We start from the raw sequence: 72,089 nt of genomic DNA, 5'->3' as shown, positions 1-72,089 counted from the left end.
CAACGTTATATGTTATAACGTAGTACTATATAACGTTATACGTTATAACGTAATACTATATAACGATATACGTTATAACGTAATACTATATAACGTCGTACGTTATAACGTAATACTATATAACGTTATACGTTAGAACGTAATACTATATAACGTCATACGTTATAACGTAATACTATATAACGTTACACGTTATAACGTAATACTATATACCGTTATACGTTATAACGTAGTACTGTATAACGTTATACGTTATAACGTAGTACTGTATAACGTTATACGTTATAACGTAATATTATATAACGTTGTACGTTATAACGCAATACTATATAACGTTATACAATATACCGTAATAGTATATAACGTTATACGTTATAACGTAATACTATATAACGTTGTACGTTATAACGCAATACTATATAACGTTATACAATATACCGTAATAGTATATAACGTTATACGTTATAACGTAATACTATATAACGTTATACGTTATAACGTAATACTATATAACGTTGTACGTTATAACGCAATACTATATAACGTTATACAATATACCGTAATAGTATATAACGTTATACGTTATAACGTAATACTATATAACGTTATACGTTATAACGTATTACTATATAACGTCGTACGTTATAACGTAATACTGTATAACGTTATACGTTATAACGTAATACTGTATAACGTTACACGTTATAACGTAATACTATATAACGTTATACGTTATAACGTAATACTATATAACGTTATACGTTATAACGTAATATTATATAACATTACACGATATATAGTACTAGTATATAACGTTATACGTTATAACGTAATACCATATAACGTTATACGTTATAACGTAATACCATATAACGTTATACGTTATAACGTAATAATACAGAACGTCGTACGTTATAACGTAATACTATATAACGTCGTACGTTATAACGTAATACTGTATAACGTTATACGTTATAACGTAATACTATATAACGTTATACGTTATAACGTAATATTATATAACATTACACGATATATAGTACTAGTATATAACGTTATACGTTATAACGTAATACCATATAACGTTATACGTTATAACGTAATACTATATAACGTTATACGTTATAACGTAATACTATATAACGTTATACGTTATAACGTAATACTATATAACGTTGTACGTTATAACGTAATACTATATAACGTTATACGATATACCGTAATAGTATATAACGTTATACGTTATAACGTAAAACTATATAACGTTGTACGTTATATCGTAATACTATATCACGTTATACGTTATACCGTAATGGTATATAACGTTATACGCTATAACGTAATACTATGTAACGTTACACGCTATATAGTATTAGTATATAACGTTATAGGGTATAACGTAATACCATATAAAGTTATACGTTATAACGTTATACTACATAACGTTATATGTTATACCGTACTAGTATACAACGTTATACGTTATAACGTAATACTGTTTAACGTTATACGATATACCGTAATAGTATATAACGTTAAAGGTTATAACGTAATACTATATAACGTTATACGTTATAACGTATTACTATATAACGTCGTACGTTATAACGCAATACTATATAACGTTATACGTTCTACCGTAATAGTTTATAATGTTATACGTTATAATGTAATACTATATATCGTTATACGTTATGCCGTAATACTATATAACGTTATACGTTATAACGTAATACTATATAACGTTATATGTTATAACGTAATACTATATAACGTTATACGTTATAACGCAATACTATATAACGTTGTACGTTATAACGCAATACTATATAACGTTATACAATATACCGTAATAGTATATAACGTTATACGTTATAACGTAATACTATATAACGTTATACGTTATAACGTAATACTATATAACGTTGTACGTTATAACGCAGTACTATATAACGTTATACAATATACCGTAATAGTATATAACGTTATACGTTATAACGTAATACTATATAACGTTATACGTTATAACGTATTACTATATAACGTCGTACGTTATAACGCAATACTATATAACGTTATACGTTCTACCGTAATAGTATATAACGTTATACGCTATAACGTAGTACTATATAACGTTATACGTTATAACGTAATACTATATAACGTTATACGTTATAACGTAATATTATATAACATTACACGATATATAGTACTAGTATATAACGTTATACGTTATAACGTAATACCATATAACGTTATACGTTATACCGTAATAGTATATAACGTTATACGTTATAACGTAATACTATATAACGTTGTACGTTATAACGCAATACTATATATCGTTATACGTTATGCCGTAATAGTATATAACGTTATACGTTATAACGTAATACTATATAACGTTATACGTTATAACGTAATACTATATAACGTTATACGTTATATCGTAATACTATATAACGTTGTACGTTATAACGCAATACTATATAACGTTATACAATATACCGTAATAGTATATAACGTTATACGTTATAACGTAATACTATATAACGTTGTACGTTATAACGCAATACTATATAACGTTATACAATATACCGTAATAGTATATAACGTTATACGTTATAACGTAATACTATATAACGTTATACGTTATAACGTATTACTATATAACGTCGTACGTTATAACGTAATACTGTATAACGTTATACGCTATAACGTAATACTGTATAACGTTACACGTTATAACGTAATACTATATAACGTTATACGTTATAACGTAATACTATATAACGTTATACGTTATAACGTAATATTATATAACATTACACGATATATAGTACTAGTATATAACGTTATACGTTATAACGTAATACCATATAACGTTATACGTTATAACGGAATACTATATAACGTTATACGTTATAACGTTATACTATATAACGTTATACGTTATAACGTAATACTATATAACGTTGTACGTTATAACGTAATACTATATAACGTTATACGTTATACCGTAATAGTATATAACGTTATACGTTATAACGTAATACTATATAACGTTGTACGTTATAACGCAATACTATATAACGTTATACAATATACCGTAATAGTATATAACGTTATACGTTATAACGTAATACTATATAACGGTATACGTTATAACGTATTACTATATAACGTCGTACGTTGTAACGCAATACTATATAACGTTATACGTTCTACCGTAATAGTATATAACGTTATACGCTATAACGTAGTACTATATAACGTTATACGTTATAACGTAATTCTATATAACGTTATACGTTATAACGTAATACTATATAACGTTATACGTTATAACGTAATATTATATAACATTACACGATATATAGTACTAGTATATAACGTTATACGTTATAACGTAATACCATATAACGTTATACGTTATAACGTAATACTATATAACGTTATACGTTATAACGTAATACTATATAACGTTGTACGTTATAAGGCAATACTATATAACGTTATACAATATACCGTAATAGTATATAACGTTATACGTTATAACGTAATACTATATAACGTTATACGTTATAACGTATTACTATATAACGTCGTACGTTATAACGCAATACTATATAACGTTATACGTTCTACCGTAATAGTTTATAATGTTATACGTTATAATGTAATACTATATATCGTTATACGTTATGCCGTAATAGTATATAACGTTATACGTTATAACGTAATACTATATAACGTTTTATGTTATAACGTAATATTATATAACGTTAGGCATATATAGTACTAGTATATAACGTTATACGTTATACCATAATAGTACACAACGTTATAAGTTATAACGTAGTACTATATAACGTTATACGTTATAACGTAATACTATATAACATTACACGTTATAACGTAATACTATATAACGATATACGTTATAACGTAATACTATATAACGTTACACGTTATAACGTAATACTATATAACGTTACACGTTATAACGTAATACTATATAACGTTATACGCTATAACGTAGTACTATATAACATTACACGTTATAACGTAATACTATATAACGATATACGTTATAACGTAATACTATATAACGTTACACGTTATAACGTAATACTATATAACGTTATACGTTATACCGTCATAGCATATAACGTTATACTTTATAACGAAATATTGTATAACGTTATACGACGTATAGGATAGGTATATAACGTTATACCTTATGACGCAGTACTATATAACGTTATACGTTATAACGGAATGCTATATAGCGTTATACGTTATATCGTAATACAATATAACGTTTCACATTGTATAGTATTAGTTTATAACGTTGTACGTTATAACGTAATACTATATAACGTTATACGTTGTACCGTAATAGTATACAACGTTATACGTTATAACGCATTACTATATAACGTTATACGTTCTACCGTAATAGTTTATAATGTTATACGTTATAATGTAATTCTATATAACGTTATACGTTATGCCGTAATAGTATATAACGTTATACGTTATAACGTAATACTATATAACGTTTTACGTTATAACGTAATATTATATAACGTTAGACATATATAGTACTAGTATATAACGTTATACGTTATACCATAATAGTATACAACGTTATAAGTTATAACGTAGTACTATATAACGTTATACGTTATAACGTAATACTATATAACATTACACGTTATAACGTAATACTATATAACGATATACGTTACAACGTAATAATATATAACGTTACACGTTATAACGTAATACTATATAACGTTACACGTTATAACGTAATACTATATAACGTCGTACGTTATAACGTAATACTATATAACGTTATACGTTATAACGTAATACTGTATAACGTTACACGTTATAACGTAATACTATATAACGTTATACGTTATAACGTAATACTATATAACGTTATACGTTATAACGTAATATTATATAACATTACACGATATATAGTACTAGTATATAACGTTATACGTTATAACGTAAAACTATATAACGTTGTACGTTATATCGTAAAACTATATAACGTTGTACGTTATATCGTAATACTATATCACGTTATACGTTATACCGTAATGGTATATAACGTTATACGCTATAACGTAATACTATGTAACGTTACACGCTATATAGTATTAGTATATAACGTTATAGGGTATAACGTAATACCATATAAAGTTATACGTTATAACGTTATACTACATAACGTTATATGTTATACCGTACTAGTATACAACGTTATACGTTATAACGTAATACTGTTTAACGTTATACGATATACCGTAATAGTATATAACGTTAAAGGTTATAACGTAATGCTATATAACGTTATACGTTATAACGTAATAATATATAACGTTTTATGTTATAACGTAATATTATATAACGTTACACATATATAGTACTAGTATATAACGTTATACGTTATACCATAATAGTATACAACGTTATACGTTATAACGTAATACTATATAACGTTATACGTTATACCGTCATAGTATATAACGTTATACGTTATAACGAAATATTGTATAACGTTATACGATGTATAGGATTGGTATATAACGTTATACGTTATGACGCAGTACTATATAACGTTATACGTTATAACGGAATGCTATATAGCGTTATACGTTATATCGTAATACAATATAACGTTTCACATTGTATAGTATTAGTATATAACGTTATACGTTATAACGTAATACTCTATAACGTCGTACGTTATAACGCAATACTATATAACGTTATACGTTATACCGTAATAGTATACAACGTTATACGTTATAACGCAATACTATATAACGTTATACGTTCTAACGTAATACTATATAACGTTATGCGTTACAACGTAATACAATATAACGTTACACGTTAAAACGTAATACCATATAACGTTATACGTTATAACGTAATACTATATAACGTCGTACGTTATAATGCAATACTATATAACGTTATACGTTATACCGTAATAGTATACAACGTTATACGTTATAACGTAATACTATATAACGTTACACGTTATAACGTAATACTATATAACGTTACACGTTATAACGTAATACTATATAACGTTTTACGTTATAACGTAATAATATAACGATATGCTTTATAACGTAATACTATACAACGTTATACGATATACCGTAATAGTATATAACGTTATACGTTATAACGTAAAACTATATAACGTTGTACGTTATATCGTAAAACTATATAACGTTGTACGTTATATCGTAATACTATATCACGTTATACGTTATACCGTAATGGTATATAACGTTATACGCTATAACGTAATACTATGTAACGTTACACGCTATATAGTATTAGTATATAACGTTATAGGGTATAACGTAATACCATATAAAGTTATACGTTATAACGTTATACTACATAACGTTATATGTTATACCGTACTAGTATACAACGTTATACGTTATAACGTAATACTGTTTAACGTTATACGATATACCGTAATAGTATATAACGTTAAAGGTTATAACGTAATGCTATATAACGTTATACGTTATAACGTAATAATATATAACGTTTTATGTTATAACGTAATATTATATAACGTTACACATATATAGTACTAGTATATAACGTTATACGTTATACCATAATAGTATACAACGTTATACGTTATAACGTAATACTATATAACGTTATACGTTATACCGTCATAGTATATAACGTTATACGTTATAACGAAATATTGTATAACGTTATACGATGTATAGGATTGGTATATAACGTTATACGTTATGACGCAGTACTATATAACGTTATACGTTATAACGGAATGCTATATAGCGTTATACGTTATATCGTAATACAATATAACGTTTCACATTGTATAGTATTAGTATATAACGTTATACGTTATAACGTAATACTCTATAACGTCGTACGTTATAACGCAATACTATATAACGTTATACGTTATACCGTAATAGTATACAACGTTATACGTTATAACGTAATACTATATAACGTTACACGTTATAACGTAATACTATATAACGTTACACGTTATAACGTAATACTATATAACGTCGTACGTTATAATGCAATACTATATAACGTTATACGTTATACCGTAATAGTATACAACGTTATACGTTATAACGTAATACTATATAACGTTACACGTTATAACGTAATACTATATAACGTTACACGTTATAACGTAATACTATATAACGTTTTACGTTATAACGTAATAATATAACGATATGCTTTATAACGTAATACTATACAACGTTATACGATATACCGTAATAGTATATAACGTTATACGTTATAACGTAATACTATATAACGTTCTACGTTATATCGTAATACTATATAACGTTATACGTTATACCGTAATACTATATAACGTTGTACGTTATAACGCAATACTATATAACGTTATACAATATACCGTAATAGTATATAACGTTATACGTTATAACGTAATACTATATAACGGTATACGTTATAACGTATTACTATATAACGTCGTACGTTGTAACGCAATACTATATAACGTTATACGTTCTACCGTAATAGTATATAACGTTATACGCTATAACGTAGTACTATATAACGTTATACGTTATAACGTAATACTATATAACGTTATACGTTATAACGTAATATTATATAACGTTACACGAAATATAGTACTAGTATATAACGTTATACGTTATAACGTAATACCATATAACGTTATACGTTATAACGTATTACTATATAACGTCGTACGTTATAACGCAATACTATATAACGTTATACGTTCTACCGTAATAGTTTATAATGTTATACGTTATAATGTAATACTATATATCGTTATACGTTATGCCGTAATAGTATATAACGTTATACGTTATAACGTAATACTATATAACGTTTTATGTTATAACGTAATATTATATAACGTTAGACATATATAGTACTAGTATATAACGTTATACGTTATACCATAATAGTACACAACGTTATAAGTTATAACGTAGTACTATATAACGTTATACGTTATAACGTAATACTATATAACATTACACGTTATAACGTAATACTATATAACGATATACGTTATAACGTAATACTATATAACGTTACACGTTATAACGTAATACTATATAACGTTACACGTTATAACGTAATACTATATAACGTTACACGTTATAACGTAATACTATATAACGTTATACGCTATAACGTAGTACTATATAACGTTATACGTTATAACGTAATACTATATAACGTTATACGTTATACCGTCATAGCATATAACGTTATACTTTATAACGAAATATTGTATAACGTTATACGACGTATAGGATAGGTATATAACGTTATACCTTATGACGCAGTACTATATAACGTTATACGTTATAACGGAATGCTATATAGCGTTATACGTTATATCGTAATACAATATAACGTTTCACATTGTATAGTATTAGTTTATAACGTTGTACGTTATAACGTAATACTATATAACGTTATACGTTGTACCGTAATAGTATACAACGTTATACGTTATAACGCATTACTATATAACGTTATACGTTCTACCGTAATAGTTTATAATGTTATACGTTATAATGTAATTCTATATAACGTTATACGTTATGCCGTAATAGTATATAACGTTATACGTTATAACGTAATACTATATAACGTTTTACGTTATAACGTAATATTATATAACGTTAGACATATATAGTACTAGTATATAACGTTATACGTTATACCATAATAGTATACAACGTTATAAGTTATAACGTAGTACTATATAACGTTATACGTTATAACGTAATACTATATAACATTACACGTTATAACGTAATACTATATAACGATATACGTTACAACGTAATAATATATAACGTTACACGTTATAACGTAATACTATATAACGTTACACGTTATAACGTAATACTATATAACGTCGTACGTTGTAACGTAATACTATATAACGTTATACGTTATAACGTAATACTGTATAACGTTACACGTTATAACGTAATACTATATAACGTTACACGTTATATCGTAATACTATATAACGTTATACGTTATAACGTAATATTATATAACATTACACGATATATAGTACTAGTATATAACGTTATACGTTATAACGTAATACCATATAACGTTATACGTTATAACGAATTACTACAGAACGTCGTACGTTATAACGTAATACTATATAACATCGTACGTTATAACGTAATACTATATAACGTTATACGTTATAACGTAATACTGTATAACGTTACACGTTATAACGTAATACTATATAACGTTATACGTTATAACGTAATACTATATAACGTTATACGTTATAACGTAATATTATATAACATTACACGATATATAGTACTAGTATATAACGTTATACGTTATAACGTAAAACTATATAACGTTGTACGTTATATCGTAAAACTATATAACGTTGTACGTTATATCGTAATACTATATCACGTTATACGTTATACCGTAATGGTATATAACGTTATACGCTATAACGTAATACTATGTAACGTTACACGCTATATAGTATTAGTATATAACGTTATAGGGTATAACGTAATACCATATAAAGTTATACGTTATAACGTTATACTACATAACGTTATATGTTATACCGTACTAGTATACAACGTTATACGTTATAACGTAATACTGCTTAACGTTATACGATATACCGTAATAGTATATAACGTTAAAGGTTATAACGTAATGCTATATAACGTTATACGTTATAACGTAATAATATATAACGTTTTATGTTATAACGTAATATTATATAACGTTACACATATATAGTACTAGTATATAACGTTATACGTTATACCATAATAGTATACAACGTTATACGTTATAACGTAATACTATATAACGTTATACGTTATACCGTCATAGTATATAACGTTATACGTTATAACGAAATATTGTATAACGTTATACGATGTATAGGATTGGTATATAACGTTATACGTTATGACGCAGTACTATATAACGTTATACGTTATAACGGAATGCTATATAGCGTTATACGTTATATCGTAATACAATATAACGTTTCACATTGTATAGTATTAGTATATAACGTTATACGTTATAACGTAATACTCTATAACGTCGTACGTTATAACGCAATACTATATAACGTTATACGTTATACCGTAATAGTATACAACGTTATACGTTATAACGCAATACTATATAACGTTATACGTTCTAACGTAATACTATATAACGTTATGCGTTACAACGTAATACTATATAACGTTACACGTTAAAACGTAATACTATATAACGTTATACGTTATAACGTAATACTATATAACGTCGTACGTTATAATGCAATACTATATAACGTTATACGTTATACCGTAATAGTATACAACGTTATACGTTATAACGTAATACTATATAACGTTACACGTTATAACGTAATACTATATAACGATATACGTTATAACGTAATACTATATAACGTTACACGTTATAACGTAATACTATATAACGTTACACGTTATAACGTAATACTATATAACGTTATACGCTATAACGTAGTACTATATAACGTTATACGTTATAACGTAATACTATATAACGTTATACGTTATACCGTCATAGCATATAACGTTATACTTTATAACGAAATATTGTATAACGTTATACGACGTATAGGATAGGTATATAACGTTATACCTTATGACGCAGTACTATATAACGTTATACGTTATAACGGAATGCTATATAGCGTTATACGTTATATCGTAATACAATATAACGTTTCACATTGTATAGTATTAGTTTATAACGTTGTACGTTATAACGTAATACTATATAACGTTATACGTTGTACCGTAATAGTATACAACGTTATACGTTATAACGCATTACTATATAACGTTATACGTTCTACCGTAATAGTTTATAATGTTATACGTTATAATGTAATTCTATATAACGTTATACGTTATGCCGTAATAGTATATAACGTTATACGTTATAACGTAATACTATATAACGTTTTACGTTATAACGTAATATTATATAACGTTAGACATATATAGTACTAGTATATAACGTTATACGTTATACCATAATAGTATACAACGTTATAAGTTATAACGTAGTACTATATAACGTTATACGTTATAACGTAATACTATATAACGTTTTACGTTATAACGTAATAATATAACGATATGCTTTATAACGTAATACTATACAACGTTATACGATATACCGTAATAGTATATAACGTTATACGTTATAACGTAAAACTATATAACGTTGTACGTTATATCGTAAAACTATATAACGTTGTACGTTATATCGTAATACTATATCACGTTATACGTTATACCGTAATGGTATATAACGTTATACGCTATAACGTAATACTATGTAACGTTACACGCTATATAGTATTAGTATATAACGTTATAGGGTATAACGTAATACCATATAAAGTTATACGTTATAACGTTATACTACATAACGTTATATGTTATACCGTACTAGTATACAACGTTATACGTTATAACGTAATACTGTTTAACGTTATACGATATACCGTAATAGTATATAACGTTAAAGGTTATAACGTAATGCTATATAACGTTATACGTTATAACGTAATAATATATAACGTTTTATGTTATAACGTAATATTATATAACGTTACACATATATAGTACTAGTATATAACGTTATACGTTATACCATAATAGTATACAACGTTATACGTTATAACGTAATACTATATAACGTTATACGTTATACCGTCATAGTATATAACGTTATACGTTATAACGAAATATTGTATAACGTTATACGATGTATAGGATTGGTATATAACGTTATACGTTATGACGCAGTACTATATAACGTTATACGTTATAACGGAATGCTATATAGCGTTATACGTTATATCGTAATACAATATAACGTTTCACATTGTATAGTATTAGTATATAACGTTATACGTTATAACGTAATACTCTATAACGTCGTACGTTATAACGCAATACTATATAACGTTATACGTTATACCGTAATAGTATACAACGTTATACGTTATAACGCAATACTATATAACGTTATACGTTCTAACGTAATACTATATAACGTTATGCGTTACAACGTAATACAATATAACGTTACACGTTAAAACGTAATACTATATAACGTTATACGTTATAACGTAATACTATATAACGTCGTACGTTATAATGCAATACTATATAACGTTATACGTTATACCGTAATAGTATACAACGTTATACGTTATAACGTAATACTATATAACGTTACACGTTATAACGTAATACTATATAACGTTACACGTTATAACGTAATACTATATAACGTTTTACGTTATAACGTAATAATATAACGATATGCATTATAACGTAATACTATACAACGTTATACGATATACCGTAATAGTATATAACGTTATACGTTATAACGTAATACTATATAACGTTCTACGTTATATCGTAATACTATATAACGTTATACGTTATACCGTAATACTATATAACGTTGTACGTTATAACGCAATACTATATAACGTTATACAATATACCGTAATAGTATATAACGTTATACGTTATAACGTAATACTATATAACGGTATACGTTATAACGTATTACTATATAACGTCGTACGTTGTAACGCAATACTATATAACGTTATACGTTCTACCGTAATAGTATATAACGTTATACGCTATAACGTAGTACTATATAACGTTATACGTTATAACGTAATACTATATAACGTTATACGTTATAACGTAATATTATATAACGTTACACGAAATATAGTACTAGTATATAACGTTATACGTTATAACGTAATACCATATAACGTTATACGTTATAACGTAATACTATATAACGTTATACGTTATAACGTAATACTATATAACGTTGTACGTTATAACGCAATACTATATAACGTTATACAATATACCGTAATAGTATATAACGTTATACGTTATAACGTAATACTATATAACGTTATACGTTATAACGTATTACTATATAACGTCGTACGTTATAACGCAATACTATATAACGTTATACGTTCTACCGTAATAGTTTATAATGTTATACGTTATAATGTAATACTATATATCGTTATACGTTATGCCGTAATAGTATATAACGTTATACGTTATAACGTAATACTATATAACGTTTTATGTTATAACGTAATATTATATAACGTTAGACATATATAGTACTAGTATATAACGTTATACGTTATACCATAATAGTACACAACGTTATAAGTTATAACGTAGTACTATATAACGTTATACGTTATAACGTAATACTATATAACATTACACGTTATAACGTAATACTATATAACGATATACGTTATAACGTAATACTATATAACGTTACACGTTATAACGTAATACTATATAACGTTACACGTTATAACGTAATACTATATAACGTTATACGCTATAACGTAGTACTATATAACGTTATACGTTATAACGTAATAGTATATAACGTTATACGTTATACCGTCATAGCATATAACGTTATACTTTATAACGAAATATTGTATAACGTTATACGACGTATAGGATAGGTATATAACGTTATACCTTATGACGCAGTACTATATAACGTTATACGTTATAACGGAATGCTATATAGCGTTATACGTTATATCGTAATACAATATAACGTTTCACATTGTATAGTATTAGTTTATAACGTTGTACGTTATAACGTAATACTATATAACGTTATACGTTGTACCGTAATAGTATACAACGTTATACGTTATAACGCATTACTATATAACGTTATACGTTCTACCGTAATAGTTTATAATGTTATACGTTATAATGTAATTCTATATAACGTTATACGTTATGCCGTAATAGTATATAACGTTATACGTTATAACGTAATACTATATAACGTTTTACGTTATAACGTAATATTATATAACGTTAGACATATATAGTACTAGTATATAACGTTATACGTTATACCATAATAGTATACAACGTTATAAGTTATAACGTAGTACTATATAACGTTATACGTTATAACGTAATACTATATAACATTACACGTTATAACGTAATACTATATAACGATATACGTTATAACGTAATAATATATAACGTTACACGTTATAACGTAATACTATATAACGTTACACGTTATAACGTAATACTATATAACGTCGTACGTTGTAACGTAATACTATATAACGTTATACGTTATAACGTAATACTGTATAACGTTACACGTTATAACGTAATACTATATAACGTTACACGTTATATCGTAACACTATATAACGTTATACGTTATAACGTAATATTATATAACATTACACGATATATAGTACTAGTATATAACGTTATACGTTATAACGTAATACCATATAACGTTATACGTTATAACGAATTACTACAGAACGTCGTACGTTATAACGTAATACTATATAACGTCGTACGTTATAACGTAATACTATATAACGTTATACGTTATAACGTAATACTGTATAACGTTACACGTTATAACGTAATACTATATAACGTTATACGTTATAACGTAATACTATATAACGTTATACGTTATAACGTAATATTATATAACATTACACGATATATAGTACTAGTATATAACGTTATACGTTATAACGTAAAACTATATAACGTTATACGTTATACCGTCATAGTATATAACGTTATACGTTATAACGAAATATTGTATAACGTTATACGATGTATAGGATTGGTATATAACGTTATACGTTATGACGCAGTACTATATAACGTTATACGTTATAACGGAATGCTATATAGCGTTATACGTTATATCGTAATACAATATAACGTTTCACATTGTATAGTATTAGTATATAACGTTATACGTTATAACGTAATACTCTATAACGTCGTACGTTATAACGCAATACTATATAACGTTATACGTTATACCGTAATAGTATACAACGTTATACGTTATAACGCAATACTATATAACGTTATACGTTCTAACGTAATACTATATAACGTTATGCGTTACAACGTAATACAATATAACGTTACACGTAAAAACGTAATACTATATAACGTTATACGTTATAACGTAATACTATATAACGTCGTACGTTATAATGCAATACTATATAACGTTATACGTTATACCGTAATAGTATACAACGTTATACGTTATAACGTAATACTATATAACGTTACACGTTATAACGTAATACTATATAACGTTACACGTTATAACGTAATACTATATAACGTTTTACGTTATAACGTAATAATATAACGATATGCTTTATAACGTAATACTATACAACGTTATACGATATACCGTAATAGTATATAACGTTATACGTTATAACGTAATACTATATAACGTTCTACGTTATATCGTAATACTATATAACGTTATACGTTATACCGTAATACTATATAACGTTGTACGTTATAACGCAATACTATATAACGTTATACAATATACCGTAATAGTATATAACGTTATACGTTATAACGTAATACTATATAACGGTATACGTTATAACGTATTACTATATAACGTCGTACGTTGTAACGCAATACTATATAACGTTATACGTTCTACCGTAATAGTATATAACGTTATACGCTATAACGTAGTACTATATAACGTTATACGTTATAACGTAATACTATATAACGTTATACGTTATAACGTAATATTATATAACGTTACACGAAATATAGTACTAGTATATAACGTTATACGTTATAACGTAATACCATATAACGTTATACGTTATAACGTAATACTATATAACGTTATACGTTATAACGTAATACTATATAACGTTGTACGTTATAACGCAATACTATATAACGTTATACAATATACCGTAATAGTATATAACGTTATACGTTATAACGTAATACTATATAACGTTATACGTTATAACGTATTACTATATAACGTCGTACGTTATAACGCAATACTATATAACGTTATACGTTCTACCGTAATAGTTTATAATGTTATACGTTATAATGTAATACTATATATCGTTATACGTTATGCCGTAATAGTATATAACGTTATACGTTATAACGTAATACTATATAACGTTTTATGTTATAACGTAATATTATATAACGTTAGACATATATAGTACTAGTATATAACGTTATACGTTATACCATAATAGTACACAACGTTATAAGTTATAACGTAGTACTATATAACGTTATACGTTATAACGTAATACTATATAACATTACACGTTATAACGTAATACTATATAACGATATACGTTATAACGTAATACTATATAACGTTACACGTTATAACGTAATACTATATAACGTTACACGTTATAACGTAATACTATATAACGTTATACGCTATAACGTAGTACTATATAACGTTATACGTTATAACGTAATACTATATAACGTTATACGTTATACCGTCATAGCATATAACGTTATACTTTATAACGAAATATTGTATAACGTTATACGACGTATAGGATAGGTATATAACGTTATACCTTATGACGCAGTACTATATAACGTTATACGTTATAACGGAATGCTATATAGCGTTATACGTTATATCGTAATACAATATAACGTTTCACATTGTATAGTATTAGTTTATAACGTTGTACGTTATAACGTAATACTATATAACGTTATACGTTGTACCGTAATAGTATACAACGTTATACGTTATAACGCATTACTATATAACGTTATACGTTCTACCGTAATAGTTTATAATGTTATACGTTATAATGTAATTCTATATAACGTTATACGTTATGCCGTAATAGTATATAACGTTATACGTTATAACGTAATACTATATAACGTTTTACGTTATAACGTAATATTATATAACGTTAGACATATATAGTACTAGTATATAACGTTATACGTTATACCATAATAGTATACAACGTTATAAGTTATAACGTAGTACTATATAACGTTATACGTTATAACGTAATACTATATAACATTACACGTTATAACGTAATACTATATAACGATATACGTTATAACGTAATAATATATAACGTTACACGTTATAACGTAATACTATATAACGTTACACGTTATAACGTAATACTATATAACGTCGTACGTTGTAACGTAATACTATATAACGTTATACGTTATAACGTAATACTGTATAACGTTACACGTTATAACGTAATACTATATAACGTTACACGTTATATCGTAATACTATATAACGTTATACGTTATAACGTAATATTATATAACATTACACGATATATAGTACTAGTATATAACGTTATACGTTATAACGTAATACCATATAACGTTATACGTTATAACGAATTACTACAGAACGTCGTACGTTATAACGTAATACTATATAACGTCGTACGTTATAACGTAATACTATATAACGTTATACGTTATAACGTAATACTGTATAACGTTACACGTTATAACGTAATACTATATAACGTTATACGTTATAACGTAATACTATATAACGTTATACGTTATAACGTAATATTATATAACATTACACGATATATAGTACTAGTATATAACGTTATACGTTATAACGTAAAACTATATAACGTTGTACGTTATATCGTAAAACTATATAACGTTGTACGTTATATCGTAATACTATATCACGTTATACGTTATACCGTAATGGTATATAACGTTATACGCTATAACGTAATACTATGTAACGTTACACGCTATATAGTATTAGTATATAACGTTATAGGGTATAACGTAATACCATATAAAGTTATACGTTATAACGTTATACTACATAACGTTATATGTTATACCGTACTAGTATACAACGTTATACGTTATAACGTAATACTGTTTAACGTTATACGATATACCGTAATAGTATATAACGTTAAAGGTTATAACGTAATGCTATATAACGTTATACGTTATAACGTAATAATATATAACGTTTTATGTTATAACGTAATAATATATAACGTTACACATATATAGTACTAGTATATAACGTTATACGTTATACCATAATAGTATACAACGTTATACGTTATAACGTAATACTATATAACGTTATACGTTATACCGTCATAGTATATAACGTTATACGTTATAACGAAATATTGTATAACGTTATACGATGTATAGGATTGGTATATAACGTTATACGTTATGACGCAGTACTATATAACGTTATACGTTATAACGGAATGCTATATAGCGTTATACGTTATATCGTAATACAATATAACGTTTCACATTGTATAGTATTAGTATATAACGTTATACGTTATAACGTAATACTCTATAACGTCGTACGTTATAACGCAATACTATATAACGTTATACGTTATACCATAATAGTATACAACGTTATACGTTATAACGCAATACTATATAACGTTATACGTTCTAACGTAATACTATATAACGTTATGCGTTACAACGTAATACAATATAACGTTACACGTTAAAACGTAATACTATATAACGTTATACGTTATAACGTAATACTATATAACGTCGTACGTTATAATGCAATACTATATAACGTTATACGTTATACCGTAATAGTATACAACGTTATACGTTATAACGTAATACTATATAACGTTACACGTTATAACGTAATACTATATAACGTTACACGTTATAACGTAATACTATATAACGTTTTACGTTATAACGTAATAATATAACGATATGCTTTATAACGTAATACTATACAACGTTATACGATATACCGTCATAGTATATAACGTTATACGTTATAACGTAATACTATATAACGTTGTACGTTATATCGTAATACTATATAACGTTATACGTTATACCGTAATGGTATATAACGTTATACGCTATAACGTAATACTATATAACGCTTTACGTTATAACGTAATAATATAACGATATACGTTATAACGAAATATTATATAACGTTACACGATGTATAGGATTGGTATATAATGTTATACGTTATGACGCATTACCATATAACGTTATACGTTATAACGGAATGCTATATAGCTTTATACGCTATATCGTAATACAGTATAACGTTTCACATTGTATAGTATTAGCATATAACGTTGTACGTTATAACGTAATACTATATAACGGTATGCGTTATACCGTAATAGTATTCAACGTTATACGTTATAACGCAATACTATATAACGTTATACTATATATATAATACTATATAACGTTATACGTTATATCGTAATAGTATACAACGTTATACGTTATAGCGCAATACTATATAACGTTATACGTTATACCGTAATAGTTTATAACGTTACACGTTATAATGTAATACTATATAACGTTATACGTTATACCGAAATAGTATAAAACGTTATACGTTATAACGTAATACTATATAACGTCGTACGTTATAACGCAATACTATATAACGTTATACGTTATACCGTAATAGTATACAACGTTATACGTTATAACGCAATACTATATAACGTTATACGTTCTACCGTAATAGTTTATAATGTTATACGTTATAACGTAATACTATATAACGTTATACGTTATGCCTCAATAGTACATAACGTTATACGTTATAACGTAATACTATATAACGTTTTATGTTATAACGTAATATTATATAACGTTACACATATATAGTACTAGTATATAACGTTATACGTTATACCATAATAGTATACAACGTTATACGTTATAACGTAATACTATATAACGTTATACGTTATACCGTCATAGTATATAACGTTATACGTTATAACGAAATATTGTATAACGTTATACGATGTATAGGATTGGTATATAACTTTATACGTTATGACGCAGTACTATATAACGTTATACGTTATAACGGAATGCTATATAGCGTTATACGTTATATCGTAATACAATATAACGTTTCACATTGTATAGTATTAGTATATAACGTTGTACGTTATAACGTAATACTATATAACGGTATACGTTATACCGTAATATTATACAACGTTATACGTTATAACGCAATACTATATAACGTTATACGTTATACCGTAATAGTATATAACGTTATACGTTATACCGTAATAGTATATAACTTTATACGTTATAAGGTAATACTATATAACGTTATACGTTATACCGTCATAGTATATAACGTTATACGTTATAACGAAATATTGTATAACGTTATACGATGTATAGGATTGGTATATAACGTTATACGTTATGACGCAGTACTATATAACGTTATACGTTATAACGGAATGCTATATAGCGTTATACGTTATATCGTAATACAATATAACGTTTCACATTGTATAGTATTAGTATATAACGTTGTACGTTATAACGCAATACTATATAACGTTATACAATATACCGTAATAGTATATAACGTTATACGTTATAACGTAATACTATATAACGGTATACGTTATAACGTATTACTATATAACGTCGTACGTTGTAACGCAATACTATATAACGTTATACGTTCTACCGTAATAGTATATAACGTTATACGCTATAACGTAGTACTATATAACGTTATACGTTATAACGTAATACTATATAACGTTATACGTTATAACGTAATATTATATAACGTTACACGAAATATAGTACTAGTATATAACGTTATACGTTATAACGTAATACCATATAACGTTATACGTTATAACGTAATACTATATAACGTTTTATGTTATAACGTAATATTATATAACGTTAGACATATATAGTACTAGTATATAACGTTATACGTTATACCATAATAGTACACAACGTTATAAGTTATAACGTAGTACTATATAACGTTATACGTTATAACGTAATACTATATAACATTACACGTTATAACGTAATACTATATAACGATATACGTTATAACGTAATACTATATAACGTTACACGTTATAACGTAATACTATATAACGTTACACGTTATAACGTAATACTATATAACGTTATACGCTATAACGTAGTACTATATAACGTTATACGTTATAACGTAATACTATATAACGTTATACGTTATACCGTCATAGCATATAACGTTATACTTTATAACGAAATATTGTATAACGTTATACGACGTATAGGATAGGTATATAACGTTATACCTTATGACGCAGTACTATATAACGTTATACGTTATAACGGGATGCTATATAGCGTTATACGTTATATCGTAATACAATATAACGTTTCACATTGTATAGTATTAGTTTATAACGTTGTACGTTATAACGTAATACTATATAACGTTATACGTTGTACCGTAATAGTATACAACGTTATACGTTATAACGCATTACTATATAACGTCGTACGTTATAACGTAATACTATATAACGTTATACGTTATAACGTAATACTGTATAACGTTACACGTTATAACGTAATACTATATAGCGTTATACGTTATAACGTAATACTATATAACGTTTTACGTTATAACGTAATATTATATAACGTTAGACATATATAGTACTAGTATATAACGTTATACGTTATACCATAATAGTATACAACGTTATAAGTTATAACGTAGTACTATATAACGTTATACGTTATAACGTAATACTATATAACATTACACGTTATATCGTAATACTATATAACGTTATACGTTATAACGTAATATTATATAACATTACACGATATATAGTACTACTATATAACGTTATACGTTATAACGTAATACCATATAACGTTATACGTTATAACGAATTACTACAGAACGTCGTACGTTATAACGTAATACTATATAACGTCGTACGTTATAACGTAATACTATATAACGTTATACGTTATAACGTAATACTGTATAACGTTACACGTTATAACGTAATACTATATAACGTTATACGTTATAACGTAATACTATATAACGTTATACGTTATAACGTAATATTATATAACATTACACGATATATAGTACTAGTATATAACGTTATACGTTATAACGTAAAACTATATAACGTTGTACGTTATATCGTAAAACTATATAACGTTGTACGTTATATCGTAATACTATATCACGTTATACGTTATACCGTAATGGTATATAACGTTATACGCTATAACGTAATACTATGTAACGTTACACGCTATATAGTATTAGTATATAACGTTATAGGGTATAACGTAATACCATATAAAGTTATACGTTATAACGTTATACTACATAACGTTATATGTTATACCGTACTAGTATACAACGTTATACGTTATAACGTAATACTGTTTAACGTTATACGATATACCGTAATAGTATATAACGTTAAAGGTTATAACGTAATGCTATATAACGTTATACGTTATAACGTAATAATATATAACGTTTTATGTTATAACGTAATAATATATAACGTTACACATATATAGTACTAGTATATAACGTTATACGTTATACCATAATAGTATACAACGTTATACGTTATAACGTAATACTATATAACGTTATACGTTATACCGTCATAGTATATAACGTTATACGTTATAACGAAATATTGTATAACGTTATACGATGTATAGGATTGGTATATAACGTTATACGTTATGACGCAGTACTATATAACGTTATACGTTATAACGGAATGCTATATAGCGTTATACGTTATATCGTAATACAATAAAACGTTTCACATTGTATAGTATTAGTATATAACGTTATACGTTATAACGTAATACTCTATAACGTCGTACGTTATAACGCAATACTATATAACGTTATACGTTATACCGTAATAGTATACAACGTTATACGTTATAACGCAATACTATATAACGTTATACGTTCTAACGTAATACTATATAACGTTATGCGTTACAACGTAATACAATATAACGTTACACGTTAAAACGTAATACTATATAACGTTATACGTTATAACGTAATACTATATAACGTCGTACGTTATAATGCAATACTATATAACGTTATACGTTATACCGTAATAGTATACAACGTTATACGTTATAACGTAATACTATATAACGTTACACGTTATAACGTAATACTATATAACGTTACACGTTATAACGTAATACTATATAACGTTTTACGTTATAACGTAATAATATAACGATATGCTTTATAACGTAATACTATACAACGTTATACGATATACCGTAATAGTATATAACGTTATACGTTATAACGTAATACTATATAACGTTGTACGTTATATCGTAATACTATATAACGTTATACGTTATACCGTAATGGTATATAACGTTATACGCTATAACGTAATACTATATAACGCTTTACGTTATAACGTAATAATATAACGATATACGTTATAACGAAATATTATATAACGTTACACGATGTATAGGATTGGTATATAATGTTATACGTTATGACGCATTACCATATAACGTTATACGTTATAACGGAATGCTATATAGCGTTATACGCTATATCGTAATACAGTATAACGTTTCACATTGTATAGTATTAGCATATAACGTTGTACGTTATAACGTAATACTATATAACGGTATGCGTTATACCGTAATAGTATTCAACGTTATACGTTATAACGCAATACTATATAACGTTATACTATATATATAATACTATATAACGTTATACGTTATATCGTAATAGTATACAACGTTATACGTTATAGCGCAATACTATATAACGTTATACGTTATACCGTAATAGTTTATAACGTTACACGTTATAATGTAATACTATATAACGTTATACGTTATACCGAAATAGTATAAAACGTTATACGTTATAACGTAATACTATATAACGTCGTACGTTATAACGCAATACTATATAACGTTATACGTTATACCGTAATAGTATACAACGTTATACGTTATAACGCAATACTATATAACGTTATACGTTCTACCGTAATAGTTTATAATGTTATACGTTATAACGTAATACTATATAACGTTATACGTTATGCCGTAATAGTACATAACGTTATACGTTATAACGTAATACTATATAACGTTTTATGTTATAACGTAATATTATATAACGTTACACATATATAGTACTAGTATATAACGTTATACGTTATACCATAATAGTATACAACGTTATACGTTATAACGTAATACTATATAACGTTATACGTTATACCGTCATAGTATATAACGTTATACGTTATAACGAAATATTGTATAACGTTATACGATGTATAGGATTGGTATATAACTTTATACGTTATGACGCAGTACTATATAACGTTATACGTTATAACGGAATGCTATATAGCGTTGTACGTTATATCGTAATACAATATAACGTTTCACATTGTATAGTATTAGTATATAACGTTGTACGTTATAACGTAATACTATATAACGGTATACGTTATACCGTAATATTATACAACGTTATACGTTATAACGCAATACTATATAACGTTATACGTTATACCGTAATAGTATATAACGTTATACGTTATACCGTAATAGTATATAACTTTATACGTTATAAGGTAATACTATATAACGTTATACGTTATACCGTCATAGTATATAACGTTATACGTTATAACGAAATATTGTATAACGTTATACGATGTATAGGATTGGTATATAACGTTATACGTTATGACGCAGTACTATATAACGTTATACGTTATAACGGAATGCTATATAGCGTTATACGTTATATCGTAATACAATATAACGTTTCACATTGTATAGTATTAGTATATAACGTTGTACGTTATAACGTAATACTATATAACGGTATACGTTATACCGTAATATTATACAACGTTATACGTTATAACGCAATACTATATAACGTTATACGTTATACAGAAATAGTTTATAACGTTATACGTTATAATATAATACTATATAACGTTATACGTTATATCGAAATAGTATATAACGTTATACGTTATAACATACTACTATATAACGTTATACGTTATACCGTAATACTATATAACGTTGTACGTTATAACGCAATACTATATAACGTTATACAATATACCGTAATAGTATATAACGTTATACGTTATAACGTAATACTATATAACGGTATACGTTATAACGTATTACTATATAACGTCGTACGTTGTAACGCAATACTATATAACGTTATACGTTCTACCGTAATAGTATATAACGTTATACGCTATAACGTAGTACTATATAACGTTATACGTTATAACGTAATACTATATAACGTTATACGTTATAACGTAATATTATATAACGTTACACGAAATATAGTACTAGTATATAACGTTATACGTTATAACGTAATACCATATAACGTTATACGTTATAACGTAATACTATATAACGTTATACGTTATAACGTAATACTATATAACGTTGTACGTTATAACGCAATACTATATAACGTTATACAATATACCGTAATAGTATATAACGTTATACGTTATAACGTAATACTATATAACGTTATACGTTATAACGTATTACTATATAACGTCGTACGTTATAACGCAATACTATATAACGTTATACGTTCTACCGTAATAGTTTATAATGTTATACGTTATAATGTAATACTATATATCGTTATACGTTATGCCGTAATAGTATATAACGTTATACGTTATAACGTAATACTATATAACGTTTTATGTTATAACGTAATATTATATAACGTTAGACATATATAGTACTAGTATATAACGTTATACGTTATACCATAATAGTACACAACGTTATAAGTTATAACGTAGTACTATATAACGTTATACGTTATAACGTAATACTATATAACATTACACGTTATAACGTAATACTATATAACGATATACGTTATAACGTAATACTATATAACGTTACACGTTATAACGTAATACTATATAACGTTACACGTTATAACGTAATACTATATAACGTTATACGCTATAACGTAGTACTATATAACGTTATACGTTATAACGTAATACTATATAACGTTATACGTTATACCGTCATAGCATATAACGTTATACTTTATAACGAAATATTGTATAACGTTATACGACGTATAGGATAGGTATATAACGTTATACCTTATGACGCAGTACTATATAACGTTATACGTTATAACGGAATGCTATATAGCGTTATACGTTATATCGTAATACAATATAACGTTTCACATTGTATAGTATTAGTTTATAACGTTGTACGTTATAACGTAATACTATATAACGTTATACGTTGTACCGTAATAGTATACAACGTTATACGTTATAACGCATTACTATATAACGTTATACGTTCTACCGTAATAGTTTATAATGTTATACGTTATAATGTAATTCTATATAACGTTATACGTTATGCCGTAATAGTATATAACGTTATACGTTATAACGTAATACTATATAACGTTTTACGTTATAACGTAATATTATATAACGTTAGACATATATAGTACTAGTATATAACGTTATACGTTATACCATAATAGTATACAACGTTATAAGTTATAACGTAGTACTATATAACGTTATACGTTATAACGTAATACTATATAACATTACACGTTATAACGTAATACTATATAACGATATACGTTATAACGTAATAATATATAACGTTACACGTTATAACGTAATACTATATAACGTTACACGTTATAACGTAATACTATATAACGTCGTACGTTGTAACGTAATACTATATAACGTTATACGTTATAACGTAATACTGTATAACGTTACACGTTATAACGTAATACTATATAACGTTACACGTTATATCGTAATACTATATAACGTTATACGTTATAACGTAATATTATATAACATTACACGATATATAGTACTAGTATATAACGTTATACGTTATAACGTAATACCATATAACGTTATACGTTATAACGAATTACTACAGAACGTCGTACGTTATAACGTAATACTATATAACGTCGTACGTTATAACGTAATACTATATAACGTTATACGTTATAACGTAATACTGTATAACGTTACACGTTATAACGTAATACTATATAACGTTATACGTTATAACGTAATACTATATAACGTTATACGTTATAACGTAATATTATATAACATTACACGATATATAGTACTAGTATATAACGTTATACGTTATAACGTAAAACTATATAACGTTGTACGTTATATCGTAAAACTATATAACGTTGTACGTTATATCGTAATACTATATCACGTTATACGTTATACCGTAATGGTATATAACGTTATACGCTATAACGTAATACTATGTAACGTTACACGCTATATAGTATTAGTATATAACGTTATAGGGTATAACGTAATACCATATAAAGTTATACGTTATAACGTTATACTACATAACGTTATATGTTATACCGTACTAGTATACAACGTTATACGTTATAACGTAATACTGTTTAACGTTATACGATATACCGTAATAGTATATAACGTTAAAGGTTATAACGTAATGCTATATAACGTTATACGTTATAACGTAATAATATATAACGTTTTATGTTATAACGTAATATTATATAACGTTACACATATATAGTACTAGTATATAACGTTATACGTTATACCATAATAGTATACAACGTTATACGTTATAACGTAATACTATATAACGTTATACGTTATACCGTCATAGTATATAACGTTATACGTTATAACGAAATATTGTATAACGTTATACGATGTATAGGATTGGTATATAACGTTATACGTTATGACGCAGTACTATATAACGTTATACGTTATAACGGAATGCTATATAGCGTTATACGTTATATCGTAATACAATATAACGTTTCACATTGTATAGTATTAGTATATAACGTTATACGTTATAACGTAATACTCTATAACGTCGTACGTTATAACGCAATACTATATAACGTTATACGTTATACCGTAATAGTATACAACGTTATACGTTATAACGCAATACTATATAACGTTATACGTTCTAACGTAATACTATATAACGTTATGCGTTACAACGTAATACAATATAACGTTACACGTTAAAACGTAATACTATATAACGTTATACGTTATAACGTAATACTATATAACGTCGTACGTTATAATGCAATACTATATAACGTTATACGTTATACCGTAATAGTATACAACGTTATACGTTATAACGTAATACTATATAACGTTACACGTTATAACGTAATACTATATAACGTTACACGTTATAACGTAATACTATATAACGTTTTACGTTATAACGTAATAATATAACGATATGCTTTATAACGTAATACTATACAACGTTATACGATATACCGTAATAGTATATAACGTTATACGTTATAACGTAATACTATATAACGTTGTACGTTATATCGTAATACTATATAACGTTATACGTTATACCGTAATGGTATATAACGTTATACGCTATAACGTAATACTATATAACGCTTTACGTTATAACGTAATAATATAACGATATACGTTATAACGAAATATTATATAACGTTACACGATGTATAGGATTGGTATATAATGTTATACGTTATGACGCATTACCATATAACGTTATACGTTATAACGGAATGCTATATAGCGTTATACGCTATATCGTAATACAGTATAACGTTTCACATTGTATAGTATTAGCATATAACGTTGTACGTTATAACGTAATACTATATAACGGTATGCGTTATACCGTAATAGTATTCAACGTTATACGTTATAACGCAATTCTATATAACGTTACACTATATATATAATACTATATAACGTTATACGTTATATCGTAATAGTATACAACGTTATACGTTATAGCGCAATACTATATAGCGTTATACGTTATACCGTAATAGTTTATAACGTTACACGTTATAATGTAATACTATATAACGTTATACGTTATACCGAAATAGTATAAAACGTTATACGTTATAACGTAATACTATATAACGTCGTACGTTATAACGCAATACTATATAACGTTATACGTTATACCGTAATAGTATACAACGTTATACGTTATAACGCAATACTATATAACGTTATACGTTCTACCGTAATAGTTTATAATGTTATACGTTATAACGTAATACTATATAACGTTATACGTTATGCCGTAATAGTACATAACGTTATACGTTATAACGTAATACTATATAACGTTTTATGTTATAACGCAATATTATATAACGTTACACATATATTGTACTAGTATATAACGTTATACGTTATACCATAATAGTATACAACGTTATACGTTATAACGTAATACTATATAACGTTATACGTTATACCGTCATAGTATATAACGTTATACGTTATAACGAAATATTGTATAACGTTATACGATGTATAGGATTGGTATATAACTTTATACGTTATGACGCAGTACTATATAACGTTATACGTTATAACGGAATGCTATATAGCGTTATACGTTATATCGTAATACAATATAACGTTTCACATTGTATAGTATTAGTATATAACGTTGTACGTTATAACGTAATACTATATAACGGTATACGTTATACCGTAATATTATACAACGTTATACGTTATAACGCAATACTATATAACGTTATACGTTATACCGTAATAGTATATAACGTTATACGTTATACCGTAATAGTATATAACTTTATACGTTATAAGGTAATACTATATAACGTTATACGTTATACCGTCATAGTATATAACGTTATACGTTATAACGAAATATTGTATAACGTTATACGATGTATAGGATTGGTATATAACGTTATACGTTATGACGCAGTACTATATAACGTTATACGTTATAACGGAATGCTATATAGCGTTATACGTTATATCGTAATACAATATAACGTTTCACATTGTATAGTATTAGTATATAACGTTGTACGTTATAACGTAATACTATATAACGGTATACGTTATACCGTAATATTATACAACGTTATACGTTATAACGCAATACTATATAACGTTATACGTTATACAGAAATAGTTTATAACGTTATACGTTATAATATAATACTATATAACGTTATACGTTATATCGAAATAGTATATAACGTTATACGTTATAACATACTACTATATAACGTTATACGTTATAACGTAATACTATATAACGTTATACGTTATACCGTAATAGTATACAACGTTATACGTTATAACGCAATACTATATAACGTTATACGTTCTACCGTAATAGTTTATAATGTTATACGTTATAATGTAATACTATATAACGTTATATGTTATGCCGTAATAGTATATAACGTTATACGTTATAACGTAATACTATATAACGTTTCACGTTATAACGTAATATTATATAACGTTACACGATATATAGTACTAGTATATAACGTTATACGTTATACCATAATAGTATACAACGTTATACGTTATAACGCAATACTATATAACGTTATACGTTATACCGTAATAGTTTATAATATATACGTTATAACGTAGTACTATATAACGTTATACGTTATAACGTAATACTATATAACGTTACACGATATATAGTACTAGTATATAACATTATACGTTATAACGTAATACCATATAACGTCATACGCTATAACGTAATACTATATAACGTTATACGTTATAACGTAATATTATATAACGTTACACGATATATAGTACTAGTATATAACGTTATACGTTATACCATAATAGTATACAACGTTATACGTTATAACGTAGTACTATATAACGTTATACGTTATAACGTAATACTATATAACGTTACACGATATAACGTAATACTATATAACGTTACACGTTATAACGTAATACTATATAACGTTATACGTTATAACGTAGTACTATATAACGTTATACGTTATAACGTAATACTATATAACGTTATACGTTATAACGTAATATTACATAACGTTACACGATATATAGCTCTAGTATATAACGTTATACGTTATAACGTAATACCATATAACGTTATACGTTATAACGTAATACTATATAACGTTATACGTCATAACGTAATACTACATAAAGTTATACGTTATACCGTCATAGTATATAACGTTATACGTTATAACGAAATATTGTATAACGTTACACGATGTATAGGATTGGTATATAACGTTATACGTTATGACGCAGTACTATATAACGTTATACGTTAAAACGGAATGCTATATAGCGTTATACGTTATATCGTAATACAATATAACGTTTCACATTGTATAGTATTAGTATATAATGTTGTACGTTATAACGTAATACTATATAACGGTATACGTTATACCGTAATAGTATACAACGTTATACGTTATAACGCAATACTGTATAACGTTACACGTTATAACGTAATACTATATAACGTTACACGTTATGACGTAATACTATATAACGTTATACGTTATAACGTAATATTATATAACATTACACGATATATAGTACTAGTATATAACGTTATACGTTATAACGTAATACCATATAACGTTATACCTTTTAACGTAATACTATAGAACGTCGTACGTTATAACGTAATATTATATAACATTACACGATATATAGTACTAGTATATAACGTTATACGTTATAACGTAATACCATATAACGTTATACCTTTTAACGTAATACTATAGAACGTCGTACGTTATAACGTTATACGTTATAACGTAATAGTATACAACGTTATACGTTATAACGCAATACTATATAACGTTATACGTTATACCGTAATAGTATATAACCTTATACGTTATAATGTAATACTATATAACGTTATACGTTGTAACGTACTACTATATAACGTCGTACGTTATAACGTAATACTATATAACGTTATACGTTATAATGTAATACTATATAACGTTATACGTTGTAACGTACTACTATATAACGTCGTACGTTATAACGTAATACTATATAACGTTATACGTTATAACGTAATACTGTATAACGTTACACGTTATAACGTAATACTATATAACGTTACACGTTATGACGTAATACTATATAACGTTATACGTTATAACGTAATATTATATAACATTACACGATATATAGTACTAGTATATAACGTTATACGTTATAACGTAATACCATATAACGTTATACCTTTTAACGTAATACTATAGAACGTCGTACGTTATAACGTAATACTATATAACGTTATACGTTATAACGTAATACTATATAACGTTATACGTTATAACGTAATACTATATAACGTTATACGTTATAACGTAATAATATAACGTTATACGTTCTAACGTAATACTATATAACGTTATGCGTTATAACGTAATACAATATAACGTTACACGTTAAAACGTAATACTATATAACGTTATACGTTATAACGTAATACTATATAACGTCGTACGTTATAATGCAATACTATATAACGTTATACGTTATACCGTAATAGTATACAACGTTATACGTTATAACGCAATACTATATAATGTTATACGTTCTACCGTAATAGTTTATAATGTTATGCGTTATAATGTAATACTATATAACGTTATACGTTATGCCGTAATAGTATATAAAGTTATACGTTATAACGTAATACTATATAACGTTTTATGTTATAACGTAATATTATATAACGTTACACATATATAGTACTAGTATATAACGTTATACGTTATACCGTAATAGTATATGACGTTATACGTTATACCGTAATAGTATATAACGTTATACGTTATAAGGTAATACTATATAACGTTATACGTTATACCGTAATAGTATATAACGTTATACGTTATAACGAAATATTGTATAACCTTACACGTTATAACGTAATACTATATAACGTTACACGTTATGACGTAATACTATATAACGTTATACGTTTTCACGTAGTACTATATAACGTTATACGCTATAACGTAATACTATATAACGTTTTACGTTATAACGTAATAATATAACGATATACGTTATAACGAAATATTGTATAACGTTACACGATGTATAGGATTGGTATATAATGTTATACGTTATGACGCAGTACCATATAACGTTATACGTTATAACGGAATGCTATATAGCGTTATACGCTATATCGTAATACAGTATAACGTTTCACATTGTATAGTATTAGTATATAACGTTGTACGTTATAACGTAATACTATATAACGTTATACGTTATACCGTAATAGTATACAACGTTATACGTTATAGCGCAATACTATATAACGTTATACGTTATACCGTAATAGTTTATAACGTTATACGTTATAATGTATATAAAAATATAATACTATATAACGTTATACGTTATACCGAAATAGTATATAACGTTATACGTTATAACGTAATACTATATAACGTTACACGTTATAACGTAATACTATATAACGTTATACGTTATACCGTAATAGTATACAACGTTATACGTTATAACGCAATACTATATAACGTTCTACGTTATACCGTAAGAGTATATAAAGTTATACGTTATAACGTGATACTATATAACGTCGTACGTTATAACGAAATACTACATAACGTTATACTTTATACCGTCATAGTATATAACGTTATACGTTATAATGTAATACTACATAACGTTATACGTTGTAACGTACTATTATATAACGTTAAACGTTACACCGTAATAGTATACAGCGTTATACGTTATAACGTAATACCATACAACGTTATACGTTATAACGTAGTACTATATAACGTTATACGTTATAACATAATACTATATAACGTCGTACGTTATAACGCAATACTATATAACGTTATACGTTATACCGTAATAGTATACAACGTTATACGTTATAACGCAATACCATATAACGTTATACGTTATACCGTAATAGTTTATAACGTTATACGTTATAATGTAATACTATATAACGTTATACGTTATACCGAAATAGTATATAACGTTATACGTTATAACGAACTACTATATAACGTTATACGTTACACCGTAATAGTATACAGCGTTATACGTTATAACGTAATACCATATAACGTTATACGTTATAACGTAATACTACATAACGTTATACTTTATACCGTCCTAGTATATAACGTTATACGTTATAACGAAATATTGTCTAACGTTACACGAAGTATAGGATTGGTATATAACGTTATACATTATGACGTAGTACTATATAACGTTATACGTTATAACGGAATGCTATATAACGTTACACGTTATATCGTAATACAATATAACGTTTGACATTGTATAGTATTAGTATACAACGTTGTACGTTATAACGTAATACTATATAACGTTATACGTTATACCGTAATATTATACAACGTTATACGATATACCGTAATAGTATATAACGTTATACGTTATAACGTAATAATATAACGTTATACGTTATAACGTAATACTATATAACGTTATGCGTTATAACGTAATACAATATAACGTTACACGTTAAAACGTAATACTATATAACGTTATACGTTATAACGTAATACTACATAACGTTATACGTTATACCGTCATAGTATATAACGTTATACGTTATAACGAAATATTGTATGACGTTACACGATGTATAGGATTGGTATATAATGTTATACGTTATGACGCAGTACTATATAACGTTATACGTTATAACGGAATGCTATATAGCGTTATACGCTATATCGTAATACAGTATAACGTTTCACATTGTATAGTATTAGTATATAACGTTGTACGTTATAACATAATACTATATAACGGTATGCGTTATACCGTAATAGTATATAACGTTATACGTAATAAGGTAATACTATATAACGTTGTACGTTATAATGTAATACTACATAACGTTATACGTTATACCGTCATAGTATATAACGTTATACGTTATAACGAAATATTGTATAACGTTACACGATGTATAGGATTGGTATACAACGTTATACGTTATAACGCAATACTATATAACGTTCTACGTTATACCGTAATAGTATATAACGTTATACGTTATAAGGTAATACTATATAACGTTATACGTTATACCGTAATAGTATACAACGTTATACGTTATAGCGCAATACTATATAACGTTATACGTTATACCGTAATAGTTTATAACGTTATACGTTATAATGTATATAAAAATATAATACTATATAACGTTATACGTTATACCGAAATAGTATATAACGTTATACGTTATAACGTAATACTCTATAACGTCGTACGTTATAACGCAATACTATATAACGTTATACGTTTTACCGTAATATTATACAACGTTATACGTTATAACGCAATACTATATAACGTTATACGTTCTACCGTAATAGTTTATAATGTTATACGTTATAACGTAGTACTATACAACGTTATACGTTATAACGAATTACTACAGAACGTCGTACGTTATAACGTAATACTATATAACGTCGTACGTTATAACGTAAAACTATATAACGTTGTACGTTATATCGTAAAACTATATAACGTTGTACGTTATATCGTAATACTATATCACGTTATACGTTATACCGTAATGGTATATAACGTTATACGCTATAACGTAATACTATGTAACGTTACACGCTATATAGTATTAGGATATATCATTATAGGGTATAACGTAATACCATATAAAGTTATACGTTATAACGTTATACTACATAACGTTATATGTTATACCGTACTAGTATACAACGTTATACGTTATAACGTAATACTGTTTAACGTTATACGATATACCGTAATAGTATATAACGTTAAAGGTTATAACGTAATGCTATATAACGTTATACGTTATAACGTAATAATATATAACGTTTTATGTTATAACGTAATATTATATAACGTTACACATATATAGTACTAGTATATAACGTTATACGTTATACCATAATAGTATACAACGTTATACGTTATAACGTAATACTATATAACGTTATACGTTATACCGTCATAGTATATAACGTTATACGTTATAACGAAATATTGTATAACGTTATACGATGTATAGGATTGGTATATAACGTTATACGTTATGACGCAGTACTATATAACGTTATACGTTATAACGGAATGCTATATAGCGTTATACGTTATATCGTAATACAATATAACGTTTCACATTGTATAGTATTAGTATATAACGTTATACGTTATAACGTAATACTCTATAACGTCGTACGTTATAACGCAATACTATATAACGTTATACGTTATACCGTAATAGTATACAACGTTATACGTTATAACGCAATACTATATAACGTTATACGTTCTAACGTAATACTATATAACGTTATGCGTTACAACGTAATACAATATAACGTTACACGTTAAAACGTAATACTATATAACGTTATACGTTATAACGTAATACTATATAACGTCGTACGTTATAATGCAATACTATATAACGTTATACGTTATACCGTAATAGTATACAACGTTATACGTTATAACGTAATACTATATAACGTTACACGTTATAACGTAATACTATATAACGTTACACGTTATAACGTAATACTATATAACGTTTTACGTTATAACGTAATAATATAACGATATGCTTTATAACGTAATACTATACAACGTTATACGATATACCGTAATAGTATATAACGTTATACGTTATAACGTAATACTATATAACGTTGTACGTTATATCGTAATACTATATAACGTTATACGTTATACCGTAATGGTATATAACGTTATACGCTATAACGTAATACTATATAACGCTTTACGTTATAACGTAATAATATAACGATATACGTTATACCGTAATAGTATATAACGTTATACGTTATACCGTAATAGTATATAACTTTATACGTTATAAGGTAATACTATATAACGTTATACGTTATACCGTCATAGTATATAACGTTATACGTTATACCGTCATAGTATATAACGTTATACGTTATAACGAAATATTGTATAACGTTATACGATGTATAGGATTGGTATATAACGTTATACGTTATGACGCAGTACTATATAACGTTATACGTTATAACGGAATGCTATATAGCGTTATACGTTATATCGTAATACAATATAACGTTTCACATTGTATAGTATTAGTATATAACGTTGTACGTTATAACGTAATACTATATAACGGTATACGTTATACCGTAATATTATACAACGTTATACGTTATAACGCAATACTATATAACGTTATACGTTATACAGAAATAGTTTATAACGTTATACGTTATAATATAATACTATATAACGTTATACGTTATATCGAAATAGTATATAACGTTATACGTTATAACATACTACTATATAACGTTATACGTTATAACGTAATACTATATAACGTTATACGTTATACCGTAATAGTATACAACGTTATACGTTATAACGCAATACTATATAACGTTATACGTTCTACCGTAATAGTTTATAATGTTATACGTTATAATGTAATACTATATAACGTTATATGTTATGCCGTAATAGTATATAACGTTATACGTTATAACGTAATATTATATAACGTTACACGATATATAGTACTAGTATATAACGTTATACGTTATACCATAATAGTATACAACGTTATACGTTATAACGCAATACTATATAACGTTATACGTTATACCGTAATAGTTTATAATATATACGTTATAACGTAGTACTATATAACGTTATACGTTATAACGTAATACTATATAACGTTACACGATATATAGTACTAGTATATAACATTATACGTTATAACGTAATACCATATAACGTCATACGCTATAACGTAATACTATATAACGTTATACGTTATAACGTAATATTATATAACGCTACACGATATATAGTACTAGTATATAACGTTATACGTTATACCATAATAGTATACAACGTTATACGTTATAACGTAGTACTATATAACGTTATACGTTATAACGTAATACTATATAACGTTACACGATATAACGTAATACTATATAACGTTACACGTTATAACGTAATACTATATAACGTTATACGTTATAACGTAGTACTATATAACGTTATACGTTATAACGTAATACTATATAACGTTATACGTTATAACGTAATATTACATAACGTTACACGATATATAGCACTAGTATATAACGTTATACGTTATAACGTAATACCATATAACGTTATACGTTATAACGTAATACTATATAACGTTATACGTCATAACGTAATACTACATAAAGTTATACGTTATACCGTCATAGTATATAACGTTATACGTTATAACGAAATATTGTATAACGTTACACGATGTATAGGATTGGTATATAACGTTATACGTTATGACGCAGTACTATATAACGTTATACGTTAAAACGGAATGCTATATAGCGTTATACGTTATATCGTAATACAATATAACGTTTCACATTGTATAGTATTAGTATATAATGTTGTGCGTTATAACGTAATACTATATAACGGTATACGTTATACCGTAATAGTATACAACGTTATACGTTATAACGCAATACTGTATAACGTTACACGTTATAACGTAATACTATATAACGTTACACGTTATGACGTAATACTATATAACGTTATACGTTATAACGTAATATTATATAACATTACACGATATATAGTACTAGTATATAACGTTATACGTTATAACGTAATACCATATAACGTTATACCTTTTAACGTAATACTATAGAACGTCGTACGTTATAACGTAATATTATATAACATTACACGATATATAGTACTAGTATATAACGTTATACGTTATAACGTAATACCATATAACGTTATACCTTTTAACGTAATACTATAGAACGTCGTACATTATAACGTAATACTATATAACGTTATACGTTATAACGTAATAGTATACAACGTTATACGTTATAACGCAATACTATATAACGTTATACGTTATACCGTAATAGTATATAACCTTATACGTTATAATGTAATACTATATAACGTTATACGTTGTAACGTACTACTATATAACGTCGTACGTTATAACGTAATACTATATAACGTTATACGTTATAATGTAATACTATATAACGTTATACGTTGTAACGTACTACTATATAACGTCGTACGTTATAACGTAATACTATATAACGTTATACGTTATAACGTAATACTGTATAACGTTACACGTTATAACGTAATACTATATAACGTTACACGTTATGACGTAATACTATATAACGTTATACGTTATAACGTAATATTATATAACATTACACGATATATAGTACTAGTATATAACGTTATACGTTATAACGTAATACCATATAACGTTATACCTTTTAACGTAATACTATAGAACGTCGTACGATATAACGTAATACTATATAACGTTATACGTTATAACGTAATACTATATAACGTTATACGTTATAACGTAATACTATATAACGTTATACGTTATAAAGTAATACTATATAACGTTATACGTTATAACGTAATAATATAACGTTATACGTTCTAACGTAATACTATATAACGTTATGCGTTATAACGTAATACAATATAACGTTACACGTTAAAACGTAATACTATATAACGTTATACGTTATAACGTAATACTATATAACGTCGTACGTTATAATGCAATACTATATAACGTTATACGTTATACCGTAATAGTATACAACGTTATACGTTATAACGCAATACTATATAATGTTATACGTTCTACCGTAATAGTTTATAATGTTATGCGTTATAATGTAATACTATATAACGTTATACGTTATGCCGTAATAGTATATAAAGTTATACGTTATAACGTAATACTATATAACGTTTTATGTTATAACGTAATATTATATAACGTTACACATATATAGTACTAGTATATAACGTTATACGTTATACCGTAATAGTATATGACGCTATACGTTATACCGTAATAGTATATAACGTTATACGTTATAAGGTAATACTATATAACGTTATACGTTATACCGTAATAGTATATAACGTTATACGTTATAACGAAATATTGTATAACCTTACACGTTATAACGTAATACTATATAACGTTACACGTTATGACGTAATACTATATAACGTTATACGTTATCACGTAGTACTATATAACGTTATACGCTATAACGTAATACTATATAACGTTTTACGTTATAACGTAATAATATAACGATATACGTTATAACGAAATATTGTATAACGTTACACGATGTATAGGATTGGTATATAATGTTATACGTTATGACGCAGTACCATATAACGTTATACGTTATAACGGAATGCTATATAGCGTTATACGCTATATCGTAATACAGTATAACGTTTCACATTGTATAGTATTAGTATATAACGTTGTACGTTATAACGTAATACTATATAACGTTATACGTTATACCGTAATAGTATACAACGTTATACGTTATAGCGCAATACTATATAACGTTATACGTTATACCGTAATAGTTTATAACGTTATACGTTATAATGTATATAAAAATATAATACTATATAACGTTATACGTTATACCGAAATAGTATATAACGTTATACGTTATAACGTAATACTATATAACGTTACACGTTATAACGTAATACTATATAACGTTATACGTTATACCGTAATAGTATACAACGTTATACGTTATAACGCAATACTATATAACGTTCTACGTTATACCGTAAGAGTATATAACGTTATACGTTATAACGTGATACTATATAACGTCGTACGTTATAACGAAATACTACATAACGTTATACTTTATACCGTCATAGTATATAACGTTATACGTTATAATGTAATACTACATAACGTTATACGTTGTAACGTACTATTATATAACGTTAAACGTTACACCGTAATAGTATACAGCGTTATACGTTATAACGTAATACCATACAACGTTATACGTTATAACGTAGTACTATATAACGTTATACGTTATAACATAATACTATATAACGTCGTACGTTATAACGCAATACTATATAACGTTATACGTTATACCGTAATAGTATACAACGTTATACGTTATAACGCAATACCATATAACGTTATACGTTATACCGTAATAGTTTATAACGTTATACGTTATAATGTAATACTATATAACGTTATACGTTATACCGAAATAGTATATAACGTTATACGTTATAACGAACTACTATATAACGTTATACGTTACACCGTAATAGTATACAGCGTTATACGTTATAACGTAATACCATATAACGTTATACGTTATAACGTAATACTACATAACGTTATACTTTATACCGTCCTAGTATATAACGTTATACGTTATAACGAAATATTGTCTAACGTTACACGAAGTATAGGATTGGTATATAACGTTATACATTATGACGTAGTACTATATAACGTTATACGTTATAACGGAATGCTATATAGCGTTACACGTTATATCGTAATACAATATAACGTTTGACATTGTATAGTATTAGTATACAACGTTGTACGTTATAACGTAATACTATATAACGTTATACGTTATACCGTAATATTATACAACGTTATACGATATACCGTAATAGTATATAACGTTATACGTTATAACGTAATAATATAACGTTATACGTTATAACGTAATACTATATAACGTTATGCGTTATAACGTAATACAATATAACGTTACACGTTAAAACGTAATACTATATAACGTTATACGTTATAACGTAATACTACATAACGTTATACGTTATACCGTCATAGTATATAACGTTATACGTTATAACGAAATATTGTATGACGTTATACGATGTATAGGATTGGTATATAATGTTATACGTTATGACGCAGTACTATATAACGTTATACGTTATAACGGAATGCTATATAGCGTTATACGCTATATCGTAATACAGTATAACGTTTCACATTGTATAGTATTAGTATATAACGTTGTACGTTATAACATAATACTATATAACGGTATGCGTTATACCGTAATAGTATATAACGTTATACGTAATAAGGTAATACTATATAACGTTGTACGTTATAATGTAATACTACATAACGTTATACGTTATACCGTCATAGTATATAACGTTATACGTTATAACGAAATATTGTATAACGTTACACGATGTATAGGATTGGTATACAACGTTATACGTTATAACGCAATACTATATAACGTTCTACGTTATACCGTAATAGTATATAACGTTATACGTTATAAGGTAATACTATATAACGTTATACGTTATACCGTAATAGTATACAACGTTATACGTTATAGCGCAATACTATATAACGTTATACGTTATACCGTAATAGTTTATAACGTTATACGTTATAATGTATATAAAAATATAATACTATATAACGTTATATGTTATACCGAAATAGTATATAACGTTATACGTTATAACGTAATACTCTATAACGTCGTACGTTATAACGCAATACTATATAACGTTATACGTTTTACCGTAATATTATACAACGTTATACGTTATAACGCAATACTATATAACGTTATACGTTCTACCGTAATAGTTTATAATGTTATACGTTATAACGTAGTACTATACAACGTTATACGTTATAACGTAATACTATATAACGTTATACGTTATAACGTAATACTATATAACGTTATACGTTATAACGTAATACTATATAAAGTATTACGTTATAACGTATTATTATATAACGTTACACGATATATACTACTAGTATATAACGTTATACGTTATACCATAATAGTATACAACGTTATACGTTATAACGTAATACTATATAACGTTATACGTTATAACGTAATACTATATAACGTTACACGTTATAACGTAATACTATATAACGTAATACTAAATAACGTTATACGTTATAACGTAATATTATATAACGTTACACGATATATAGTACTAGTATATAACGTTATACGTTATAACGTAATACTATATAAAGTTTTACGTTATAACGTAATATTATATAACGTTACACGATATATAGTAGTAGTATATAACGTTATACGTTATACCATAATAGAATACATCGTTATACGTTATAACGTAATACTATATAACTTTACACGTTATAGCGTAGTACTATATAACGTTATAAGTTATAACGTCATACTGTATAACGTTATACGTTATAACGTAATACTATATAACGTTATACGTTATACCGTAATAGTATATAACGTTATACGTTATAATGTAATACTATATGAAGTTTTACGTTATAACGTAATATTATATAACGTTACACGATATATAGTACTAGTATATAACGTTATACGATATAGCATAATAGTATACAACGTTATACGTTATAACGTAATACTATATAACGTTACACGTTATAACGTAGTACTATATAACGTTATACGTTATAACGTAATACTATATAACGTCATACGTGATAACGTAATACTATATAACGTCATACGTTATAACGTAATACTATATAACGTTGTACGTTATAACGTAATACTATATAACGTTATACCTTATACCGTAATAGTATACAACGTTATACGTTATAACGTAATACAATATAACGTTATACGTTATACTGTCATAGTATATAACGTTATACGTTATAACGTAATACTATATAACGTTATACCTTATACCGTAATAGTATACAACGTTATACGTTATAACGAGATACTGTATAACGTTTTACGTTATAACGCAATACTATATAACGTTATATGTTCTACCGTAATAGTTTATAATGTTATACGTTATAATGTAATACTATATAACGTTAAACGTTATGCCGTAATAGTATATAACGTTATACGTTATAACGTAATACTATATAACGTTTTACGTTATAACGTAATATTATATAACGTTACACGATATATAGTACTAGTATATAACGTTGTACGTTATACCATAATAGTATACAACGTTTTACGTTATAACGCAATACTATATAACGTTATAAGTTATAACGTAATACTGTATAACGTTATACGTTATAACGTAATACTATATAACGTTATACGTTATACCGTAAAATTATATAACGTTATACGTTATAACGTAATACTATATAACGTTACACGTTATAACGTAATACTATATAACGTAATACTATATAACGTTATACGTTATCACGTAGTACTATATAACGTTATACGTTATAACATAATAGTATACAACGTTATGCGTTATAACGTAATACTATATAACGTTACACGTTATAACGTAGTACTATATAACGTTATACGTTATAACGTAATACTATATAACGTCGTACGTTATAACGTAATGCTATATAACGTTATACGTTATAACGTAATACTATACTACGATATACGTTATGACGTAATACTATATAACGTTACACGTTATAACGTAATACTATATAACGTTATACGTTATAACGTAATACTATATAACGTTATACGTTATAACGTAGTACTATATAACGTTACACGTTATAACGTAGTACTATATAACGTTATACGTTATAACGTAATACTATATAACGTTATACGTAATAGCGTAATACTATATAACGTTATAAGTTATAACGTAATACTGTATAACGTTACACGTTATAACGTAATACTATATAACGTTATACCTTATACCGTAATAGTATACAACGTTATACGTTATAACGAGATACTATATAACGTTTTACGTTATCCCGCAATACTATATAACGTTATATGTTCTACCGTAATAGTTTATAATGTTATACGTTATAATGTAATACTATATAACGTTATGCGTTATGCCGTAATAGTATATAACGTTATACGTTATAACGTAATACTATATAACGTTATACGTTATAACGTAATACTATATAACGTTTTACGTTATAACGTAATATTATATAACGTTACACGATATATAGTACTAGTATATAACGTTATACGTTATACCATAATAGTATACAACGTTATACGTTATAACGTAATACTATATAACGTTACACGTTATAACGTAATACTATATAACGTTATACGTTATAACGTAATACTGTATAACGTTATAAGTTATAACGTAATACTGTATAACGTTATACGTTATAACGTAATACTATATAACGTTATACGTTATACCGTAATATTATATAACGTTATACGTTATAACGAAATACAATATAACGTTACGCGTTGTATAGTATTAGTATATACCGTTGTACGTTATAACGTAATGCTATATAACGTTATACGTTATAACGTAATACTATACTACGATATACGTTATAACGTAATACTATAGAACGTTACACGTTATAACGTAATACTATATAACGTTATACGTAATAGCGTAATACTATATAACGTTATAAGTTATAACGTCATACTGTATAACGTTATACGTTATAACGTAATACTATGTAACGTTATACGTTATAACGTAATACTATATAACGTTATACGTTATACCGTAATAGTATATAACGTTATACGTTATAACGTAATACTATATAAAGTTTTACGTTATAACGTAATATTATATAACGTTACACGATATATAGTACTAGTATATAACGTTATACGTTATACCATAATAGTATACAACGTTATACGTTATAACGTAGTACTATATAACGTTATACGTTATAACGCAATACTATATAACGTTACACGTTATAACGTAATACTATATAACGTAATACTATATAACGTTATACGTTATAACGTAATATTATATAACGTTACACGATATATAGTACTAGTATATAACGTTATACGTTATAACGTAATACTATATAAAGTTTTACGTTATAACGTAATATTATATAACGTTACACGATATATAGTACTAGTATATGACGTTATACGTTATACCATAATAGTATACAACGTTATACGTTATAACGTAATACTATATAACGTTACACGTTATAACGTAGTACTATATAACGTTATACGTTATAACGTAATACTATATAACGTTACACGTTATAACGTAATACTATATAACGTAATACTAAATAACGTTATACGTTATAACGTAATATTATATAACGTTACACGATATATAGTACTAGTATATAACGTTATACGTTATAACGTAATACTATATAAAGTTTTACGTTATAACGTAATATTATATAACGTTACACGATATATAGTACTAGTATTTAACGTTATACGTTATACCATAATAGTATACAACGTTATACGTTATAACGTAATACTATATAACTTTACACGTTATAACGTAGTACTATATAACGTTACACGTTATAACGTAGTACTATATAACGTTATACGTTATAACGTAATACTATATAACGTCGTACGTTATAACGTAATGCTATATAACGTTATACGTTATAACGTAATACTATACTACGATATACGTTATGACGTAATACTATATAACGTTACACGTTATAACGTAATACTATATAACGTTATACGTTATAACGTAATACTATATAACGTTACACGTTATAACGTAGTACTATATAACGTTATACGTTATAACGTAATACTATACTACGATATACGTTATAACGTAATACTATATAACGTTACACGTTATAACGTAGTACTATATAACGTTATACGTTATAACGTAATACTATATAACGTCGTACGTTATAACGTAATGCTATATAACGTTATACGTTATAACGTAATACTATACTACGATATACGTTATGACGTAATACTATATAACGTTACACGTTATAACGTAATACTATATAACGTTATACGTTATAACGTAATACTATATAACGTTATACGTTATACCGTAATATTATATAACGTTATACGTTATAACGAAATACAATATAACGTTACGCGTTGTATAGTATTAGTATATACCGTTGTACGTTATAACGTAATGCTATATAACGTTATACGTTATAACGTAATACTATACTACGATATACGTTATAACGTAATACTATATAACGTTATACGTTATAACGTAAAACTATATAAAGTTTTACGTTATAACGTAATATTATATAACGTTACACGATATATAGTACTAGTATATAACGTTATACGTTATACCATAATAGTATACAACGTTATACGTTATAACGTAATACTATATAACGTTACACGTTATAACGTAGTACTATATAACGTTATACGTTATAACGTAATACTATATAACGTTATACGTTATAACGTAGTACTATATAACGTTATACGTTATAACGTAATACTATATAACGTTATAGGTTATAACGTAATACTATATAACGTTATACGTTATAACGTAATACTATATAACGTTATACGTTATAACGTAATACTATATAACGTTATACGTTATAACGTAATATTATATAACGTTACACGATATATAGTACTAGTATATAACGTTATACGTTATACCATAATAGTATACAACGTTATACGTTATAACGTAATACTATATAACGTTGTACGTTATAACGTAATACTATATAACGTTATACCTTATACCGTAATAGTATACAACGTTATACGTTATAACGAGATACAATATAACGTTACGCGTTGTATAGTATTAGTATATAACGTTGTACGTTATAACGTAATGCTATATAACGTTATACGTTATAACGTAGTACTATATAACGTTATACGTTATAACGTAATACTATATAACGTTATACGTTAGAACGCAATACTATATAACGTTATACGTTATAACGTAGTACTATATAACGTTACACGTTATAACGTAATACTATATAACGTTATACCTTATACCGTAATAGTATACAACGTTATACGTTATAACGAGATACAATATAACGTTACGCGTTGTATAGTATTAGTATACAACGTTATACGTTATAACGCAATACTGTATAACGTTATACGTTATACCGAAATAGTATATAACGTTATACGTTATAACGTACTACTATATAACGTTATACGTTATAACGTAATACTATATAACGTAATACTATATAACGTTATACGTTATAAGGTAGTACTATATAACGTTATACGTTATAACGTAGTACTATATAACGTTATACGTTATAACGTAATATTATATAACGTTATACGTTATAACGTAATATTATATAACGTTACACGATATATAGTACTAGTATATAACGTTATACGTTATACCATAATAGTATACAACGTTATACGTTATAACGTAGTACTATATAACGTTATACGTTATAACGTAATACTATATAACGTTACACGTTATAACGTAATACTATATAACGTTATACCTTATACCGTAATAGTATACAACGTTATACGTTATAACGAGATACAATATAACGTTACGCGTTGTATAGTATTAGTATACAACGTTATTCGTTATAACGCAATACTGTATAACGTTATACGTTATACCGAAATAGTATATAACGTTATACGTTATAACGTACTACTATATAACGTTATACGTTATAACGTAATACTATATAACGTAATACTATATAACGTTATACGTTACAACGTAATACTATATAACGTTACACGTTATAACGTAATACTATATAACGTTATACGTTATAACGTAGTACTATATAACGTTATACGTTATAACGTAATACTATATAACGTTACACGTTATAACGTAATACTATATAACGTAATACTAAATAACGTTATACGTTATAACGTAATATTATATAACGTTACACGATATATAGTACTAGTATATAACGTTATACGTTATAACGTAATACTATATAAAGTTTTACGTTATAACGTAATATTATATAACGTTACACGATATATAGTACTAGTATTTAACGTTATACGTTATACCATAATAGTATACAACGTTATACGTTATAACGTAATACTATATAACTTTACACGTTATAACGTAGTACTATATAACGTTACACGTTATAACGTAGTACTATATAACGTTATACGTTATAACGTAATACTATATAACGTCGTACGTTATAACGTAATGCTATATAACGTTATACGTTATAACGTAATACTATACTACGATATACGTTATGACGTAATACTATATAACGTTACACGTTATAACGTAATACTATATAACGTTATACGTTATAACGTAATACTATATAACGTTACACGTTATAACGTAGTACTATATAACGTTATACGTTATAACGTAATACTATACTACGATATACGTTATAACGTAATACTATATAACGTTACACGTTATAACGTAGTACTATATAACGTTATACGTTATAACGTAATGCTATATAACGTTATACGTTATAACGTAATACTATACTACGATATACGTTATGACGTAATACTATATAACGTTACACGTTATAACGTAATACTATATAACGTTATACGTTATAACGTAATACTATATAACGTTACACGTTATAACGTAGTACTATATAACGTTATACGTTATAACGTAATACTATACTACGATATACGTTATAACGTAATACTATATAACGTTACACGTTATAACGTAGTACTATATAACGTTATACGTTATAACGTAATACTATATATCGTCGTACGTTATAACGTAATGCTATATAACGTTATACGTTATAACGTAATACTATACTACGATATACGTTATGACGTAATACTATATAACGTTACACGTTATAACGTAATACTATATGACGTTATACGTTATACCGTAATATTATATAACGTTATACGTTATAACGAAATACAATATAACGTTACGCGTTGTATAGTATTAGTATATACCGTTGTACGTTATAACGTAATGCTATATAACGTTATACGTTATAACGTAATACTATACTACGATATACGTTATAACGTAATACTATATAACGTTACACGTTATAACGTAATACTATATAACGTTATACGTTATACCGTAATAGTATATAACGTTATACGTTATAACGTAATACTATATAAAGTTTTACGTTATAACGTAATATTATATAACGTTACACGATATATAGTACTAGTATATAACATTATACGTTATAACGTAGTACTATATAACGTTATACGTTATAACGCAATACTATATAACGTTACACGTTATAACGTAATACTATATAACGTAATACTATATAACGTTATACGTTATAACGTAATATTATATAACGTTGCACGATATATAGTACTAGTATATAACGTTATACGTTATAACGTAATACTATATAAAGTTTTACGTTATAACGTAATATTATATAACGTTACACGATATATAGTACTAGTATATAACGTTATACGTTATACCATAATAGTATACAACGTTATACGTTATAACGTAATACTATATAACGTTACACGTTATAACGTAGTACTATATAACGTTAAACGTTACACCGTAATAGTATACAGCGTTATACGTTATAACGTAATACCATACAACGTTATACGTTATAACGTAGTACTATATAACGTTATACGTTATAACATAATACTATATAACGTCGTACGTTATAACGCAATACTATATAACGTTATACGTTATACCGTAATAGTATACAACGTTATACGTTATAACGCAATACCATATAACGTTATACGTTATACCGTAATAGTTTATAACGTTATACGTTATAATGTAATACTATATAACGTTATACGTTATACCGAAATAGTATATAACGTTATACGTTATAACGAACTACTATATAACGTTATACGTTACACCGTAATAGTATACAGCGTTATACGTTATAACGTAATACCATATAACGTTATACGTTATAACGTAATACTACATAACGTTATACTTTATACCGTCCTAGTATATAACGTTATACGTTATAACGAAATATTGTCTAACGTTACACGAAGTATAGGATTGGTATATAACGTTATACATTATGACGTAGTACTATATAACGTTATACGTTATAACGGAATGCTATATAGCGTTACACGTTATATCGTAATACAATATAACGTTTGACATTGTATAGTATTAGTATACAACGTTGTACGTTATAACGTAATACTCTATAACGTCGTACGTTATAACGCAATACTATATAACGTTATACGTTATACCGTAATAGTATACAACGTTATACGTTATAACGCAATACTATATAACGTTATACGTTCTAACGTAATACTATATAACGTTATGCGTTATACCGTAATAGTATTCAACGTTATACGTTATAACGCAATACTATATAACGTTATACGTTCTACCGTAATAGTTTATAACGTTACACGTTATAATGTAATACTATATAACGTTATACGTTATACCGAAATAGTATAAAACGTTATACGTTATAACGTAATACTATATAACGTCGTACGTTATAACGCAATACTATATAACGTTATACGTTATACCGTAATAGTATACAACGTTATACGTTATAACGTAATAATATAACGTTATACGTTATAACGTAATACTATATAACGTTATGCGTTATAACGTAATACAATATAACGTTACACGTTAAAACGTAATACTATATAACGTTATACGTTATAACGTAATACTACATAACGTTATACGTTATACCGTCATAGTATATAACGTTATACGTTATAACGAAATATTGTATGACGTTACACGATGTATAGGATTGGTATATAATGTTATACGTTATGACGCAGTACTATATAACGTTATACGTTATAACGGAATGCTATATAGCGTTATACGTTATATCGTAATACAGTATAACGTTTCACATTGTATAGTATTAGTATATAACGTTGTACGTTATAACATAATACTATATAACGGTATGCGTTATACCGTAATAGTATATAACGTTAAAGGTTATAACGTAATGCTATATAACGTTATACGTTATAACGTAATAATATATAACGTTTTATGTTATAACGTAATATTATATAACGTTACACATATATAGTACTAGTATATAACCTTATACGTTATACCATAATAGTATACAACGTTATACGTTATAACGTAATACTATATAACGTTATACGTTATACCGTCATAGTATATAACGTTATACGTTATAACGAAATATTGTATAACGTTATACGATGTATAGGATTGGTATATAACGTTATACGTTATGACGCAGTACTATATAACGTTATACGTTATAACGGAATGCTATATAGCGTTATACGTTATATCGTAATACAATATAACGTTTCACATTGTATAGTATTAGTATATAACGTTATACGTTATAACGTAATACTCTATAACGTCGTACGTTATAACGCAATACTATATAACGTTATACGTTATACCGTAATAGTATACAACGTTATACGTTATAACGCAATACTATATAACGTTATACGTTCTAACGTAATACTATATAACGTTATGCGTTACAACGTAATACAATATAACGTTACACGTTAAAACGTAATACTATATAACGTTATACGTTATAACGTAATACTATATAACGTCGTACGTTATAATGCAATACTATATAACGTTATACGTTATACCGTAATAGTATACAACGTTATACGTTATAACGTAATACTATATAACGTTACACGTTATAACGTAATACTATATAACGTTACACGTTATAACGTAATACTATATAACGTTTTACGTTATAACGTAATAATATAACGATATGCTTTATAACGTAATACTATACAACGTTATACGATATACCGTAATAGTATATAACGTTATACGTTATAACGTAATACTATATAACGTTGTACGTTATATCGTAATACTATATAACGTTATACGTTATACCGTAATGGTATATAACGTTATACGCTATAACGTAATACTATATAACGCTTTACGTTATAACGTAATAATATAACGATATACGTTATAACGAAATATTATATAACGTTACACGATGTATAGGATTGGTATATAATGTTATACGTTATGACGCATTACCATATAACGTTATACGTTATAACGGAATGCTATATAGCGTTATACGCTATATCGTAATACAGTATAACGTTTCACATTGTATAGTATTAGCATATAACGTTGTACGTTATAACGTAATACTATATAACGGTATGCGTTATACCGTAATAGTATTCAACGTTATACGTTATAACGCAATACTATATAACGTTATACGTTCTACCGTAATAGTTTATAACGTTACACGTTATAATGTAATACTATATAACGTTATACGTTATACCGAAATAGTATAAAACGTTATACGTTATAACGTAATACTATATAACGTCGTACGTTATAACGCAATACTATATAACGTTATACGTTATACCGTAATAGTATACAACGTTATACGTTATAACGCAATACTATATAACGTTATACGTTCTACCGTAATAGTTTATAATGTTATACGTTATAACGTAATACTATATAACGTTATACGTTATGCCGTAATAGTACATAACGTTATACGTTATAACGTAATACTATATAACGTTTTATGTTATAACGTAATATTATATAACGTTACACATATATTGTAATAGTATATAACGTTATACGTTATACCATAATAGTATACAACGTTATACGTTATAACGTAATACTATATAACGTTATACGTTATACCGTCATAGTATATAACGTTATACGTTATAACGAAATATTGTATAACGTTATACGATGTATAGGATTGGTATATAACTTTATACGTTATGACGCAGTACTATATAACGTTATACGTTATAACGGAATGCTATATAGCGTTATACGTTATATCGTAATACAATATAACGTTTCACATTGTATAGTATTAGTATATAACGTTGTACGTTATAACGTAATACTATATAACGGTATACGTTATACCGTAATATTATACAACGTTATACGTTATAACGCAATACTATATAACGTTATACGTTATACCGTAATAGTATATAACGTTATACGTTATACCGTAATAGTATATAACTTTATACGTTATAAGGTAATACTATATAACGTTATACGTTATACCGTCATAGTATATAACGTTATACGTTATACCGTCATAGTATATAACGTTATACGTTATAACGAAATATTGTATAACGTTATACGATGTATAGGATTGGTATATAACGTTATACGTTATGACGCAGTACTATATAACGTTATACGTTATAACGGAATGCTATATAGCGTTATACGTTATATCGTAATACAATATAACGTTTCACATTGTATAGTATTAGTATATAACGTTGTACGTTATAACGTAATACTATATAACGGTATACGTTATACCGTAATATTATACAACGTTAAACGTTATAACGCAATACTATATAACGTTATACGTTATACAGAAATAGTTTATAACGTTATACGTTATAATATAATACTATATAACGTTATACGTTATATCGAAATAGTATATAACGTTATACGTTATAACATACTACTATATAACGTTATACGTTATAACGTAATACTATATAACGTTATACGTTATACCGTAATAGTATACAACGTTATACGTTATAACGCAATACTATATAACGTTATACGTTCTACCGTAATAGTTTATAATGTTATACGTTATAATGTAATACTATATAACGTTATATGTTATGCCGTAATAGTATATAACGTTATACGTTATAACGTAATACTATATAACGTTTCACGTTATAACGTAATATTATATAACGTTACACGATATATAGTACTAGTATATAACGTTATACGTTATACCATAATAGTATACAACGTTATACGTTATAACGCAATACTATATAACGTTATACGTTATACCGTAATAGTTTATAATATATACGTTATAACGTAGTACTATATAACGTTATACGTTATAACGTAATACTATATAACGTTACACGATATATAGTACTAGTATATAACGTTATACGTTATACCATAATAGTATACAACGTTATACGTTATAACGTAGTACTATATAACGTTATACGTTATAACGTAATACTATATAACGTTACACGATATAACGTAATACTATATAACGTTACACGTTATAACGTAATACTATATAACGTTATACGTTATAACGTAGTACTATATAACGTTATACGTTATAACGTAATACTATATAACGTTATACGTTATAACGTAATATTACATAACGTTACACGATATATAGCACTAGTATATAACGTTATACGTTATAACGTAATACCATATAACGTTATACGTTATAACGTAATACTATATAACGTTATACGTCATAACGTAATACTACATAAAGTTATACGTTATACCGTCATAGTATATAACGTTATACGTTATAACGAAATATTGTATAACGTTACACGATGTATAGGATTGGTATATAACGTTATACGTTATGACGCAGTACTATATAACGTTATACGTTAAAACGGAATGCTATATAGCGTTATACGTTATATCGTAATACAATATAACGTTTCACATTGTATAGTATTAGTATATAATGTTGTACGTTATAACGTAATACTATATAACGGTATACGTTATACTGTAATAGTATACAACGTTATACGTTATAACGCAATACTGTATAACGTTACACGTTATAACGTAATACTATATAACGTTACACGTTATGACGTAATACTATATAACGTTATACGTTATAACGTAATATTATATAACATTACACGATATATAGTACTAGTATATAACGTTATACGTTATAACGTAATACCATATAACGTTATACCTTTTAACGTAATACTATAGAACGTCGTACGTTATAACGTAATATTATATAACATTACACGATATATAGTACTAGTATATAACGTTATACGTTATAACGTAATACCATATAACGTTATACCTTTTAACGTAATACTATAGAACGTCGTACGTTATAACGTAATACTATATAACGTTATACGTTATAACGTAATAGTATACAACGTTATACGTTATAACGCAATACTATATAACGTTATACGTTATACCGTAATAGTATATAACCTTATACGTTATAATGTAATACTATATAACGTTATACGTTGTAACGTACTACTATATAACGTCGTACGTTATAACGTAATACTATATAACGTTATACGTTATAATGTAATACTATATAACGTTATACGTTGTAACGTACTACTATATAACGTCGTACGTTATAACGTAATACTATATAACGTTATACGTTATAACGTAATACTGTATAACGTTACACGTTATAACGTAATACTATATAACGTTACACGTTATGACGTAATACTATATAACGTTATACGTTATAACGTAATATTATATAACATTACACGATATATAGTACTAGTATATAACGTTATACGTTATAACGTAATACCATATAACGTTATACCTTTTAACGTAATACTATAGAACGTCGTACGATATAACGTAATACTATATAACGTTATACGTTATAACGTAATACTATATAACGTTATACGTTATAACGTAATACTATATAACGTTATACGTTATAACGTAATACTATATAACGTTATACGTTATAACGTAATAATATAACGTTATACGTTCTAACGTAATACTATATAACGTTATGCGTTATAACGTAATACAATATAACGTTACACGTTAAAACGTAATACTATATAACGTTATACGTTATAACGTAATACTATATAACGTCGTACGTTATAATGCAATACTATATAACGTTATACGTTATACCGTAATAGTATACAACGTTATACGTTATAACGCAATACTATATAATGTTATACGTTCTACCGTAATAGTTTATAATGTTATGCGTTATAATGTAATACTATATAACGTTATACGTTATGCCGTAATAGTATATAAAGTTATACGTTATAACGTAATACTATATAACGTTTTATGTTATAACGTAATATTATATAACGTTACACATATATAGTACTAGTATATAACGTTATACGTTATACCGTAATAGTATATGACGTTATACGTTATACCGTAATAGTATATAACGTTATACGTTATAAGGTAATACTATATAACGTTATACGTTATACCGTAATAGTATATAACGTTATACGTTATAACGAAATATTGTATAACCTTACACGTTATAACGTAATACTATATAACGTTACACGTTATGACGTAATACTATATAACGTTATACGTTATCACGTAGTACTATATAACGTTATACGCTATAACGTAATACTATATAACGTTTTACGTTATAACGTAATAATATAACGATATACGTTATAACGAAATATTGTATAACGTTACACGATGTATAGGATTGGTATATAATGTTATACGTTATGACGCAGTACCATATAACGTTATACGTTATAACGGAATGCTATATAGCGTTATACGCTATATCGTAATACAGTATAACGTTTCACATTGTATAGTATTAGTATATAACGTTGTACGTTATAACGTAATACTATATAACGTTATACGTTATACCGTAATAGTATACAACGTTATACGTTATAGCGCAATACTATATAACGTTATACGTTATACCGTAATAGTTTATAACGTTATACGTTATAATGTATATAAAAATATAATACTATATAACGTTATACGTTATACCGAAATAGTATATAACGTTATACGTTATAACGTAATACTATATAACGTTACACGTTATAACGTAATACTATATAACGTTATACGTTATACCGTAATAGTATACAACGTTATACGTTATAACGCAATACTATATAACTTTCTACGTTATACCGTAAGAGTATATAACGTTATACGTTATAACGTGATACTATATAACGTCGTACGTTATAACGAAATACTACATAACGTTATACTTTATACCGTCATAGTATATAACGTTATACGTTATAATGTAATACTACATAACGTTATACGTTGTAACGTACTATTATATAACGTTAAACGTTACACCGTAATAGTATACAGCGTTATACGTTATAACGTAATACCATACAACGTTATACGTTATAACGTAGTACTATATAACGTTATACGTTATAACATAATACTATATAACGTCGTACGTTATAACGCAATACTATATAACGTTATACGTTATACCGTAATAGTATACAACGTTATACGTTATAACGCAATACCATATAACGTTATACGTTATACCGTAATAGTTTATAACGTTATACGTTATAATGTAATACTATATAACGTTATACGTTATACCGAAATAGTATATAACGTTATACGTTATAACGAACTACTATATAACGTTATACGTTACACCGTAATAGTATACAGCGTTATACGTTATAACGTAATACCATATAACGTTATACGTTATAACGTAATACTACATAACGTTATACTTTATACCGTCCTAGTATATAACGTTATACGTTATAACGAAATATTGTCTAACGTTACACGAAGTATAGGATTGGTATATAACGTTATACATTATGACGTAGTACTATATAACGTTATACGTTATAACGGAATGCTATATAGCGTTACACGTTATATCGTAATACAATATAACGTTTGACATTGTATAGTATTAGTATACAACGTTGTACGTTATAACGTAATACTATATAACGTTATACGTTATACCGTAATATTATACAACGTTATACGATATACCGTAATAGTATATAACGTTATACGTTATAACGTAATAATATAACGTTATACGTTATAACGTAATACTATATAACGTTATGCGTTATAACGTAATACAATATAACGTTACACGTTAAAACGTAATACTATATAACGTTATACGTTATAACGTAATACTACATAACGTTATACGTTATACCGTCATAGTATATAACGTTATACGTTATAACGAAATATTGTATGACGTTACACGATGTATAGGATTGGTATATAATGTTATACGTTATGACGCAGTACTATATAACGTTATACGTTATAACGGAATGCTATATAGCGTTATACGCTATATCGTAATACAGTATAACGTTTCACATTGTATAGTATTAGTATATAACGTTGTACGTTATAACATAATACTATATAACGGTATGCGTTATACCGTAATAGTATATAACGTTATACGTAATAAGGTAATACTATATAACGTTGTACGTTATAATGTAATACTACATAACGTTATACGTTATACCGTCATAGTATATAACGTTATACGTTATAACGAAATATTGTATAACGTTACACGATGTATAGGATTGGTATACAACGTTATACGTTATAACGCAATACTATATAACGTTCTACGTTATACCGTAATAGTATATAACGTTATACGTTATAAGGTAATACTATATAACGTTATACGTTATACCGTAATAGTATACAACGTTATACGTTATAGCGCAATACTATATAACGTTATACGTTATACCGTAATAGTTTATAACGTTATACGTTATAATGTATATAAAAATATAATACTATATAACGTTATACGTTATACCGAAATAGTATATAACGTTATACGTTATAACGTAATACTCTATAACGTCGTACGTTATAACGCAATACTATATAACGTTATACGTTTTACCGTAATATTATACAACGTTATACGTTATAACGCAATACTATATAACGTTATACGTTCTACCGTAATAGTTTATAATGTTATACGTTATAACGTAGTACTATACAACGTTATACGTTATAACGTAATACTATATAACGTTATACGTTATAACGTAATACTATATAACGTTATACGTTATAACGTAATACTATATAAAGTTTTACGTTATAACGTATTATTATATAACGTTACACGATATATACTACTAGTATATAACGTTATACGTTATACCATAATAGTATACAACGTTATACGTTATAACGTAATACTATATAACGTTATACGTTATAACGTAATACTATATAACGTTACACGTTATAACGTAATACTATATAACGTAATACTAAATAACGTTATACGTTATAACGTAATATTATATAACGTTACACGATATATAGTACTAGTATATAACGTTATACGTTATAACGTAATACTATATAAAGTTTTACGTTATAACGTAATATTATATAACGTTACACGATATATAGTAGTAGTATATAACGTTATACGTTATACCATAATAGAATACATCGTTATACGTTATAACGTAATACTATATAACTTTACACGTTATAGCGTAGTACTATATAACGTTATAAGTTATAACGTCATACTGTATAACGTTATACGTTATAACGTAATACTATATAACGTTATACGTTATACCGTAATAGTATATAACGTTATACGTTATAATGTAATACTATATGAAGTTTTACGTTATAACGTAATATTATATAACGTTACACGATATATAGTACTAGTATATAACGTTATACGATATAGCATAATAGTATACAACGTTATACGTTATAACGTAATACTATATAACGTTACACGTTATAACGTAGTACTATATAACGTTATACGTTATAACGTAATACTATATAACGTCATACGTGATAACGTAATACTATATAACGTCATACGTTATAACGTAATACTATATAACGTTGTACGTTATAACGTAATACTATATAACGTTATACCTTATACCGTAATAGTATACAACGTTATACGTTATAACGTAATACAATATAACGTTATACGTTATACTGTCATAGTATATAACGTTATACGTTATAACGTAATACTATATAACGTTATACCTTATACCGTAATAGTATACAACGTTATACGTTATAACGAGATACTGTATAACGTTTTACGTTATAACGCAATACTATATAACGTTATATGTTCTACCGTAATAGTTTATAATGTTATACGTTATAATGTAATACTATATAACGTTAAACGTTATGCCGTAATAGTATATAACGTTATACGTTATAACGTAATACTATATAACGTTTTACGTTATAACGTAATATTATATAACGTTACACGATATATAGTACTAGTATATAACGTTGTACGTTATACCATAATAGTATACAACGTTTTACGTTATAACGCAATACTATATAACGTTATAAGTTATAACGTAATACTGTATAACGTTATACGTTATAACGTAATACCATATAACGTTATACGTTATACCGTAAAATTATATAACGTTATACGTTATAACGTAATACTATATAACGTTACACGTTATAACGTAATACTATATAACGTAATACTATATAACGTTATACGTTATCACGTAGTACTATATAACGTTATACGTTATAACATAATAGTATACAACGTTATGCGTTATAACGTAATACTATATAACGTTACACGTTATAACGTAGTACTATATAACGTTATACGTTATAACGTAATACTATATAACGTCGTACGTTATAACGTAATGCTATATAACGTTATACGTTATAACGTAATACTATACTACGATATACGTTATGACGTAATACTATATAACGTTACACGTTATAACGTAATACTATATAACGTTATACGTTATAACGTAATACTATATAACGTTACACGTTATAACGTAGTACTATATAACGTTACACGTTATAACGTAGTACTATATAACGTTATACGTTATAACGTAATACTATATAACGTTATACGTAATAGCGTAATACTATATAACGTTATAAGTTATAACGTAATACTGTATAACGTTACACGTTATAACGTAATACTATATAACGTTATACCTTATACCGTAATAGTATACAACGTTATACGTTATAACGAGATACTATATAACGTTTTACGTTATCCCGCAATACTATATAACGTTATATGTTCTACCGTAATAGTTTATAATGTTATACGTTATAATGTAATACCATATAACGTTATGCGTTATGCCGTAATAGTATATAACGTTATACGTTATAACGTAATACTATATAACGTTATACGTTATAACGTAATACTATATAACGTTTTACGTTATAACGTAATATTATATAACGTTACACGATATATAGTACTAGTATATAACGTTATACGTTATACCATAATAGTATACAACGTTATACGTTATAACGTAATACTATATAACGTTACACGTTATAACGTAATACTATATAACGTTATACGTTATAACGTAATACTGTATAACGTTATAAGTTATAACGTAATACTGTATAACGTTATACGTTATAACGTAATACTATATAACGTTATACGTTATACCGTAATATTATATAACGTTATACGTTATAACGAAATACAATATAACGTTACGCGTTGTATAGTATTAGTATATACCGTTGTACGTTATAACGTAATGCTATATAACGTTATACGTTATAACGTAATACTATACTACGATATACGTTATAACGTAATACTATAGAACGTTACACGTTATAACGTAATACTATATAACGTTATACGTAATAGCGTAATACTATATAACGTTATAAGTTATAACGTCATACTGTATAACGTTATACGTTATAACGTAATACTATGTAACGTTATACGTTATAACGTAATACTATATAACGTTATACGTTATACCGTAATAGTATATAACGTTATACGTTATAACGTAATACTATATAAAGTTTTACGTTATAACGTAATATTATATAACGTTACACGATATATAGTACTAGTATATAACGTTATACGTTATACCATAATAGTATACAACGTTATACGTTATAACGTAGTACTATATAACGTTATACGTTATAACGCAATACTATATAACGTTACACGTTATAACGTAATACTATATAACGTTATACGTTATAACGTAATATTATATAACGTTACACGATATATAGTACTAGTATATAACGTTATACGTTATAACGTAATACTATATAAAGTTTTACGTTATAACGTAATATTATATAACGTTACACGATATATAGTACTAGTATATGACGTTATACGTTATACCATAATAGTATACAACGTTATACGTTATAACGTAATACTATATAACGTTACACGTTATAACGTAGTACTATATAACGTTATACGTTATAACGTAATACTATATAACGTTACACGTTATAACGTAATACTATATAACGTAATACTATATAACGTTATACGTTATAACGTAATATTATATAACGTTACACGATATATAGTACTAGTATATAACGTTATACGTTATAACGTAATACTATATAAAGTTTTACGTTATAACGTAATATTATATAACGTTACACGATATATAGTACTAGTATTTAACGTTATACGTTATACCATAATAGTATACAACGTTATACGTTATAACGTAATACTATATAACTTTACACGTTATAACGTAGTACTATATAACGTTACACGTTATAACGTAGTACTATATAACGTTATACGTTATAACGTAATACTATATAACGTCGTACGTTATAACGTAATGCTATATAACGTTATACGTTATAACGTAATACTATACTACGATATACGTTATGACGTAATACTATATAACGTTACACGTTATAACGTAATACTATATAACGTTATACGTTATAACGTAATACTATATAACGTTACACGTTATAACGTAGTACTATATAACGTTATACGTTATAACGTAATACTATACTACGATATACGTTATAACGTAATACTATATAACGTTACACGTTATAACGTAGTACTATATAACGTTATACGTTATAACGTAATACTATATAACGTCGTACGTTATAACGTAATGCTATATAACGTTATACGTTATAACGTAATACTATACTACGATATACGTTATGACGTAATACTATATAACGTTACACGTTATAACGTAATACTATATAACGTTATACGTTATAACGTAATACTATATAACGTTATACGTTATACCGTAATATTATATAACGTTATACGTTATAACGAAATACAATATAACGTTACGCGTTGTATAGTATTAGTATATACCGTTGTACGTTATAACGTAATGCTATATAACGTTATACGTTATAACGTAATACTATACTACGATATACGTTATAACGTAATACTATATAACGTTATACGTTATAACGTAATACTATATAAAGTTTTACGTTATAACGTAATATTATATAACGTTACACGATATATAGTACTAGTATATAACGTTATACGTTATACCATAATAGTATACAACGTTATACGTTATAACGTAATACTATATAACGTTACACGTTATAACGTAGTACTATATAACGTTATACGTTATAACGTAATACTATATAACGTTATACGTTATAACGTAGTACTATATAACGTTATACGTTATAACGTAATACTATATAACGTTATAGGTTATAACGTAATACTATATAACGTTATACGTTATAACGTAATACTATATAACGTTATACGTTATAACGTAATACTATATAACGTTATACGTTATAACGTAATATTATATAACGTTACACGATATATAGTACTAGTATATAACGTTATACGTTATACCATAATAGTATACAACGTTATACGTTATAACGTAATACTATATAACGTTATACGTTATAACGTAATACTATATAACGTTATACGTTATAACGTAGTACTATATAACGTTATACGTTATAACGTAATACTATATAACGTTATACGTTATAACGTAATATTATATAACGTTACACGATATATAGTACTAGTATATAACGTTATACGTTATACCATAATAGTATACAACGTTATACGTTATAACGTAATACTATATAACGTTGTACGTTATAACGTAATACTATATAACGTTATACCTTATACCGTAATAGTATACAACGTTATACGTTATAACGAGATACAATATAACGTTACGCGTTGTATAGTATTAGTATATAACGTTGTACGTTATAACGTAATGCTATATAACGTTATACGTTATAACGTAGTACTATATAACGTTATGCGTTATAACGTAATACTATATAACGTTATACGTTAGAACGTAATACTATATAACGTTATACGTTATAACGTAGTACTATATAACGTTACACGTTATAACGTAATACTATATAACGTTATACCTTATACCGTAATAGTATACAACGTTATACGTTATAACGAGATACAATATAACGTTACGCGTTGTATAGTATTAGTATACAACGTTATACGTTATAACGCAATACTGTATAACGTTATACGTTATACCGAAATAGTATATAACGCTATACGTTATAACGTACTACTATATAACGTTATACGTTATAACGTAATACTATATAACGTAATACTATATAACGTTATACGTTATAAGGTAGTACTATATAACGTTATACGTTATAACGTAGTACTATATAACGTTATACGTTATAACGTAATACTATATAACGTTATACGTTATAACGTAATATTATATAACGTTATACGTTATAACGTAATATTATATAACGTTACACGATATATAGTACTAGTATATAACGTTATACGTTATACCATAATAGTATACAACGTTATACGTTATAACGTAGTACTATATAACGTTATACGTTATAACGTAATACTATATAACGTTACACGTTATAACGTAATACTATATAACGTTATACCTTATACCGTAATAGTATACAACGTTATACGTTATAACGAGATACAATATAACGTTACGCGTTGTATAGTATTAGTATACAACGTTATTCGTTATAACGCAATACTGTATAACGTTATACGTTATACCGAAATAGTATATAACGTTATACGTTATAACGTACTACTATATAACGTTATACGTTATAACGTAATACTATATAACGTAATACTATATAACGTTATACGTTACAACGTAATACTATATAACGTTACACGTTATAACGTAATACTATATAACGTTATACGTTATAACGTAGTACTATATAACGTTATACGTTATAACGTAATACTATATAACGTTACACGTTATAACGTAATACTATATAACGTAATACTAAATAACGTTATACGTTATAACGTAATATTATATAACGTTACACGATATATAGTACTAGTATATAACGTTATACGTTATAACGTAATACTATATAAAGTTTTACGTTATAACGTAATATTATATAACGTTACACGATATATAGTACTAGTATTTAACGTTATACGTTATACCATAATAGTATACAACGTTATACGTTATAACGTAATACTATATAACTTTACACGTTATAACGTAGTACTATATAACGTTACACGTTATAACGTAGTACTATATAACGTTATACGTTATAACGTAATACTATATAACGTCGTACGTTATAACGTAATGCTATATAACGTTATACGTTATAACGTAATACTATACTACGATATACGTTATGACGTAATACTATATAACGTTACACGTTATAACGTAATACTATATAACGTTATACGTTATAACGTAATACTATATAACGTTACACGTTATAACGTAGTACTATATAACGTTATACGTTATAACGTAATACTATACTACGATATACGTTATAACGTAATACTATATAACGTTACACGTTATAACGTAGTACTATATAACGTTATACGTTATAACGTAATGCTATATAACGTTATACGTTATAACGTAATACTATACTACGATATACGTTATGACGTAATACTATATAACGTTACACGTTATAACGTAATACTATATAACGTTATACGTTATAACGTAATACTATATAACGTTACACGTTATAACGTAGTACTATATAACGTTATACGTTATAACGTAATACTATACTACGATATACGTTATAACGTAATACTATATAACGTTACACGTTATAACGTAGTACTATATAACGTTATACGTTATAACGTAATACTATATAACGTTATACGTTATAACGTAGTACTATATAACGTTATACGTTATAACGTAATACTATATAACGTTATAGGTTATAACGTAATACTATATAACGTTATACGTTATAACGTAATACTATATAACGTTATACGTTATAACGTAATACTATATAACGTTATACGTTATAACGTAATATTATATAACGTTACACGATATATAGTACTAGTATATAACGTTATACGTTATACCATAATAGTATACAACGTTATACGTTATAACGTAATACTATATAACGTTATACGTTATAACGTAATACTATATAACGTTATACGTTATAACGTAGTACTATATAACGTTATACGTTATAACGTAATACTATATAACGTTATACGTTATAACGTAATATTATATAACGTTACACGATATATAGTACTAGTATATAACGTTATACGTTATACCATAATAGTATACAACGTTATACGTTATAACGTAATACTATATAACGTTGTACGTTATAACGTAATACTATATAACGTTATACCTTATACCGTAATAGTATACAACGTTATACGTTATAACGAGATACAATATAACGTTACGCGTTGTATAGTATTAGTATATAACGTTGTACGTTATAACGTAATGCTATATAACGTTATACGTTATAACGTAGTACTATATAACGTTATGCGTTATAACGTAATACTATATAACGTTATACGTTAGAACGTAATACTATATAACGTTATACGTTATAACGTAGTACTATATAACGTTACACGTTATAACGTAATACTATATAACGTTATACCTTATACCGTAATAGTATACAACGTTATACGTTATAACGAGATACAATATAACGTTACGCGTTGTATAGTATTAGTATACAACGTTATACGTTATAACGCAATACTGTATAACGTTATACGTTATACCGAAATAGTATATAACGCTATACGTTATAACGTACTACTATATAACGTTATACGTTATAACGTAATACTATATAACGTAATACTATATAACGTTATACGTTATAAGGTAGTACTATATAACGTTATACGTTATAACGTAGTACTATATAACGTTATACGTTATAACGTAATACTATATAACGTTATACGTTATAACGTAATATTATATAACGTTATACGTTATAACGTAATATTATATAACGTTACACGATATATAGTACTAGTATATAACGTTATACGTTATACCATAATAGTATACAACGTTATACGTTATAACGTAGTACTATATAACGTTATACGTTATAACGTAATACTATATAACGTTACACGTTATAACGTAATACTATATAACGTTATACCTTATACCGTAATAGTATACAACGTTATACGTTATAACGAGATACAATATAACGTTACGCGTTGTATAGTATTAGTATACAACGTTATTCGTTATAACGCAATACTGTATAACGTTATACGTTATACCGAAATAGTATATAACGTTATACGTTATAACGTACTACTATATAACGTTATACGTTATAACGTAATACTATATAACGTAATACTATATAACGTTATACGTTACAACGTAATACTATATAACGTTACACGTTATAACGTAATACTATATAACGTTATACGTTATAACGTAGTACTATATAACGTTATACGTTATAACGTAATACTATATAACGTTACACGTTATAACGTAATACTATATAACGTAATACTAAATAACGTTATACGTTATAACGTAATATTATATAACGTTACACGATATATAGTACTAGTATATAACGTTATACGTTATAACGTAATACTATATAAAGTTTTACGTTATAACGTAATATTATATAACGTTACACGATATATAGTACTAGTATTTAACGTTATACGTTATACCATAATAGTATACAACGTTATACGTTATAACGTAATACTATATAACTTTACACGTTATAACGTAGTACTATATAACGTTACACGTTATAACGTAGTACTATATAACGTTATACGTTATAACGTAATACTATATAACGTCGTACGTTATAACGTAATGCTATATAACGTTATACGTTATAACGTAATACTATACTACGATATACGTTATGACGTAATACTATATAACGTTACACGTTATAACGTAATACTATATAACGTTATACGTTATAACGTAATACTATATAACGTTACACGTTATAACGTAGTACTATATAACGTTATACGTTATAACGTAATACTATACTACGATATACGTTATAACGTAATACTATATAACGTTACACGTTATAACGTAGTACTATATAACGTTATACGTTATAACGTAATGCTATATAACGTTATACGTTATAACGTAATACTATACTACGATATACGTTATGACGTAATACTATATAACGTTACACGTTATAACGTAATACTATATAACGTTATACGTTATAACGTAATACTATATAACGTTACACGTTATAACGTAGTACTATATAACGTTATACGTTATAACGTAATACTATACTACGATATACGTTATAACGTAATACTATATAACGTTACACGTTATAACGTAGTACTATATAACGTTATACGTTATAACGTAATACTATATAACGTCGTACGTTATAACGTAATGCTATATAACGTTATACGTTATAACGTAATACTATACTACGATATACGTTATGACGTAATACTATATAACGTTACACGTTATAACGTAATACTATATGACGTTATACGTTATACCGTAATATTATATAACGTTATACGTTATAACGAAATACAATATAACGTTACGCGTTGTATAGTATTAGTATATACCGTTGTACGTTATAACGTAATGCTATATAACGTTATACGTTATAACGTAATACTATACTACGATATACGTTATAACGCAATACTATATAACGTTACACGTTATAACGTAATACTATATAACGTAATACTATATAACGTTATACGTTATAACGTAATATTATATAACGTTGCACGATATATAGTACTAGTATATAACGTTATACGTTATAACGTAATACTATATAAAGTTTTACGTTATAACGTAATATTATATAACGTTACACGATATATAGTACTAGTATATAACGTTATACGTTATACCATAATAGTATACAACGTTATACGTTATAACGTAATACTATATAACGTTACACGTTATAACGTAGTACTATATAACGTTATACGTTATAACGTAATACTATATAACGTTATACGTTATAACGTAGTACTATATAACGTTATACGTTATAACGTAATACTATATAACGTTATAGGTTATAACGTAATACTATATAACGTTATACGTTATAACGTAATACTATATAACGTTATACGTTATAACGTAATACTATATAGCGTTATACGTTATAACGTAATATTATATAACGTTACACGATATATAGTACTAGTATATAACGTTATACGTTATACCATAATAGTATACAACGTTATACGTTATAACGTAATACTATATAACGTTATACGTTATAACGTAATACTATATAACGTTATACGTTATAACGTAGTACTATATAACGTTATACGTTATAACATAATACTATATAACGTTATACGTTATAACGTAATATTATATAACGTTACACGATATATAGTACTAGTATATAACGTTATACGTTATACCATAATAGTATACAACGTTATACGTTATAACGTAATACTATATAACGTTGTACGTTATAACGTAATACTATATAACGTTATACCTTATACCGTAATAGTATACAACGTTATACGTTATAACGAGATACAATATAACGTTACGCGTTGTATAGTATTAGTATATAACGTTGTACGTTATAACGTAATGCTATATAACGTTATACGTTATAACGTAGTACTATATAACGTTATACGTTATAACGTAATACTATATAACGTTATACGTTAGAACGTAATACTATATAACGTTATACGTTATAACGTAGTACTATATAACGTTACACGTTATAACGTAATACTATATAACGTTATACCTTATACCGTAATAGTATACAACGTTATACGTTATAACGAGATACAATATAACGTTACGCGTTGTATAGTATTAGTATACAACGTTATACGTTATAACGCAATACTGTATAACGTTATACGTTATACCGAAATAGTATATAACGTTATACGTTATAACGTACTACTATATAACGTTATACGTTATAACGTAATACTATATAACGTAATACTATATAACGTTATACGTTATAAGGTAGTACTATATAACGTTATACGTTATAACGTAGTACTATATAACGTTATACGTTATAACGTAATACTATATAACGTTATACGTTATAACGTAATATTATATAACGTTATACGTTATAACGTAATATTATATAACGTTACACGATATATAGTACTAGTATATAACGTTATACGTTATACCATAATAGTATACAACGTTATACGTTATAACGTAGTACTATATAAAGTTTTACGTTATAACGTAATATTATATAACGTTACACGATATATAGTACTAGTATATAACATTATACGTTATAACGTAGTACTATATAACGTTATACGTTATAACGCAATACTATATAACGTTACACGATATATAGTACTAGTATATAACGTTATACGTTATACCATAATAGTATACAACGTTATACGTTATAACGTAATACTATATAACGTTACACGTTATAACGTAGTACTATATAACGTTATACGTTATAACGTAATACTATATAACGTTATACGTTATAACGTAGTACTATATAACGTTATACGTTATAACGTAATACTATATAACGTTATAGGTTATAACGTAATACTATATAACGTTATACGTTATAACGTAATACTATATAACGTTATACGTTATAACGTAATACTATATAACGTTATACGTTATAACGTAATATTATATAACGTTACACGATATATAGTACTAGTATATAACGTTATACGTTATACCATAATAGTATACAACGTTATACGTTATAACGTAATACTATATAACGTTATACGTTATAACGTAATACTATATAACGTTATACGTTATAACGTAGTACTATATAACGTTATACGTTATAACGTAATACTATATAACGTTATACGTTATAACGTAATATTATATAACGTTACACGATATATAGTACTAGTATATAACGTTATACGTTATACCATAATAGTATACAACGTTATACGTTATAACGTAATACTATATAACGTTGTACGTTATAACGTAATACTATATAACGTTATACCTTATACCGTAATAGTATACAACGTTATACGTTATAACGAGATACAATATAACGTTACGCGTTGTATAGTATTAGTATATAACGTTGTACGTTATAACGTAATGCTATATATCACGTTATACGTTATAACGTAGTACTATATAACGTTATACGTTATAACGTAATACTATATAACGTTATACGTTAGAACGTAATACTATATAACGTTATACGTTATAACGTAGTACTATATAACGTTACACGTTATAACGTAATACTATATAACGTTATACCTTATACCGTAATAGTATACAACGTTATACGTTATAACGAGATACAATATAACGTTACGCGTTGTATAGTATTAGTATACAACGTTATACGTTATAACGCAATACTGTATAACGTTATACGTTATACCGAAATAGTATATAACGTTATACGTTATAACGTACTACTATATAGCGTTATA

Source organism: Bombus terrestris, chromosome 11 (genome assembly GCF_910591885.1).
Source record: "Bombus terrestris chromosome 11, iyBomTerr1.2, whole genome shotgun sequence".
Classification (NCBI taxonomy): domain Eukaryota; kingdom Metazoa; phylum Arthropoda; class Insecta; order Hymenoptera; family Apidae; genus Bombus; species Bombus terrestris.
Note: the sequence above shows the minus strand (reverse complement) of the source record.